General features: G+C 39.7%; 1 protein-coding gene and 1 long non-coding RNA gene across 4 annotated transcripts; one reads left to right on the top strand and one right to left on the bottom strand.

The window, feature by feature from the left end:
* Positions 1-4,336: 4,336 nt before the first annotated feature.
* Positions 4,337-46,994, bottom strand: LOC476047 (solute carrier family 22 member 9). 3 transcript variants are annotated; one of them, XM_038564200.1, is made up of 11 exons: positions 46,868-46,994; positions 46,328-46,749; positions 45,349-45,452; positions 27,312-27,466; positions 27,051-27,219; positions 26,182-26,305; positions 10,346-10,461; positions 9,170-9,384; positions 7,681-7,789; positions 7,017-7,220; positions 4,337-5,286 (listed from the first exon to the last, which is right to left on the bottom strand). In XM_038564200.1, exons 2-11 carry the CDS (start codon positions 46,727-46,729, stop codon positions 5,226-5,228), a joined length of 1,659 nt encoding a protein of 552 aa, XP_038420128.1. In that variant the 5' UTR covers positions 46,730-46,749; positions 46,868-46,994; the 3' UTR covers positions 4,337-5,225. The 3 variants fall into 3 exon arrangements, with proteins under 3 accessions (XP_038420128.1, XP_038420126.1, XP_038420129.1); XM_038564198.1 differs by having other exon boundaries at positions 46,847-46,986; XM_038564201.1 differs by lacking the exon at positions 45,349-45,452 and having other exon boundaries at positions 27,312-27,426; positions 46,847-46,986.
* A 3,750-nt stretch (positions 46,995-50,744) lies between these two features.
* Positions 50,745-53,665, top strand: LOC111090855. The gene is made up of 3 exons (XR_005373659.1): positions 50,745-50,837; positions 51,568-51,661; positions 53,630-53,665. It is a non-coding gene; the product is annotated as an uncharacterized LOC111090855 (long non-coding RNA).
* Positions 53,666-72,089: the final 18,424 nt, after the last annotated feature.

A 72,089-nucleotide genomic window follows, 5' to 3' on the forward strand; every position in this document is an offset into this window, starting at 1 on the left:
ATGTGAGGAAGGGGGAACCCTCTTGCCCTGTTGGTGGGAATGTGAACTGGTGCAGCCACTCTGGAAAACTGTGTGGAGGTTCCTCAAAGAGTTAAAAATAGATCTGCCCTATGACCCAGCAATTGCACTATTTACCCCTTAAGATACTGATGTAGTGGAACATCGGCACACCTGTACCCCAAAGTTTCTAGCAGCAATGTCCACAATAGCCAAACCGTGGAAGGAGCCTTGGTATCCATGGAAAGATGAATGGATCAAGAAGATGTGGTCTATGTATACAATGGAATATTACTCAGCTTTTAGAAACGACAAATACCCACCATTTGCTTTGATGTGGTTGGAACTGGAGGGTATCATGGTGAGTGAAGTAGGTCAATTGGAGAAAGATAATCATCATATGGTTTCACTCATATGGGGAATATAAGAAATAGTGAAAGGGATTATAAGGAGGGGAACTGAGTAGGAAAAATTAGAGAGGGAAACAAACCATGAGAGATTCCTGATTCTGGGACCAAACAAAGGGTAGTGGAAGGGGAGGCCAGTGGGGGGGTTGGGGTAGCTGGGTGATGGGCACTGAGGAGGGCACTTGATGGGATGAGCACTGGGTGTTATAGTATATGTAAGCAAATTGAACTTAAATAAAAACAAATTTAAAAAAGAAATAAGAAAGTAAAATTATGGTCAATTTCTAAGCTAGTACTCAATGTTTTATCTATTTCAATTTTTTAATTTTAAAGTTTGTTAAAATAATGTGACAAACTACTTTTTTTTAAGGGCTAAAATTTTTCTATATGAGATGATGCATCTTAACTAAATCTAGTGTGGTCATTTTGCAATACATGTAAGGTCAAACCATCATCCTGTATACCTTAAATGTACTCAGTGATGTTTGTCAATTATTTCTCAATAAAATTGGAAAATTGGGATGCCTGAGTGGCTCAGCAGTTGAGCATCTGCCTTTGGCTCAGGGCGTGATCCCAGTTTGGGATTGAGTCCCATGTCAGGCTCCCTGTAGGGAGCCTGCTTCTCCCTCTGCCTGTGTCTCTGCCTCTGTGTCTCTCATGAGTAAATAAATAAGATCTTTAAAAATAAAATAAAAATTGGAAAAAAAAATAAAGTGCTCTACTTAATGGCTGGAAGACAGCACTTACATAAATCAAGTATGTTCTTAGATATGTAGAAACTAACCTAAATATTTTTCTTTTTTTTTTTAACCTAAATATTTTTCAAATTCACATGGTCTAGAATAATCTTCAGTAAATAAAAGGTAGTTTACATTTGCAGGTTTAATTAAACTAGGCATTTCTTTAGACCTATCAGCATTAAATATAACGCAGACAAACAATTCTTATTCCACCTAAGTTTACTAAAAGTCACATACACTCCTGTTATTTCTGTTACAAGATTTGTCAGCAAGAAAATAACTTAAGATCAGAGCTGTTTAATGTCTCATGAAATCTTCATGAGTGATCTAAACATATTGTTAAAACAAGTAACAAATTCACTAGCCATGAGATAAAAGATTATAAATGACATTTGCAACAATAATTATGTATTATGGTATGTCTACTTAAAAATAGTTTCCAAATTTTTTTTTGGTTTGAAACTTTGAAGTTATCCTGAGACAAGTTAAATGATAGATATTCATTAAATATCTGAATAATTTCCAAATGAGATAAAATACTGACACATTATCAGACACAAGTTTATTCTTTTCATAAAAAGAATAATTTCCTTTTACAGAAGAACTAAAGATATTTGGGTCTGTTGTTAAACGTGTTTTGTGCTACATTGAAAAATTTTCCTCGAAGAAAAATATACTGCCGGAAATTAGGACATGGATTTATAAATCTGCCAACCCACAGAATGCCAGTGTGACAGACAGACCACAATTGCTAACTTTTTTATTTTCACTGGGAATTAAAGATTATAGGCAAACTCTGCTGAGGAGCTGGAGGTTGGCCCCCAGTTGCCTCTGCACCTCTCTGCCTGGTCCTGCTCCTGGCCTCAGCCCCAGACGCCCAGCCAGAGCCCACCAACACCCAGATAAATTTTTCAGAACATAAAAAAAGAAAACAGTCATTATCAGAGGTGGAGACATTTAGAAGTTGTTCTTGTGAAGCTTGTACTTCAGAGAGTCAGCTTCATTCCTTGGCCTTCATAGCAGCTTGTTGTCCAGGTTCCTTCTGGATGAAGAAGGACCAGCTCAGCCGTACCCTCTGACAAATGGGAATAATATGTGAGTGTCTCTTAAAAGACCATGAAGATAAAATTCAGGAGGAGTATAAGCAAATCTGCAATACAAAACTAGCAGAACGATATGAATCTTTGGTGAAATTCACACATGATTAAATGATGTGATGATATGGAACAAAGCCAACATGCTGGGTATCCTGGAGCTTCCTTGCATGCCTGGTACCAGGTTTGACCTCCAGAGGTGGCTGCTGTACACTTTTTGCAACTGGTTGGATATATCAGCTCCAACTTTGCATCTTGAGAACACTTAAATGATTCTTCAGGTCCATTTTGTACAACTGGAAAGACCTTAACACTTTCTGCTTGCCAGAAGCGTCTTTCATTTCCGCTCATCCAGGAAACAACTGTGCCCTACTTTGATAGGTTTTTCAAACAAAAATACCCAGAGCAGCAGTTTAACAAAATATAACCACTGTGGCGCTCAACAAATGGCATTACCCTGAGCACAGTTCTGTAAAAAGTATGTGCAAGAGTGTGTGTGTGTATTTTAAGTTATTTACATTGTGCAATTTTTTCTTATTTTGGGGATTTTGAACATAGACAACCACTGTAGCCCCTCCCTGTTGTCACCTCACTATCTTGCCAAAGTATGTGCCTTGAAATCTAGATAGCCCTGATATGAAAGATTTGTGAAAATAACTAACTGGTTGCAATTTTCTGCCAACTGGAGGGGATGGGAGTTAAAAATAAAATTTTGTTGCCCTAAAAAATAAAAATGTGATGTCACACTCGCACATGTGGACTGATCACTGCTACAGCTGCTCTTATGCCTTTTTTCTTCATTTCTTCTTTGTATCCAAGGTTCTCAGCATACTGCTCGGTAATGGTTATATGCTGAATAAATGATTACTGAGTTAATTAAAGGTTTGCAAAGCTCTTTATGATGACATCATCCAGTGTTTTAAGCATTTCTATAGCATGCCCTGTCATCAATTAATACATTTTTATTTACAAGTCTTTTATTTTAGTTTGAATGGCTTCAAATTCCAGTGGTTTTGTACAATTTTGCATTATTAAGAGACTTTTTTCTTTTGAAAATTATATGCTCCTACCTTTTGACTATTTAATATTGAATTATGTATTCTTTTCATGAATATTTATTAGATATACATATTAATATAGATCCATTTTGAATATTTTTTATTTGTCTTTTGCAATTTTTTTGAGGAGGGAGGAGCAGAGGGAGAGGGAGAATCTTTTTTTTTTTTAAGATTTTATTTATTTATTCATGAGAGACACAGAGAAAGGCAGAGACATAGGCAAAGGAAGAAGCAGGCTTCTTGAGGGGAGCCTGATGTGGGACTCAATCCCAGGACCCCAGGGTCACAACCCAAGCCAAAGGCAGATCCTCAAACCACTGAGCCACTGAAGTGTCCTGGGAGAGGGAGAATCTTAAGCAGTCTCCATGCCTAGCTTGGAGCCCAGTGCGGGACTTGATATCACAACCGAGATCAAGACCTGAGCTGAAATCAAGAGTTGGACACTTAACCAACTGAGCCACTCAGGCACCCTGCAATTTATTTTTCATGATTCCTTATAATATTTTAAAATGTTGCATTATCCTTTTTAAACTTAGAATACAGAAACTTACAAAAAAAGAAAAGAAAAATCTCATAAAGGTACACCACTTGAGGTTAACAGTTTTTATCATTTTAATGAATGTTATTCTAGATGTCTTCTGTCTCTAGGGCTGGTCCAACAGAGGTTTTATTTTTTTAAAGATTTTATTTATTCATTTGAGAGAGAGAGAGAGAGAGCATGAGTGGGGGGAGGGACAAGCAGACTCCTCACTGAGCAGGGAGCCCATGTGGGTTGGATCCCAAGACTCCAGGATCATGACCTGAGCGAAGGCAGATGCTTAACTGCCTGAGCCAGCTGGGCGCCCCGCCAACAGAGGTTTTAAATGAGTATTTAGTCTGATCTATTTCTACTTACCTTTCTGGCATTTGATTTACTATTCAGAATATTTTTGTAACCCCAAGATTTTGTAGCCAGGTTTTGTATTGAATAACATGGTTTAATTGTTCTATATATCTTTTTAATCACATGGAGTATTTTTTTAGTTTAGAGAAAGAAGTTAAACTATTAGGCATTTATTTATAAAGTCAGTTAATGGGACTCATTCATCTTTACCATTGATTTACAATGCCCTAATTATAAAATTTATGTGTCATACATGCTACCATATCATTCTGGACTCCTTTGGATTTGTCAATGCATCTGTTATTTGTGTTTTAGGCCTATCACATCTCATTTTAGCATATGCTGCCCCAAACACCTGCCGCACCCTCCCTCCCTGAGCCTCTTTTTGCTCAATCATCTTGTCTATTATTAATTTGTACATTTGTATATTATGTAATTTGTACATACATTTGGAACTCTTTTTTGAGTTGTCCCAAAAGAATGGAGTTTTGCATTGTAATTACTCTGTCAATTACTCTACCAATTAATTGGAACAGAATCAGTGTTTTTAATGCTATTCTATCCTTTCAACCAGAAACATGCTAGACGTCCAACGAAAGATGAATGGATAAAGAAGATGTGGTTTATGTATACAATGGAATATTACTCAGCTATTAGAAATGACAAATACCCACCATTTGCTTCAACGTGGACATCTACAATTTTACACATATTTTACCATGACTCCTTTTAAAATATTATGACTTTTAATTTATAGAATTGTCAAATCACTATGTGGTGCACCTGAAACTAATTTAGCATTATATGTCAATGAGACTTCAGTAATAAAACACATTTTTAAGAATTATGACTTTCCTCAAACTTCTCATGATTAATTGTAGGCATTTTATATATAGTTACTTAGTACTGCAATTGTAAATGGGATCCATGATTCCATTATATCTTTTTATTTTATTTATTTTACAGAGTTTTCCAGTATCTGCGGATGATCCTGATTTTCCTTCCTCTATTTTGCTCTTTGATTAGCAGTTAGTTCCTGGAACTCCTTAAAACTGTGTCACTTTCATGAAGGTATCTTCCTTCTTTGCTTTTCTTGGGCCTTTTCTCCTGGTAAAAATATAATGAGACCAAACAAACCAGCACAAAAATGAGAAGACATCAAATCAGCATACATATCCTGCATTCTTTAGAGCAAGCTGATTCTTGATCCACCAGTTTTGACAAAAACCATGACCCCTGCCCCAAGGATTTGAGTGCATTTTGGAAAGACAGCTTCTGTAGTTTCAACTCTCACCTTTGGAGGCCAAGGGATCTGGATGCCAAAGGGATTTGGAAGAGACAAGGGCAGTATACAAAAGTTTAAAAACCCTTTCTAATTCTTGATCATTTAAAAATACCTATATTTTATTTCTTTTTCCTTTTTTCTTTTTGAGTAGGCAGGCTTGAACTCATGACCCTGGGATCAAGACCTGAGCTGAGATCAAGAGTCTGATGTTTAACCAACTGAGCCATCCATGCACCCTATTTTTCTTTCTCTTTCTTTCTCTCTTTCCTTATCTCTTTTAAGTAGGCTTCAAGCCCAAAAATTACCTATATTTTAAATTGGGTATTCTTCAGTATTCTAGAAGGATAAGCAAACCCCAAAAGAAATATGTACCACATGTGCTATATATCTCAAAATGTGTTTTCAAGAGCATCTGAAATTTTGTTTATACATGTATTTTGATCATTTATGAAGCTACTATGATCTGTAAGTCAAGAAAATTCATTGTCTTACCATTTTTAAAAAATCAAAAATTAAGACATCTGTAATAAAATTTCAAAGTTAGACATTAAAATGTATGTGAAAGAACAAAGAAACAAACTCTTCCTAACATTCTTAATATAGAGAAATTGTTTTACTCGCTCTCTGTTTTCCATTTAACCTTATGGGCAAAAGACTTTGAACTTCATAACATAAGAACTATTAAAGTGAAAATGTCAAGTAAAAAGGAAGTCCTACATCAGAGAAAAGACTGAACAATTATGCCCTCAACCTTTAAAGGTTTTAAAACCTGCCCAGAAATCCACCTCAGTATGTGAAGTTTCCCTCTGCCTTCTCCTCTGATTAAGTTTGTTATTTGTTTGAATGCACCATCATTCAAAATCATAAAATTTCTTGTTCTGTGTAAAACAGACAAACCAAATTATATTTACTCTTCCTTTCCCTCTTTTCTCAACAGTTGCATCCCAGTGGAAACCAGCTGGTCTGGATCTCACCGACAGCCCAACAGGACTCTTCCCCTAAGATGCACTGTCATCTGTGGGAGGGGCTCAGATCATCTCCCTGATCTGGCTCAGATTCTTCAGGGGCCAGGGCAGTCCTCAGAGCTTCATGCATTCCCAGGCTGGTGGCTGCCGGGGTCTGAAGGATGAGAGTCTGGTGTCTGGATCTTTGAATGTCTGTGAAATACCTTCAGGGCATGTTTGTCACATTAAGATACCTAATTTTGGTCCCTACAGCACTAAACCTACTGCTGCAGGCTGGGCAGAGCTAATCTGTGTGATCTAGGGAGCCTGAGGTCCATGTGAGGAGAGATGGTGGTAGCTAAACCAAAGGCATTGACAACATGGAATACGTTTAGGTCTAAATCTTTCCCTGGGAGAGGCAGCTGGCTGGTTCAGTTGGTAGGGCAGGCAACTTAGTCTTGGGGTCATGAGTTCAAGCCCCACATTTGACTTATAGCTTACTTAAAAAAATTCATATATCTTTCCCAGGGGACAATGACCCTGAAGTGTCTTGCCTTACTCATCACAGCCTAGAGCAGACCTTAGGGGCAGCCAGGAGATTTACTCACTCCTTTTCCACGTCCTGGATGGAGTCAGGCAGAGGCTGATTCCTGGTTTCAGGAAGGAGGAGTACAACAAGACAAGCGAGGATGGGGAAGGCTCCATACATGATCCAGGGCAGGTGGGGAGAATAAATGGTTAGGATCATCAAGAGGGGAGCCAGCGCTGCTCCAATACTACCAGCAAGTCCCAGGATTCCCATAGCTGTTGCCCTTGGAGTGTAAACAATAGAAAAATAATTCGGTATAAATCCATGTAGGTAAATTTGTGATTTATTATTTTGCTTCGATTATGGGAGATACCACAACAGTATTTAGATACACGAAGTTTGATGAAATACTCTTACATTTCAAATATGCTCTTTTATTTGCTGGCAATTATTTTCAAGTGCACAGGTGCATTAAGACATACTTTTGTTATTTAAAAAATACTCTTATCCATAGCACCTACCATTGAGTGGTTCTGTAGATTAAGTGAGGTGATACAGTAAAAAACAACACAGTGCCTTGCCAAAGTCAGATTTTTGGCTGTGATTTTTGTTACTATTAATACTATTATAATTGATGCTTTTGATAACTTTGATAACTAATCAGTGTTCTTCCCACTATAAATGCTAGTTAGCTGGAAAAGGTCTATTTTGGCCCTGCTATAGAGCTTCCATGCAATTTGTACCTGATTACAGTAGGAAGTAGCTCATTTCCATGGGCAGAAGAACACATGACAGCTGCAGAAGAAACACCTACTCCCAAAGTTGACAAAATAACACGCAGGGTCTGCATTTCTGGAGAGGAAGACCAGTGAGACTCAAGACATCGGAACTAAAGGAATCACCATCCACTAAATTATAAGTGAAAAAGACACAACTGGAGATGTTTTCACGTGTTACATACATTGCAGAAAAAGTGCACAGAGGCAGAGACTGTGTAGTGACTAGTGGCTGAGAAATACAACTTATCTGTTGGTTACAACTTAAACAGAATAAAAAACCCAGGCCATTTCATTACCTCTCCCTTTTATATCAGAGATTTGCCAAAGATGGAGGAGAAGGGAATGTAGTTTGCTTTCATATATTCTGTCCAGTGTCTCCTCTACCCTTCATGTATAAAGCAGGACTCACATATGACAATTACCAAGGGATTTAAAACTCACTGATGTCCTTGAGAAGTTTAAAACCTAGGTGCACACACGATATTGAGTTGGGGCTGGTACCACAGCAGAGAGTAATAAGAGAACAGAAGTCTTATGTTATGGATAAGCTGGAGAGCAGCTTGATCTAGAGTAATGTTTGAAGATTTAAGAATAAAGATCCGAATAAAGGGAAAAATTATTGGGCTTTGGAAACCTCTGAAAGGAAGTTTCAGAGGGTCAGTTTCCTACTCAATTTAAAAAAATCTCACAGGAGTGTTAGAACATTGGGGTAAGCTCTGTGGTAAAGCAGCAAATGTGCATCATTGCTGACATCCAAGATGAGAGCAGAGCAACCTGGGATCCTCTAAGATGCACAGCTATCCTGGGAATTAGGTGAAGCACGAGAACCACCTCGGTTCCCCTATTCATTGCATATGATCATTTAATTTCATAAAATTGATTCTAAGAGGGGCTTTAACTGCTTCACTCTTTGTTCCTATTGTATACTCCTCTGCTTGAAGACAAGATATTTTTATTACCTTGAAATCAAAAGGTCTTCCCTAAGCCAGGATTACAGTTATGGTGACCTAATACAAGAGACACGAGTGGACATCAGGGAGTAAATTGTCACTGACAGTGTAATAACAAGAAAGCAACCAGAGAAAGTGGCAGTATTGTGTCCTTGTATGAGATACAATTATCATATATTGGACACAATACTGTCATTTACAATTACAAGCATGATTGGTCAACATCAAAATGGCAAGTGATCGATTGCTTGCCTAGAGAAACTTTTAGGAAGAAATGGCACCAGATGTTTCTCAGATGTGATGAGGACTGCCACATGTCTGAACCAACTTTTACTGACCTTTGACTCTTTCCTAGCCACTCAATAGTAGAATCTATCCTGAATCCTCAAATTGATTTTGGGGAATCATCAGAACCATATTCTCCCTTTCCTTGTGTGAATCCAGTCTCTGAGTCCCCAAGTCCCTGAGATATTTCCTTTCTTCAACCTGTGCTCTTTTCTCACCTTCAGGCAGAAATGTGGTGGTCAGAATGGAGATTCCAAGTACGGACATGAAAAGCATCTGGCTTACTCGACGGCCCATATGATTCAGCGCCAAGAATGCAATGTAACTGGCGGGGAGATTGACCATGCCAAAGATAACCTGGAACAGGAAAACATTGCTCCCCATGTGCTGGAGATGGAGAATCAGGCCAAAAAAGGGCATGTAGCTTGCAAATCTATGGTGAACAAAAGAAGAAAGACAGATGTCATAATGTTTAGACCCTAAGTTCCACAAATGACAGTCATAAGTGTCAAAGTGTCATCAAACAGCCAGTGCTTGGTGTCCAAGTACAAAAGGCATGGTCTGGGGGATCCCTGGGTGGCACAGCGGTTTGGCGCCTGCCTTTGGCCCAGGGTGCGATCCTAGAGACCCAGGATCGAGTCCCACGTCGGGCTCCCGGTGCATGGAGCCTGCTTCTCCCTCTGCCTCTCACTCTCTCTCTCTGTGTGCGACTATCGTAAATAAATAAATTAAAAAAAAAAGGCATGGTCTGTTTTGTAGAATATTCTACATGGTGATGCTTTAAAAACTGTCATTAAATATTGCATAATGATGGCGGTCACAATTATTACTTTTTTTGGTGGGTGGGGTGTATTGTACTTAAGAATACATAATGAAGCCCTCGAGTTCTACAGTTTTTTCTATATCCTGATTTGGGTGATGATTGCATATCTACATATGTAAATATTCATTGAATTATATATGTGAGTGCACGTTAAAAATTTTTTTAAAAATTTATTTAAGTAATCTCTACACCCAACGTGGTGCTCAACTCGCAATCCTGAGAGCAAGTGGCACACACTCTTCTGACTAAGACAGCCAGGTGCCCTAACTGTTTGTAATTTTATCTTAATTGAAGTGGAAATAAACAAGTGAAGAAACTTAAAGCTAAAATCTCTACTGTGATTGAAGTCCACAGCCTCAGTTTTCAGATGCTGAGCCTGGTGGTGTGATATAATAAACAAAACTCATTGTACAATGAGTTCTGGGTCAGTCCTGTAACTGAAGAATGCAATTATCTTTATGGCTTCTTCATGTTTTATCTCCAAATCTATCCCCACAACATGTATCCTTTGATATGAATAGATTAATGTCTCCAATATTTTCATTTTCTTCATGCACGGTGTAAAGCCTACCTCACAAAGGATGCAAAATAGATCCTTCTGCGCAGGATAGGTGTGCGGAACAAGTCACGCACAGAAAGTTTTTTCTGTGCTGCCTCCAGCTCCTCTTGCATGGTGGATCTCAAAACCTTCAATGACAATCACAATAAGAAATTGTTCAATTGTCAAACAATGTGAGCATTAGGAGGTCCCCCAGAGAGGATAAGCTATATAACTTGCTGTTGTATTTAGTGGGAAATTGAAACAGCAAAGATACAATGATATGTGACAGGTGGATTAGGGAGTTAAAGGAGCCTCAGGAAAATTATGTAGCAACAAGGACTTTTAAAAATACCTTATTTTATTTAAATCCAATTAGTTAACATATAGTGTCTCATTAGTTTCAAATGTACAGCCCAGTAAATCATCAGTTGCCTAGAACACCCAGTGTTCATCACATCATGTGCCCTCCTTAATGCCCATCACCCATCACCTCCTTAATGCATTCCCTTGTCCCTATCCCCTTCAGCAACCCTCAGATTGTTTCCTAGAATTAAGAGTTGCTCAGTTTTTCTCCCTCTCTGATTTCTTCTATTTAGTTTTTCCTTCCTTTCCCTATGATCCTCGGTGCTATTTCTTATAATCCATATATGAGTGAAATAATATAATTGTCTTTCTCTGATTGACTATTTTGCTCAACATAATACCCTCCAGTTCCATCCATGTCAATGTAAATGGTAAGATTTCATTCTTTTAATGACTGAGTAATATTCCATTGTATATATACACCACATCTTCTTTAGCCATTCATCTTTAGCCATAGACATATGGACATATGGGCTTTTTCCATAGTTTGACTATTGTAGATATTGTGGTGGTAAACATTGGGGTGTAGTGTCCCTTCAGATCACTAAATTCATATCTTTGGGGTAAATACCTAGTAATACAAGGGATAGAGGGAACATACCTCAATATCATAAAAGCCATATACTAAAAGACTACAGTGAGTATCATTTTCAATGAGGAAAAACTGAGAGCTTTCCCCCTAAGGTCAGGAACATGACAAGCATGTCCACTCTCACCACTGTTGTTCAACACAGTACTAGAAGTCCTAGCCTCAGCAATCAGACAAAAAGAAATAAAATACATCCAAATTGGTAAAGAAGTCAAAATCTTTCTCGTTGCAGATGACATGATACTTTATGTGGAAAATTCAAAAGACTCCACCCAAAAATTGCTAGATCTTATACAGTAATTCAGCAGCATGGCAGGATATAAAATCAATGCACAAAAATCAGTTGGATCTCAATACACTAACAATGAGACAGAAAGAAGAGAAATTAAGGAATCTATTCCATTTACAATTGCACCAAAAATGATACATACTTAGGAATAAATCTAACCAAAGAGGTAAAGGATCTGTACTCTGACTCATGAAATAAATTGAGGAAGACACAAAGAAATGGATTGGAAGAATTAATGTTGTTAAAATGCCTATATTATCCAGAGAAACCTACACATTCAATGCAATCCCTATCAAAATACCATCAACATTTTTCACAGAGCTGGAACAAACAATCCTAAAATTTATATGAAACCAGAAAAGATTCCAAATAGCCAGAGGAATATTGAAAAAGAAAACCAAAGCTAGTGACATCACAATTCCAGACTTAAAGCTGTATTACAAAATTGTAGTCATCAAGACAGTATGGTACTGGCCCCAAAACAGACACAAAGATCAATGGAATGGAATAGAGAACCCAGAAGTGGACTTTCAACTCTATGGTGATCTCATCTTTGACAAAGCAGGAAACAATATCCAATGGAAAAAATACAGTCTCTTCAACAAATGATGTTGGGAAAATTGGATAGCCACATGTAGAAGAATGAAACTGGACCACTTTGTTACACTATACACAAAGATAAACTCAAAATGGATGAAAGACCTAAATGTGAGACAAGAATCCATCAAAATCCTAGAGGAGAACGTAAGCAGTAACCTCTTTGACCTCAGCTGCAGCAACTTCTTGCTAGATATGTCTCCAAAGGCAAGGGAAACAAAAGCCAAAATGAACTATTGGGACTCCAACAAGATAAAATGCTTTTGCACAGCAAAGGAAATAGTCAACAAAGCTAAAGGCACCTACAAAATGTGAGAAGATATTTGCAAATGACGTATCAGATAAAGGGTTAGTATCCAAGATGTATAAAGAACGTATCAAACTCAATACCCAAAATACAAAAAATCCAGTCAAGAAATGGGCAGAAGACATGAACAGACATTTCTCCAAAGAAGACATACAAATGGCCAACAGATACCTGAAAAAATATTCAATATCACTTGGCATCAGGGAAATACAAATCAAAACCACAATGAAAAAAAAACAAACAAAACAAAACAAAACAAAAAAAAAACAAAACCACAATGAGATATCACCCTACAATCAGAATGGCTGAAACAAACAACTCAGGAAACAACAAATGTTGGCAAGGATGCGAGAAAGAGGATCCCTCTTACACTGGTGGTGGGAATGCAAGCTGGTGCAGCCACTCTGGGAAACAGTATGGAGCTTTCTCAAAAAGTTAAAAATAGAGCTACCCTATGACCCAGCAACAAGGTCTTTTTAAACACAAGATCTGAGTGGGTTGCAGGGCATCAGAAGGGTATGTATGTTAGATATTCAGATCAGGAAGGGAACCAAATGTGAGTTCCTTGGATTATGGTCCAAAACTCCATTTATGCTAGATGTGCATGAAAGACCTAGAAACTAAGTTTGGTCCTCAGCTGGCTCTCCTTTGCAGAGAAACTGTTTATCTCAGGAAAAATGACATTTCCTGAGAGTCTTTATTTTGGTTCTTCATTCAGTCTCCTTGAGGGAAATCTTGTTATATTGTGCCTCCATGAATGAAATGCCTAGAATTAAATATGAGGATGAGACCAGGGTGGGATCTTGGTGTAGAATAATTTATACCCTAGCTGATTATAATCTAGAGTTACTTAATGGTTCTGCAACATGGTAGGTATACACTTTGCAGAAGGTGATTAAGTATTTCTAAACCCCAATTTCTCTGTCATGAAGAAAAAGAAAAGGGAGAAGAAGGGGGGGGAGGAGAATAAATAGGTGGAGAAAAATAATAACACTTTTTAAATGAGGACTTTCTAGCCTTACACGAGGTTGAAAATACGGAGATGGAATTATATCCAGCATATCTCGGATACTTAACCTATTTATTGGTTATTCCAATAATATTGACTTAATTCTCATCCCACCTCTACAAATGAAACAATACCATGAAGTCTATTGGAAAAATTCCATGGTAAAGGACTTTAGAGAGCTGTAAGACCACCTAAGTGAGGCCCTACTGGATCAGAATGTCTTTTTCAGTTGCAGAGCTAGCTCAAGCAGCAAAATGCTGGACTTACGCTTTTGGAAGAGAAGAGTCATGATAACATCTCCTTTCTGCATCTATCCCCAGAAACCCATGATCATGGGCCATTGTCATAGCAGTATTCTAAGAAAAGGCTCCAAGAATACCTTAAACTTGGGCCAGTTGAGGGCTGCCATGCTGGTGAGACTGGCCTCAAATCACATCCAGTATCGGAGTAAATGTTTGGGAGACACTGAGGTTATTTCACCTTGGCCATTCATTTTTGCTAAGCAAGCAGACATGTAAGTAGCATTTCCAGAAAAACTTAGGGAGGTGATGCCAGGTCATTAATGGGAACTCAAGGAGCTCCTCCTACCGGGTAAAATTCTTATTCAAGGAAGAGGAGGCCTATATTCAAATGGGAGCCTGCTGGATCTTTGCTTTTTTAAATGCATCTTTTCTCTCTGTCCTTTGGAAGGGATAAAAAAAACCTCAAAGAACTATTTGTAGTACCAATCATAACACCATGCTGGGTAAAATGCATGAAACAGCCTATTGGTGTCCTGGAATGGGCATTTACAAATTCACAAAAACCCTTTGTTAAATGGTTCGTTTGTAAAGTAGTTGCTATGTTGGTGGCTTTTACTGGCAATGGTGGTAGTATTCATACTACAGAAATTGATAATCACCACAAATTTGAGATATGTGGATATTTTCCCCCTCCTATAATGTTAGGTGCTAAACATTTACTAGCACACTACTGGCTTGGCCCCTTTGCAGTCATTTGGATTGCTCTCATCATATGCCTACTTGATTTAAACCTGGCTAGTTCTACCCTAACCTGTAAGGCCTATTTCAAATACAACTAATTTCAAGTAGCATTCAGTTCCTGCATGTCTGCAATCTGGCTTATGTCTTCCTCCTTGGTATTCACATTCCACCCTTGCTTTACTTCAAAGAGGTTTTATCAAGCCTGTAACCTGGCCTGTCTGTTCATGAACCTGGCCGTGAACATACCTGCAGACCCTGTCAAATGGTCCACAAATCCATGGACCCAGACAGCAGTCCTACTGATGAACCCTGCTAACTGGCATACCCATAATCTCCAGCCAAGATGACTAGTGAAGGGCTTTTCCTGCCAAAGCCAGATTGTGAAAACTAGAAGAGGTGCACAAACACCAGTACAAGGCTATGAAGAATTATTGGGGTGAGGGAGAATTGATAAATTTGAGCTGGGTTTTTTTTAAAGGATGAACAAAGTTAACAAACTTTTAGCTAGACTGACCATGGAAAAAAAAGGAGAGAAAATTCAAAATCAGAAATGAAAGAGAAGACATTACAATGGATGCCCAAGAAATGAAAAAGATCACAAGGGACTATAATAAACAATTATATACCAACAAAGTGGACAACTGAGAAGAAATAGATAAATTCCTAGAAACATACACACAAAACTGAATCAAGAATATATAGAAAACCTGAAGAGACCAAAGACAAATAAGATTAAAACCGTAATGAAAAAATATCCCAGAGGAAATATTTGCAAATGTCATATCTGAAAAAGTATTAGTATCTAATCTATAAAGAACTTAGTAAACTGAACACCCAAAAACACAAATAATCCAGTTAAGAAATGGACAAAAGACATTTTTCCAAAAATGACACCCTTGGCTAATAGACACATGAAAAGATGCTCAACATCACTCATCATCAGGGAAATACAAATCAGAACCATGATGAGATACCACTTCACACCTTTCAGAATGGCTAAAATTAATAACACAGGAGACAACAGATGTTGGTGAGGATATGGAGAAGGGGAACCCTCTTGCATTGTTGGCAGGAACGCAAACTGGTGCAGTGACTCAGGAAAACAGTATGGATAGTCCTCAAAAAGCTAAAAATAGGGAATCCCTGGGTGGCTCAGCAGTTTGGCACCTGCCTTCGGCCCGGGGTGTGATCAGGGTCCCTGCATCCAGCTCCCTGCATGGAGCCTGCTTCTCCCTCTGCCTGTGTTTCTACCTCTCTCTCTTTCTCTGTGTCTCTCATGAATAAATAAATAAAATATTTTTTTGAAAAAAAGCTAAAAATAGAAGTACCCGATAATTCAGCAATTGCACTACTAGGTATTTATCCAAAGGATGCAAAAACACACATTCAGAGAAGTACATGCACCCTGTTGTTTATAGCAGCATTATCAACAATAGGTAAACTATGGAAAGAGCCCCAAACCCCATCAACTGATGAATGGATAAAGATGTGACATATATATATATATATATCTCACATATATATAATGGAATATTAGCCATCAAAAAGAAATGAAAAGCCATCAAAAAGAAATGAAAATCCATCAAAAGAATGAAATCTTGCCATTTGCAATGATGTGGATGGAGCTAGAGTGTATTATGCTAAGCAAATAAGTCAATCAGAGAAAGACAAATACCATATGATTTAAAAAAATTTTATTTATTGGAGTTCAATTTGCCAACATATAGCGTAACAGCCAGTGCTCATCCCATCAAGTGCCCCCCTCAGTGCCCATCACCCAGTCACCCCAACCCCCTGCCCGCCTCCCTTTCCACCACCCCTTGTTTGTTTCCCAGAGTTAGGTGTCTCTCATGTTCTGTCACCCTCTCTGATATTTCCCACTCATTTTCTCTCCTTTCCCTTTATTCCCTTTCACTAATTTTTATATTCCCCAAATGAATGAGACCATATAATGTTTGTTCTTCTCCGATTGACTTATTTCACTCAGCATAATACCCTCCAGTTCCATCCACGTCGAAGCAAATGGTGGGTATTTGTCATTTCAAAAGGCTGAGTAATACTCCATTGTATACATAGACCACATCTTCTCTATCCATTCACATATGATTTTACTCATATGTGGAATTTAAGAAACAATGGATGAACATTTGAGAGGGGGAAACAAAACATGGGAGATTTTTAACTATACAGAACAAACAGAGTTCATGGAGGGAGGTGGGATAGATGGGTATTAAGGAGGGTACTATGATGAGCACTGGCTGTTATATGTAAATGATGAACTACTGAACTCTACTCCTGAAACCAATATTGAACTGTATGTTAACCAACTAGAATTTAAAAAGAAAATAAAGTAGCCCAGAAATAAAAGCCTAATACCAGATGGCTTCTCAGGTGAATTCTATCCTATCAAACATTTAAATTATGAACACTGATCCTTCTCAAACTTTCCCAAAAAACAGAGTAAGAGGAAGCACTAACAAATTTGTTTTATGAAGCAGTATGACTCTGATACCAAAGTCAGACAAAAACATCATAAGAAAAGAAATAGGCCAATATCCCTGGTGAACAAAGGTGAAAAAATTATCAACCACATATTAGTAACCAACTTCAACAGCACACTGTCTACCATGACTCAGTGGGATTTACTCCTGGAATGCAAGGATAATTCAACATAAGCAAATTTAAAAAGTGATGCCCCACATCAACAGAATGAAGGTAGAAACCATATGATCATCTCAATAGATGTAAAAAAGCATCTGACAGGATTCAACACACATCCATGATTTTAAAAACTGTTAAGAAATACGGTATTAAAGGAACTTATCTTAAAAGCCATATATGAAAAGCCCCCAGGCAAGAGTATACTCCATGGTGGAAAACTGAAAGCTTTTCTTCTAAGATCTGGAACTAGACAAGAATGACACTTTAATTCAACATAGGATTGGAAAGTCCTAGCAGAACAATCAAATAAGAAAAATAAATAGAAGGCATCAAAATCCAAAAGGAAGAAGTAAAATTATCTCTGTTGGCAGATGACATGATCTTATATGTAGAAAACCCTAAAGAAGCCTCCAAAATATTGTTAGAATTAATAAATGAATTCAGTAAAGCTTTAGAATACAGAATCAAAATAGAGAAATTAGTTGCATTGTTATATACCAGCAACGAACTATCTGAAAATGAAATTAAAGAAACAATTCTGCTGGGGTACCTGGGTGGCTGTCAGTTAAGCATCTAACTCTTGGTCTCAGCTCGAGTCTTGATCTCAGGGTTGAGAATTCAGGCACCACAATGTGCTAGAAGTTCGAAAAACTAAGTGACATACCTATAACAAAAGTTTTGTTCTCCTGGACTTACTTATCACTAAGAGATGCATTACCTATAGGATTTTGCTTACCAATAAAATTTTGGTGATCAATAAAAAAAAAGAGAGAGAGAATTCAGGCCCCACACTGGGCCCCATGCTGGGGATGGAGCCTATTTTTAAAAATTTGGTTTACAATAGCTTCAAAAACAATAAGGTCCTTAAGGAATAAACTTAGCAAAGGAATAAAAGACTTGTATACTGAAAATTATAAGCACTGAAGAAAGAAATTAAAGCAGACACATAAAAAAAAAAAGGAAAGATATCCTATGTTCATGGACTAAAAGAATTACTAGTGTTAAAATACCCATAGAACCCCCAATGATCTATAGATTTAATATAATCTCTATAAAAATCTAAATGGCATTCTTTACAGAAATGGGGAAAAAACAGTCCTGAATTGATGGAAAGGCTTTCAAATAGGCAGGATTCAGGAATCTCCAAAGCACTAGGGCGCAGGAAGGCCAGAAAGAGTCTTGTGGTAGGAATGGCCAGATATAGTTACTCGCCTCCTGGATAAAACACCTTTAACCAACTTTCACTTCTGTCCCTCAACTCACATTCCTGGAGCATCTATTGGCCTTGATCTTAAGACATGCTTGAAAAAAATCTTCCCCCATGCCTAGGAAAAGACAGCGCCTGATTGATGGTTCCACCAGACTGTATCCAATGGGAAAGAGGTGATTCATTCCCTAAAAGAAAACCAGGTTGCAATTAGGAAGTACAAATGGACAGCTCAAAATCAACAATGGCCACTAAAGGCTGTCAGCATCACACCACAAAAAGCTTAGTGGGACATATTGAAGGACATTGACTTTTATCCTAAATGCAAGAGGAAACCTGTAGAGGATGTTAAGCAGGAGCAGCAGGGGTGCTTTTCAGAACCAGGCTTATGTTTCTAAAGTATCCTCTGGCTGTTTCCTTTGTGTTTTTTTTCCCCTAAAGATGTATTTATTTATTTTAGAGAGAGAGAGAGAGACAGAGAGCATGCACAAGTGTGGGGAGGGGCACAGAGGGAGAGAATCTCCAGCAGATTCCTCACTGAGCATGGAGCCTGATGTGGGGCTGGATCTCAGGACCCTGAGATCACAACCTAAGCCAAAACCAAGAGTTGGATGCTTAACCAAATGAGCCACCCAGGTGCTCCACTCTGACTACTTTCTGAGCAAGGGATGAGAATGGGGCAACAGTGAAGGTGGGAAAGAAGCTAGGCCAAAGAGAAGAAGGATGTGGAGTGTAATGGTAGCAGTAGAGTTGAGAAATGGTTGTATGGATTCAAAATATATTGATGAATATTGTCTATGAATATATATGACTGTCTCCAATCATCTACATTGGAGAATATATATATGTATATATTCATATACATATATGTATATATACACAGATAAATATATAATATATGGACACATATATACATATAGAATATACATATTCATTTATGCATTGGTGTTATTCTTTCTACAGTCTTAATATTTTTAAAATTTTGATTTTTATTTTCTTCACAAGTGATTCACATTTGTGAATGCTATAAATCATCAAATACTTTTTTTAATCATCAAATCCTTTGCAGAATGAAGCATCAAATAAATATTTTTAAAATAAAAAAAAGAAGAAGAAAACTAATCTGGAGTTCCAGTCCAGGGTGGCAACATAGGAAGACCCTGAACTCGCCTCCTCCATAGGACACACTGATCTATACTTACTCATGGAGAAAGTCATCCTGAAGAACTGAGGGCTGACTGAACAGCTTCTACTCAAGAAAAGATAGAAAGACCACACAGAAAATGGCAAGAGAGATGGAGATACAATAACAAAGGGACCCCCACCTTGGACGCTATAAACTGCAGTGAGACTGAGCAGACTCGTCTTCCCTGGGGCACGGGGGAAAAAAGCCAATTTAAAAGAGCATGCGAGGGTTGCCTGGGTGGCTCAGTTGGTTGAGGGTCTGCCTTTGGCTCAGGTCATGATCTCAGGGTCCTGGGATTGAGCCCCACATCAGGCTCCCTGCTCAGCAGGGAGTCTGCTTCTCCCTCTCCCTCTGCTCCTGCCCCTGCTCTCTCTCTCTCTCAAATAAATCAATAAATAAAATATTTTTAAAAATTCTAAAAAGAGCACATGAAATATAAAAAGTTAAGCCCTACAACTCTGCCAAATTGTAGGAGAGCTGCTGGAACTCCTTCCAGTCAGAGTTAAAGAACACAAGAACTGAAATGAAAGACACTATAGGGAATCAACAAAAGATTGGAGGATGCAGAAGAACATATTAGTGATCTGGAAAATATCCAAAGCTTGAGTGAAAACACCCAAGCTGAACAGCAAAAATTAAAAAAGAATTTTTAAAAATGAGGATATCTTATGGGATCTCTTGAATAGCATCAAGCAAATAAATATCCACATGATAGGGATCCCAGAAAAGGAGAGAGAGGAAGGAGCAGAAAACTTATATGAAGAAATAATAGCTGAGAAATTCCCTACCCTACAGAAGGAAACACTCATCAAAGTTTAGGAAACACAGAGAGCCCCAAATACAATGAACTCAAGGAATTCCACACCATGATACATAATAATTAAAATGCCAAAGATTAAAGATAGTCAATTTTAAAAGCAGCAAGAGAGAATCTACTAGTTACGGGACAGGGAAATCCCATAAGATTATGAGGTGATTTTTCATCAGAAACTTCGAAGGCCTGGGGCACCTGGGTGGCTCAGTGGTTGAGCATCTGCCTTTGGCTCAGGTCCTGATCCTGGGATCCTGGAATGGAGTCCCACATCACAGGAAGCCTGCTTCTCCCTCTTCCAATGTCTCTGCCTCTCCTCTGTGTCTATCATGAATAAATAAATAAAATCTTCAAAAAAAAAGAAAAGAAAAGAAACTTTGCAGGCCAGAAGGGAGTGACATGATAGATTCAAAGTGCTGAAAGGAAAAAAAAAAACCTACAACCAAGAATACTTTAATCAGCAAGATTACCATTCAGAATGGAAGGAGAGATAGAGTTTTTTTTTTTAATTTTTTATTTATTTATGATAATCACACACAGAGAGAGAGAGAGAGAGAGAGAGAGAGAGGCAGAGACATAGGCAGAGGGAGAAGCAGGCTCCATGCACCGGGAGCCCGACGTGGGATTCGATCCTGGGTCTCCAGGATCGCGCCCTGGGCCAAAGGCAGGCGCCAAACCGCTGCGCCACCCAGGGATCCTTCTTTCTTTAGACCTCAGACTGGAGCTGAACAGAAAAATGGCTTAGGGTTCCTCAAATCATTCTTGAGTCCCACACAAGGTACTGGACCTTTCAGCAAACAAGCAGGTTATAGGTAACAGGACCTGTTAACTCTGGAGACTTTGGGGTAGCATACAGGAAACAAGCTGCTCCATCCTTAATGTTGCTTTTGGAGAGCTCAACCCTGGACAGATCAAGGGAGTACCCAGAAGAAATAAAGCAAAGGTTGCCTGGCTGGCTCAGTTGGCTCAGTGGGGCACCCAACTCTTGATCTTGAGGTCCTGAGTTTCAGCCCCATGTTGGGCACAGAGCCTATGTAAATAGATGAATGGATCACCATCAAATCAACCTGTATTCACTGTGGAGGTCAGTTGGATTCCTCAGGCTTAGAGAAGAGATGCCGGAGCACCGCGGTAATGCCTAGTTCATAGAGACAGGTCTTATCTCATCCTCCAAACTTTAAGGTCTTTGGAGCTGAACCACATTCTAGCAAGTCGGTTCTTTTCCATTCTTCGGCATTCCCAAGTGCGCCTGGAACCAATTGCCATGGAAAAATGAGGAGAGATAGAGTTTTAAAAGTTCATCACCACTAAGCCACCTGGGTGGCATACTTGGTTAAGCACCTGATTTTTGGTTTTCGTTCAGGTCATGATCACAGGGTCATGAGATTGAGCCCCACATGGAACTCTGCTCAGCACAGAGTCTGCTTAAGATTCTCTTTCCCTCTCCCTCTGCCCCTCCCCCTCTGTGCATGCATGTACTCTCTCTCAAATAAATAAATAAATAAATACATCTTTAAAAGAATGAAAGTTCACCACCACTGAACTAGCCTTGTGAGAAATGTTAAAGAGACTTCTTTAGGTAGAAAAGAAAAGGATATAATTAGAAGTGAGAAAATTTGGGATGCCTGGGTGGCTCAGCAGTTGAGTGTCTGCCTTTGGCCCAGGGCATGACCCGGGGGTCCCGGGATTGAGTTCCACATCCGGCTCCCTGCATGGAGCCTGCTTCTCCCTCTGCCTGTGTCTCTGCCTCTCTCTTTCTCTCTCTGTGTCTCTCATGAATAAATAAATAAAATCTTTAAAAAAATAGAAGTGAGAAAATTCTGGAAGGAAAAATATTTCATGAGTAAAAGCAAACATACAGTAAAGGTAGTGTTTACCATTTAAATGTAAATGGTCTAAATGTTCCAATCAAAAGACATGAGGTGGCAGAATGGATTAAAAAACAAGACCCATGGATCCCTGGGTGGCACAGCGGTTTGGTGCCTGCCTTTGGCCCAGGGCGCGATCCTGGAGACCCGGGATCGAATCTCACATCGGGCTCCCAGTGCATGGAGCCTGCTTCTCTCTCTGCTTCTCTCTCTCTCTCTCTCTCTGTGTGTGACTATCATAAATAAAAAAAAAACAAAACAAACAAACAAAAAACAAAAACAAAAACAAAACAAGACCCAAAGGGATCCCTGGGTGGCTCAGCGGTTTAGTGCCTGCCTTCTGTCTGGGGTGTGATCCCCGGATTGGGTCCCGCGTCGGGCTCCCTGCATGGAGCCTGCTTCTCCCTCTGCCTATGTCTCTGCCTCTCTCTCTCTCTGTCTCTCATGAAAAAATAAATAAAATCTTAAAAAAAAAAAAAAAAAAAGACCCATCCGTATGCTGTCTATAAGAGGCTCACTTCAGACCTAAGGACACATACAAACGGAAAGTGAAAGGATGGAAAAAGATATTCCATGCAAATTGAAAGAAAAATAAAAGCTCGGGTAGCAATACTCATATCAGACAAAATAGACTTTAAAACATAGACTGTAGGGGCGCCTGGGTGGCGTGGTGATTGAGCATCTGCCTTTGGCTTAAGTCATGATCCCAGGATCCTGGGGTTGAGTCCGATATCAGGCTCCCTGCAGGGAGCCTACTTCTCCCTCTGTCTCTGTCTCTGTCTCTGTCTCTCTCTGTGTTTTTCATGAATAAACAAAAACTTTTTTTTTAAAGTCTGTAACAAAAGACAGAGAAGGACGTTACCTAATGATAAAAGGAACAGTTCAATAAAAAGATGTAACATGGTGGAAATGTAAATTGGTGCAGAAAACAGCAAGGAGCTTCCTCAAAATTAAAAATAGAGAGGTATACCTGGGTGGCTCAGTCAGCTGAGCATCCCACTCTTAATTTCAACTCAGATCATGATCTCAGGGTCCTGAGATCCAGCCCAGAGTTGGGTTCTATATTCAGCAGAGAGTCTGCTTGAGGATTTCTCTCCCCCTCCCTCTGACTCTGCCCCTGCCCCCACTCACATGTGCACACTCTCTCTAAAATAAATAAATAAATCTTTTTAAAAAATTAAAAATTGAAATACCATGTGATCCAGTAATTTCACTACTAGATATTTACCCAAGAAAAACAAAAACACTAATTCAAAAAAATATATGCACCCCTATGTTTATTGCAGCATTATTTACAATAGCCAAGATATGGAAGCAACATAAATGTCCATTGACAGATAAATGGATAAAGAAGATATGGTATGTGTATAATATATATGTATGTATATAAAGTATATATGTGTGTGTATATATATAATGGAATATTACTCATCCATATAAAAAAGAGTGAGATCTTGTCATTTGTGGCAAAATGGGTGGATCTATAGGATATTATGGTAAGTGATTCCACTTATATGTGGAATCTAAAAAACAAAACAAAAAGCAGAAACAGATCAATAAATACATAGAACAAACATGGTTACCAGAGGGGTGGGAGGTGAGGGGATGGGCAAAATGGATGAAGTGGAGTGGGAGGTATAGGCTTCCAGTTACAGAGTGAAAAATTCATGAAGTAGAAAAGCGTAGCACGGGAATATAGTCAATGGTGTTGTACTAGCATTGCATGGTGACAGATAGTAGCGATACTTGTGGTGAGCACAGTAGAATGTATAGAATTGTTGAATCACTATGTTGTGATGTAATATTTTGTGTCAATTATTCCTCAAAAAAAGAAGGAAAAGGCAATCCTAAAATTCATACGGAAACACAGAAAACCCTTAACAATCAAAGCATTCTTGAACAGAAACAAAGGGGTAGATGTTGACATGTTTGACACCATGTTCTGGTGTCAAAGTATATTACAAAGCTACAGTCGCCAAGAGATGTACTGGTATAAAACCAGACATGTATCCCAATGAAGCAAAACAGCAATAAACTCAGCATATGTGGTCACTTGATCTTGGACACTGGTGCCAGAAATTCACAGTGGGGACAGGCTAGTGTCTTCAATAAAATAGTGTTGTGGAAAACTAGATATTTACATGTAACAGAATGAACTGAAAACTGATCTTACAGTGTACAAATACTACACTATATATTGCAAATTTGCTATTAATAGGTCTTATATTAAGTTTTACCACAAAACTAATGAATAAAAAGGGCAGGAGAAAGCTTTAGGAGGTGATGGATATGTTTATTGCATGGGTTGTGATGCTGTTTGGTTATATCAGATTCATCAACTTGTATACGTTAAATCTGCACAGCTCTTGTATGTCAATCATACATCAATGAAGCTGGATATTTTTAGATTTTATTTAAGTTCAGATTAGTTAACATATATGTATTATTGGTTTCAGGGGTAGAATTTAGTGGTTCATCACCTGCACAAAGTTGTTTTAAGAAAAATCCTTCAGATGTGCCATTGAACATGTTCAATATTTTATTATTCCTCTTTGACCGTCTAGATCCTAATCTTCTCCTTTTCCAATTAAATAAGGGTAGATGATTTTCCCTCTTTTAGAATTCTTTCCATCCGCCTATCATTCCAAACAGAAAAGCTAACAATATAAATACCACACAATCTGGCAGTACCATTTCTGGTTATATACCCCAAAGAATCATAAACAGGATCTTAAGATATTTGCATATACATGTTCCCTGCAGTACTAATCACCATAGCCAAACCAATGAAAACAAACTAAATGTCCATCAGTGGATGAATGGGTAGAGAAATGTGGCATATACATACAACAGAATATTATCCATAAACAGAGGAAATCCTGCTATATGCTACAACAGATGAATCTCAGGGACATTTTGTTAAATGAAATAAGGCAATCACTGGACAAAATACTGCACAATTCCACTTATATGAAGTATATAAAATATTAAAATAATAAAACAATAAATAGAAAGGTGGTTACCAAGGAATAGGGACAAGAGATTTGAGAGATTGCTGTTCAAGGAGTACAGAGTTTTAGTCAAGGAAGATTTACAGATCACTGTATTTAATTATACTGTATTGTACAGTTAAAAATTTAAGAAAATAGATTTCATAATATGTATTAACTTTAAGACATCTTGATTTTTCTCTTATTAATACTAAAGTTTCTTGAAACACATCTGACCTATACTACTATTTAGGATCAAGCACCATGACTGGAATGTTACAATCTTTTAATAAATAATTTATATGTTCATGACATGATATATGGTTTACTTAATGATTCACAGCAATATCTGCCTTCCAGACCCAGGGTAGGGGAAAAAGACATCTCTGAGGCATTTCCACTCAGTCATGCTTTTGGAACTTGTAATAAGTAGAATGTAAATTCCACAAAGCAAAGACGTGTACTCTTGTGGCCAATGCCATATTTCCTGTAAGGAACAGTAGTGGCCTGCCCCGGGGAGCACTCAATAAATACCATTAATGAAAGAGTGTACGCCCAAGTTAACATGCTCTATTCTGTGTTGTCACTAAACCTCCCTTCTACTGGTCTTACTGTCCTGGAAAAAGGCCATCAGAATATTAATGGAATAAAAAAAAATAAAATAATAAAGTCTTTCTTATTTTTTTAAAAAAGAATATTAATGGAGAGAAATGGATTCACTTTTGTTACTTTCTCTAACAAATATACAATCTTTACAATCGTCAACACTGAGAGCTATCTGATCCTGTTGAGTAAAATTATCTGTGTTCGGCTCCCAGTAACAGGGTATTCTCTCTTTATATTAACCCAGACAATGTGGACAGCCATTGAGAACCAAGACAATGAGGTAAGAAGATCTGTAGCCAGAACTCCATCCCACCCTTTATTCACCTTACTGATACCAATGAGTGCTTATGTCATGTCACGTGTTCCCTACATCCCATAACCAGCTCCTTTTCCTGCTCACCTCCATGGTGAGGGCTTCTCCAGCATTCTTCCTTCCATTCCTGTGTGCAGCTTTTCTAAGTACCCTTAAGCCCTCCTCAGGTTTGTTGGTGATAATCAGCCACCGAGCAGACTCTGCCAGACACCTGATCAAAGAAGACAGAGGTGCAGCCAAGTCTTTCACATGCCCATGCTCTTTGTCCTGAAATGCCTCTCTCCTCCCCTCTAATACCTGCCTCTTGTTTTGTTATACCAGAAAATATAAATTTATGCTCTCTTGTACCACTAAAAAACTGGGAGGATGACCTCTCTATGCAGCACATTTTCACGACTGGCAATATAGAGCAGGAGTCATATTGTCCCTTGACTCTTATTCAAGGGACTATTGCCAGGTTTGGCAAATAAAGATAGTGTGCCTAGTTAAATCTGGATTTAGATAAACAGTGAATATGAGTAACTCTTGAGTGAAACTATGTCCCGTGCAATGTTTTGGACCTACTTACACTGAAAAATATTTACTGTTTATTTGAAATTTCACCTGAATGAGACATCCTGTGTTTTATCAGGCTAGCAAATAAAAATACAGAACTCTCAGATAAATAGAAATTTCGCATAAACTATGAATAATTTTTAGTATAGCTATACTCCATGAAATATTTGCAACATTATACCAAAAAGTTTGTTATTGACCTGAAAATCAAATCTAACTGAGTGTCCTTGATATTATCTGGCAACCCTACCTGTTCAGCTTCTTGAATTGTACATAGGACACTTATTAGGAGAACATGTGCTCAAGTGTTACCTAAGAACCAAACAGAATTCTTAGAACCTGATTCCATGTATCTTGGATCCCAGGATCCTCTAAGACAAAGGAAAAAAGAAAGATTATACCTTGAGAAAAGAAAAAAGACAAATAATGGTACAGAAACCACTAGCTGAAGGGTGTGCCAGTCTCGAATGGCAAAAGCCAGTCCTCCCAGGGTCATCTGTCCCACACAAGCAGCACAGATAGTCATTGCTATTGCCATGGCTTGCAGTCGGGGTTCTGTCCATTCTACAACTGAAAGAAAACACAAACAGGATCTTGACTCCAAAGTTGGAATGTCAAAGTCATGGCTTGGAAAATGTCAAAGATCCAAAGTGTTTACTTACACAACATAGTAGTATTTGTCAAGATGGTCATGGTAGAACAGCCAGCCAAGATGCGGAGCACACAGTAAATGGCGAAGGTGGGAGCAAAGGCTGCGCAGGTGTCAGCAATGGCCAGCTGGAGGAAACACCACCTGAGAATTAACCTCCTCCCCAACCTGAGGAATGGGAACACGTTAGACATGGGAATAGCAATCCGATACAAAAATTACTAAAAGAAGGCACACTTTGAAATTTAGGGCATGTTTTAATAAGTGAAACTTTGCCCTTGAAACTTCAAAGAATCAACAAGTAGTCAACAGGAGATCGTCCCAGAAGCAACCTTTCTGTTAGTGAACAGATGCTGAGTATAACAAAGCTTCTTCCCCAGTCTGTTACCAGATCTTTGAGACCAACTGAAGCTGCCCAAGACAGGTTGCAATACTGGAAATTTTATCACATCACAAATGTCCCTTGTACTAACGCATGCATGTAACTCAATAGAGTCTATGCAGTGTCTAGAACATGAGGGGGCTGCTATGGACCAAGTTGCGTCCTTTCCCCTCCCTCCAATTCCTATATTGACTCTCTAATACCCAGTGAAATGGTATTTGGAGATGGACTTTGAGGGAAGTAATTAGGTTTATATGAGGTCATGAGAGTGGGGTCCTTAGGATGGTGTTAATGTTCTTACAAGAAGAGGCACCAAAGTAAAGAGATTGCTCTCCTTATCTTTCTGCCATGTGAGGCTATACCAAGAAGACAGCTGCCTTTAAGCCAGCTGGTGTTTTAATTTGGCAGCCTGAGCTGACTAAGACAAGATCTAAATCTGTACTTGAGGCTCTGAGGCCATGCAGGTCATAGATAAACTCTATGAAAGGAACATCCAAGGAACAATACATGAAAGTTGCTGATGGGTTGCATTAGAGTCCATCTCTGCTAAATTTGGCTTTATAGGCCTTGAACAACGTTTCCCTGAAATAAGATAGAAGGAAGCCACAGCTCAGAGAGGTTACAGTAAGTTCTCAGAGGAAAGGATTAGGCAAGATGAGCATAAAGAAACAGAAAAGGAGAGGATCCCTGGGTGGCTCAGCGGTTTGGCGTCTGCCTTTGGCCCAGGGCGCGATCCTGGAGTCCCGGAATCGAGTCCCACGTCGGGCTCCCTGCGTGAAGCCTGCTTCTCCCTCTGCCTATGTCTCTGCTTCTCTCTCTCTCTCTATGTCTATCATGAATAAATAAATAAATAAATCTTTAAAATAAGAAACAGAAAAGGAGAAGGTATTTTTATTTTATTTTATTTTATTTTATTTTATTTTATTTTATTTTATTTTATCTATTTGAGAGAGAAGAGTGAAAGAGCAAGCAGAGGCAGAGGGAGATGGAGGGGGAGCCAGAGAAGTAGACTCCCCACTTGGCTCCTCCTTCCTTTCTAAAAATATCTTCTCCAGGGACGCCTGGGTGGCTCAGCGTTGGGAGTCTGCCTTTGGCTCAGGGCAGGATCCCGGGCTCCTGGGATCGAGTCCCGCATCGGGCTCCCTGCATGGAGCCTGCTCCTCCCTCTGCCTGTGTCTCTGCCTCTCTCTGTCTCTCATTAACAAATAAATAAAATCTTAAAAAAAAAATCTTCTCCAGGTGTCTGGGTGGCTCAGTCAATTATGTCTACCTTTGGCTCAGGTCATGATCCCCGAACCCCCGGATCAAACACCACATTGGGCTCCCTGCTCAATGGGGAGACTGCTTCTCCTCATACCGTGCTTGTGTGTTCTCTCTCTCAAATAAATAAACAAAATAAAAATCTTTAAAATATAGTGATATTTAGAGTGGCAGGCATTTGGTAACAATCTGGTTGTCCATCACCAAAAAATGGATTAGATGCATTGTAATGGATCTTCTACTGGAGCACCATGCAGCAATTAGAAGAATGAACTAAAAGTACACATAGGAACATGTATATACCTCAAAACCATAGCAGTGGGTGTACAAAAGAAAAATAATGAGATAATAATACATTTACATAAATATGTGCATTAAAATATATGTAAACCAAACAATGTCATTTCTTTTGTAAAAACACATATCAATTTAAAGAAACATAGTCAATGCATTATATTGATCCCTATTGGGAAGAAGGAAATGGGATTGGGGCATCCGGAAAAAAATGAAACAAAAACATACATACATGAAAGGAATTTATGGCCAAATTAATGAGGACACTGTCTCATGAAATGAGTATGATAATTCAACCCCATCAGTGGTTTGATATTCAAAGGAAGAGAAATTTGTGCTGTGCAAAATATAAAGACTATTGTTTTATCGGTTATTAATTATGCAGTTTGGCTCTATGTTCACCATTGCTTTTTTTTTTTTTTTCCAGATGCAGAGGAAGATTACTCTTCCCAGCCTTATATTTAAGTTAGAGCCACTTGTCTGCACTCTGACCATGGACTAAAGACAGAAGTGGCCAAGACCACTTCCAGGCCTGTCCATATAAGGTCCACTTGGGTCCTGCTCATTTTTTCTGACAATATGGCTGGAAACAAAAAACATGCATATTAAAAAGTTATACAATGGATGTGTGGTTCCCTGAGCCACTGCCTAGAGGATGAGGGCCACATGACCCACACCAAACTGAGGACAGTGAGAATCATGATTTTATTAAAATCACCAATTACGATTCTTGGGTTCTTACAGTAACTAGCTACCTTGGCTAACACGTTAATGTTTGAATAATTGTGTTTGATGAAGAGAACTAGGAAAGATTTATATGTACTTCTTTTTTGGTATAGGTTTCTCAAATTTATTTGAAAAAATATTTTATTTAATGGGCACCTGGGTGGCTCAGTCAATTAGGTGTCCTACTTTTGATTTTGGCTCAGGTTGTGATCTCAGAGTCCTGAGATCAAGCCCTGAGTCACAGTCCATGCTAGGTGTGGAACCTGCTTAAGATTCTCTTTCTTCCTCTTCCTTTGCCTACCCCAACTCTGTCTAAAAAGATTTTTTATTTTGAAAATAAAACGTGATGTAGAGCTGTAAACATGTGTATAAAGAGATTTCAAAATTACATATACATTTTTATCAATTTTACTGAAAACATATATTTGCGATGGATATAAATATAACAGTGTTGGCTCCCACTCAAGTGGACTTGTTCTTAGCTCTTTATTTTGAAAATTGTCAAATATGAAAGTTTAAATGAATACTTTGATGAACATTGCTATAAATCTCAAGCAGATTCCTCACTAAATAGCATTTTGCTATATTTGCTTTATTTCTTTGCCTGTGCGAACACACACACACACATCCACACAAACTCTTTTCTGTTGAACCATCTGAATGGCAATTACAGACTACATGACACATCACTCCTAATTTTTTTTAGCATACATGTATAAAGAATACAAGTCATTTCTAGGGGTGCCTGGGTGGCTCAGTCAGTTAAGCATCTGATTCTTGATTTCGACTCAGCTCGTGATCTCAGGTCTCAAGATCAAGGCCCATGGCGGACTCCATGCTCAGCACAGAATCTGCTGGAGATTCTCTCTCTCCCTCTGCCCCTCTCCCTACTATCTCTCTCTCTCAAATAAACAAAAATATTTTTTTAAAAAAGAATATAAGTAGTTCCTTATATGATTACAATTCTATCATCACACCTAAGAAAACTAACGATAATTCCCTACTAGCCATCAGATGACATTCAAGTTACCAAAAAGGTCCTCCAAAAGTCTTTTTAGATTTTAGTTTTCTTTTTCCCATCTATGCTCTGGTAGTTACACATCCCATATGATTTTTGTGTTTTTGTGAACCTTTCAAAATCTAGAATGATTTCTCCATGTATTTTTCTCATGACATTGCCTTTTGAAGATTCTAGATCAGTATAGAATGTGAATTATGAATGATGTAAAAAGTATTTTTATCTATGTTCTCATTTTTTTTACCATAAGCAGATTTTTTTTGTCAGAAAATAACAAAAGGTTAAAAAGTACATATTTGTGTCTTATTTGCTGGTGGCTTTGAGCACCCTTTCAAAATGAGGCAGGAATAGGGAAGGAACATTGTTGCCAATGGGTAAAGAGCCATAAGGAGACAAGTTTGTACTCTATGGTACTGAGAGTACCATTTTTCTTCATCACTTTTCTCCAAACCCTGAAACATAGGTCTTCTCCCTTCTTTTGCAGTCAGGAATAAATAGGGTGAACATAAATTTTTCATCTTCAATAGGGTACTTTTGAGACCAAGAAGGAATGTTATTAACAATTAAACCAAAAATGTACCAGCAAATGGGATGATTGGTCTCTAAAAAAATTTAAAAAAATAATAGAAGATGGGGTATTGCATTGGATATTTAAAGGGAAGGGATTCAAGAAACTGATGTTGAATAGGTCTGTCTAAGATCAGACAAATGTACCCTTAGCATAAGAAAATTGTGATCGTGTTGCTAAGGTAGTTATCTTGCTCAAAGCAAGTCAACTATAGACAGAGATCTGACCTGAGGTTGGAGCTTCTATATGAGAAATAGATTTTAGTTTAGTCCAAGGCTTGAAAATTATTTGCTAAAATGGACTCAGTACTACTGATGAGTATAATGGAAAATAGAATCTTCACAACTTAATATTTATAATATTTAAGATATAATTCATAGTATCCTGCTGTGTGATGAACCAAGAAAATGGAATTCCATTCTCTAGACTATGGAAATATTTCAGATCTTCTGCTGAGAGGAGACAAAGTTTGGAACTAACCAACAAGGATTTTAAAGTGGTAATATAACTATTCTCAAAGACATAAATAAACTACAATTTTGACAAATGAAATTCACAGCTTAGAAACAGGTATTCTCAGAGAGATAGCAACACAGGTAAACCAAAGTTATTGAAATTCAGGAGTGAAAAAGTAGTTTCTAATTAAAAAATTCACTGGATAGACTTAACAATCATGTGGACACAAGAGAGAGACTGTTTGAAGACAGATTAATGGAAATTGTGGAAGGCGAAGAACAGAGAGAAATAATGATTTAAGAAAACGAGAAAAGAGCCCAGGAATGCTATTATACCAGGAGGCAGCAAATAGTTCCTGTAAAAAGCCAAATGGTTATCATTTTAGGCTTTATGAACCACATATTCCTATTTTTTCCTCCTTTATTTTTGTGTTTCTTTTTTTAGAGCAATTTTAAGTTGGATGCAACATTGAGCAGAAAATATAGAGATTTCCCATATATCCTGCCCGCATGCATGCACAGAGTCCCCACCTATCAATATCTTGTACCAAAAGAGACTTTTGACACAATGAGCCTACAGTGATACATCATTATCCCCCAAAGTCCATAGCTTACATTGAGGTACATTTCACAGGAGATGGGTATTAAGGAGGGCACTTGTTTTGATGAGCACTGGATATTATTATTATTTTTTTGTGTGTGTGTGTGTGCTAAGGAGTTCTTTTTTTTTATTTTTTTATTTTTTATTGGTGTTCAATTTACTAACATACAGAATAACCCCCATGAACACTGGATATTATATGTAAGTGATGCATCACTAAATTCTACACCTGAAACCAATTTTACCATATATGTTAACTAACTAGAATTTAAATAAAAACCTGAAATCATTTCTTGGTGTCTTCCTCAATTTCTTGCATAACTGTTGTACAGTTTTCAAAGTAGATTCTTTACCTCTTTGGTTATGCTTATTCCTAGGTATTTTATGATTTTTGGTGCAATTGTAAATAAGATCAATTCCTTGATTTCTCTTTCTTCTGCCTCATTGTAAGTATTTAGACATCCAACTGACTTTTGTGTGTTGATTTTATATCCTGTGGCTTTGCTGAACTTCTGTATCAGTTCTAGCAATTTTTTTGTGGAGTCTTTTGAGTTTTCTACATAGAATACCATGTTGTCTGCAAAGAGTGAAAGTTTGACTTCTTTACCAATTTGGATGCCTTTTATTTGTCTTTGTTGTCTGACTGCTGAGGTTAGTGATGACTGGACATTCAAAACATTCCATGGTCATGGGTTGGAAGAACAAATATTATTAAAATGTCTATACTACCCAAAGCAATCTATACTACACATTCAATGCAATTCTTATCAAAACACCATTTACATTTTTCACAGAGCTGAAACAAACAATCCTAAAATTTGTATGGAACCAGAAAAGAACCCAAGTAACCAAGGTAATGTTAAAAAAGAAAACTAAAGCTGGAGACACCACAGTTCCAGACTTCAAGCTATATGATAAAGCTGTAATCATCAAGACAGTGTGGTACTGGCCCAAAAACAGACACATAGATCAGTGGAACAGAATAGAGAACCCAGAAATGGATCTCAATAACTAATCTTTGATAAAACAGTCTCTTCAACAAATGATGTTGAGAAAATTGGATAGCCACATGTAGAAGAATGAAACTGGACCACTTTCTTCCACCATACACAAAAACAAGCTCAAAGTGGATGAAAGACCTAAATGTGAGGCAGGAATCCAACAAAATCGTAGAGGAGAACATATGCAGCAAACTCTTTGACCTTGGCTGCAACAACCTCTTACTAGACACATCTTTAAAGGCAAGGGAAACAAAAGCAAAAATAACTATTGGAACTTCATCAAGATAAAAAGGTTTGCTCAGCAAAAGAAATTCAACAAACCTAAAAGGCAACCTATGGAATGGGAGAAGATATTCACAAATGATATATCAGATAAAGGGCTAGTTCCAGAATCTATAAAGAATTTATCAAATTCAACACCTCCAAAACAAAAAAAATCCAGCCAAGCAATGGGCAGAAGACGTGAACAGATATTTCTCCAAAGAAGACATACAGATGGCCAACACACACATGAAAAAAATGTTCAATATCACTTGACATCAGGAAAATACAAATCAAAACCACAATAAGATACCACTTCACATTGGTCAGATTGGCTGAAATGAACAAGTCAGTAAATAACAGATGATGGCGAGGATGTGGAGAAAGGGGAACCCTCTTACACTGTTGGTGGGAATGCAAACTGGTATGGCCACTCTGGAAAACAGTATGGAGATTCCTCAAAAAGTTCAAACTAGAACTACCCTATAACCCAGAAATTTCACTTCTAGGTATTTATCCAAAGGGTACAAACATAGTGATTTGAAGGGGCACATGTAAACTGCCATGTTCATAGCAGCAATGTCCACAATAGCCAAAATATGGAAAGAGCCCAGATTTCCATCAACAGATGAATGGGTTTTTTTAAAGATTTTATTTATTTATTCATGAGAGAGAGAGAGAGAGAGGCAGAGACACAGGCAAAGGGAGAAGCAGGCTCCATGCAGGGAGCCCAATGTGGGACCCGATCCTGGGACTTCAGGATCACACTCTGGGCCGAAGGCAGGCGCTAAACTGCTGAGCCACCCAGGGATCCCCCAGATGAATGGTTAAAGAAGATGTGGTATATATATTTATATATATATATAATATATAATATATATAATAATATATATATAATATATAATATATATATAATAATATTTATAATATATATTATAATATATATAATATTACTCAGCCATCAAAAAGAATGAAATCTTGCCATTTGCAAGGATGTGGGTGGAACTAGAGAGTATTATGCTGAGCAAAATAAGTCAGAGAACAATAAATACCACTCACCCATATGTGGAATTTAAGAAACAAAATAGATGAATATAGGAAAAGGGAAAGAAAAATAAACTAAGATAAAAACAGAGAGGATGGCAAACCATAAGAGACCCTTGACTATAAAGAATAAACTGAGGCTTGCTGGAGGAGAGGTCAATGGCGTAACTGGATGATGGGCACTAAGGAGGGCACTTGATGTTGTAATGAGAACTGGGTATTATATGCAACTGACCAATCACTAAGTTCTACCTCTGAAACTAAGATTATACTATATGTTAACTAAGTTGAATTTAAATAAAAAAATTTTTAACTTGAAATTAAAAAAAGAAAGAAAACATAGTTTCTGTACAATGAGCTGCCATAGCAGCTAAAAAAAGAATGAGATGTAGCATTGTTACAATAGTCAAAATGTGGAAACAACCTAAGTGTCCATCAATGGTTGAATGGATAAAGATGTGGCATACACACACACACACACACACACACACACACACACACTCATATACACACACATACAATGGAATACTATTTAGCCACACACAAAAAAAATCTTGCTATTTGCAATTAGATGGATGGACTGTGAGGGTATTATGCTAAGGGGAAGAAGTCTGACAGAGAAAGACCCTATGATCTCATTCATATGTGGAATCTAAAAAACAAGACAAGGAAACAACAACAACAAAAACCAAGCTTGTAGATACAGAGAACAGAATGGTGGGTGGGGGTGGGTGGGAAAAATGAGTGAAGGAAGTCAAAAGGTATAAACCTCTAACAATAAAATAAGTAAGTCCTGGAAATGTGACTTACGGCATGGAGATTCTGGTTAATAATACTGTATTGCATATTTGAAAATTCCTGAGGATAGATATTAACAGTTCACCTCACAAGAAAAGAAACTTCTGTAACTGTGTTTGGTGACAGATGTTAATGAGACTTATCATGGTGATCATTTCACAATACATACAAATAGCAAATCATTATGCTATACACCTGAAACTAATATAATGCTATATGTTAATTGCCCCTCAATTAAAAATAAATATAAGTACATTTTTAAAAGAAAAAAATTTTTAAGAAACTTCAGAAGTCACTGTACAATTTTGCATACCTACCAGCAATGAATGAGAATTCCTGTTGTTCCACATTTCCACCGGCATTTATGTTGACAGTGCTTTAGTTTTTTGCATTTTAATAGGTGTGTAGTGGTATCACATTGTTGTTTTAATTTGCAATTCCCTAATACCATATATATGTATGTTTATTTGCTATCTGTATAACTTCTTTGGTGTCTATTTAAGTCTTTTGCTCATTTTTTAATCGGGTTGTTTGTTTTCTTACTGTTGAATTTTAAAGATTTTATTTTATGCAACCCTTTTTGCAAGTATATATATATTTTTTCCTGGTGTGTGACTTGTCTTCTAATTCCCTTGATTTTGTTCCTTTTTCATTGCAGTATAATATGGAAATTTAATTAGCCATTTCACCATATTTAGCTAATGCCATTTCCACTGGCATTAGTTACATTCACAATGCTGTGTAACCATCATCACTATCCACTGCCAAAACTTCAAAATCCTCAACAGAAATTGTGTGTCCATTAGGCAATAATGTTCCAGTCCTCTTTTCCCTACCCTCTGATATCTCTATCTTTTTCTCTATGAATCTGCCTATTCTAAATATTTCATATAAGTGAATATAATATTTGTCCTGTTTTATCTTAGTTCACTCTGCATAATGTTTTCATGGTTCATCCATATCTGTAAATATCTGTTTGAGTTTCTTTTTCAATTCTTTTAGTTTTATACCTAGCAATGGAATTGTTAGGCCAAATGGTTTCTCTGCACTTAATTTTTTGAAGAATTTCCAAAATATTTTTCATAGTGGTGGCACCATCTTATCTTCCTGTCAGCAGACTTCAAATTTCTCTACACCCCTGTGAATGCATGTTATTTCCCATCTTGTTTTGTTGTATTATAGCCACTCTAGTAGGTATGAAGTGGTATTTCACTGTGGCTTTGACTTACATTGTTTTCAATATCATGATGTTGAGCATTTTTTTCACGTGCTTATGTACCATTTGTATGCCTTTTTTATTTTTTTATTTTTATTTTTTTAATAAGTTTATTTTTTATTGGTGTTCAATTTACCAACATACAGACTAACACCCAGTGCTCATCCCGTCAAGTGCCCCCCTCAGTGCCCGTCACCCATTCACCCCCACCCCCCCTCCTCCCCTTCCACCACCCCTAGTTCGTTTCCCAGAGTTAGGAGTCTTTATGTTCTGTCTCCCTTTCTGATATTTCCCACACATTTCTTCTCCCTTCCCTTCTATTCCCTTTCACTATTATTTATATTCCCCTAATGAATGAGAACATATAATGTTTGTCCTTCTCCGATTGACTTACTTCACTCAGCATAATACCCTCCAGTTCCATCCACGTTGAAGCAAATGGTGGGTATTTGTCATTTCTAATGGCTGAGTAATATTCCATTGTATGTGGTATATGTATACATAAACCACATCTTCTTTATCCACTCATCTTTCGATGGACACCAAGGCTCCCTCCACAGTTTGGCTATTGTGGACATTGCTGCTATAAACATTGGGGTGCAGGTGTCCCAGTGTTTCATTGCATCTGTATCTTTGGGGTAAATCCCCAACAGTGCAATTGCTGGGTGGTAGGGCAGGTCTATTTTTAACTCTTTGAGGAACCTCCACACAGTTTTCCAGATTGGCAGAATTAATATTGTGAAAATGTCAATGTTACCCAGGGCAATTTACACGTTTAATGCAATCCCTATCAAAATACCATGGACTTTCTTCAGAGAGTTAGAACAAATTATTTTAAGTTTGTGTGGAATCAGAAAAGACCCTGAATAGCCAGGGGAATATTGAAAAAGAAAACCAGAGCCTGGGGAATCACGTGCCAGATTTCAGGTTGTACTACAAAGCTGTGGTCATCAAGACAGTGTGGTACTGGCACAAAAACAGACACATAGATCAATGGAACAGAATAGAGAATCCAGAAGTGGACCCTGAACTTTATGGTCAACTAATATTCGATAAAGGAGGAAAGACTATCCATTGGAAGAAAGATAGTCTCTTCAATAAATGGTGCTGGGAAAATTGGACATCCACATGCAGAAAAATGAAACTAGACCACTCTCTTGCACCATACACAAAGATAAACTCAAAATGGATGAAAGATCTAAATGTGGGACAAGATTCCATCAAAATCCTAGAGGAGAACACAGGCAACACCCTTTTTGAACTCAGCCACAGTAACTTCTTGCAAGATACATCCACGAAGGCAAAAGAAACAAACCAAAAATGAACTATTGGGACTTCATCAAGATAAGAAGCTTTTGCACAGCAAAGGATACAGTCAACAAAACTAAAAGACAACCTACAGAATGGGAGAAGATATTTGTATGTCTTTTTTATTTTTTTTTTTTATTTTTTTTTTTTTTTAAATTTTTATTTATTTATGATAGTCACAGAGAGAGAGAGAGGCAGAGACACAGGCAGAGGGAGAAGCAGGCTCCATGCACCGGGAGCCTGACGTGGGATTCGATCCCGGGTCTCCAGGATCACGCCCTGGGCCAAAGGCAGGCGCTAAACCACTGCGCCACCCAGGGATCCCTGTATGTCTTTTTTAAAGAAATGTACATTGAAGTCCTTTGTTCATTTAAAAATTGGGGTTTCTTTTTTGTCTTTCTGTTGTTGAGAGTGGAAATTCTTTATATATTCTGAATATTAAGCCCATTTCATTGGTCTATTTGCCTATTTTTATGGCTTATATATAATTTACAAATATTTTCTCTCATTATATAGGTTATCATTTCACTTTCTTGATAAAGTGCTTTGATGTACAAAAGTTTTTAATTTTTTTTTCAAAAGTTTTTAATTTTTGATGAAGACCAGTCCATCGATTTTTTTTTTGTCACTCATGCTTTTGGTGACATATCAAAGAATTCATTGCCTAACCCAAAGTCATATAGATTCACCCTCGATTTTCTTTGAAGAGCTTTATGGTCTTAGCTCTTGTATTTAAGTCATCAATGTGGGACCCAGGAAATTTAACAAAAATCCCCTACCCTTGGACAAGCAGAGCATGACCAACTCCATTTTGTTCTACACCCGCCACCTCCTGTATCACCCCCACATGACCTGCTTAAGGTGCTTCCTCACCCTAGTCAAGCCGCTGGGCACACCCTAATCGGAAATCGGCTCATAACAATGTAACCCTGCCTTGTGCCCACCAAAACTGCACGCCAATTCTGACCAAAGTAATAGGCCAGCTCAAATGGATACTATGGGGTAAGATGTAATTCAATTGGCCACCTGCGTGTGGACCAACATGACTGTGTAACTTTCTGCGTATCCCATGGGCCACTGGCCCCTATAAAGCTGCTACGCCTCTTAGTCTCGGGGTCCAAATCCATGCTCCACTGTGTCGGATATACTTGGACCCAAGCTCGAGGTTGTAATAAACCCTCGTGTGTTTGCATCGGTGTCGGCTCCTTGGCGGTTTGTTGGATTCGCAATCCTGGGCACAACAATTAATCCATGTGGTAATATTTACTATGGCTTTAGGTAAGGATCCAACTTTATTATTTTGCGTGTGGATATCCAGTTGTCACAGCACCATTTGTTGAAGGGGCTATATTTTACCAACTGAATGATCTTGGCACCCTTTTCAAAAAATGAATCAGCCAGAGATATATGGTTTTATTTTTTTTTCTGTAAGTGGGTGATTCTGTGTTATGGAACTGTTAGAAACAGACTCTGAACACTTTACAAGCTACATTTGTGGAGGCCGAGCAAAATTAAGGCCATCCCACCTAAAGTTTAGCATCAGTACAAGAACAGCCATCTTAGGCCCCTGGGAATAAGAGCTGAACTTTACGGGAAAAACTGCAGAATGTCCTCAATGTCCTCGACAGGGAATCCCATATCAGAAAGACAACAGCCCAAGCCAGTGGCAGAAAGTCCCATCTTAGAATGAGAACAGAGCTCAATGCCCTTGAAAGCCCCATATCAGAATGTAAATAGAACTTGAGAAATTCTTCCATCCCTTCTGAAAATCCCCTAGACCAGCCTATAAAAAACTCCGCTGTAACCCACTTTGGGTCCAAGTCCCTGCTCCGCTGTGTCGGGTGTACTTAGACGCAAGCTCGAGCTTGTAAATCAACCCTCGTGTGTTTGCATCGGTGTCAGCTCCTCGGTGGTTTCTCGGATTTGCAATCTTGGGCACAACATTTGGAGGCTCATCCCGGATCCGAGAGACCTCCAGGACCCTATCCGGAGGGTTTCATGCCCGGTGAGTTCACTCAACTTTTTCCACCTTTTGCGTGCATATTCTCTGAGAGCTCTAACCTGTAGGAATTCCAATCTGTATTAGGTCGGTATTGGCTTAGGCGGACGCGCTGGTGAGCGGTCGACCGGGGGTCTTGAGGAGACGTCCCTTGCCCCTGCCTGGAGGACGGGGTTCTCATCCTTAAGGAGGACGGGGTCCTCATCTGTATGGAGGACGGAGGTCTTCATCTGTATGGAGGACGCGGTCCTCATCTGTAAGGGGGGCGGAGGTCCTCATCTGTATGGAGAAGAGGGTCCTCATCTGTAAAGAGGACGGGGTCCTCATCTGTAAGGGGGATGGAGGTCCTCATCTGTATGGAGGAGAGGGTCCTCATCTGTATGGAGGACGGGGTCCTCATCTGTAAGGGGGACGGAGGTCCTCATCTGTATGGAGGACAGGGTCCTCATCTGTATGGAGGACGGAGGTCTTCATCTGTATGGAGGACGGGGTCCTCATCTGTAAGGGGGACGGAGGTCCTCATCTGTATGGAGAAGAGGGTCCTCATCTGTAAGGAGGACGCGGGTCCTCATCTGTAAGGGGGGCGGAGGTCCTCATCTGTATGGAGGACAGGGTCCTCATCTGTAAGGAGGACGGGGGTTCTCATCTGTATGGAGGACGGGGTCCTCATCTGTATGAAGGATGGGAGTCCTCATCTGTATGGAGGACAGGGTCCTCATCTGTATGAAGGATGGGGGTCCTCATCTGTATGGAGGACGGGGGTTCTCATCTGTATGGAGGACGTGGGTCCTCATCTGTAAGGGGGACGGAGGTCCTCATCTGTATGGAGGACGTGGTCCTCATCTGTATGGAGGAGAGGGTCCTCATCTGTAAGGAGGACGGGGGTGCTCATCTGTATGGAGTACGGGGGTCCTCATCTGTAAGGAGGATGGGGGTGCTCATCTGTATGGAGGACGGGGGTCCTCATCTGTAAAGAGGACGGGGGTCCTCATCTGTAAGGAGGGCCAGCTGCCAGCCCATTGGATTACTTTCTGTCTTGTCTCTACGGCCGCACTGGAACGTTTGTCTGTTACTGTGTTCTTGTTACCTGTTTGCCCACTGATCTGTGTTGACTGTTTGTGCGCTGGTCTGTTTTACTGTGTTCTTGTTAACTGTGCATTTGACTGTGTTATTTGTTAACTGTCATAACTGTCTGTGCCTTGGTGTGGACGGGGGACATAACGGGGCAGACGCAAACCACACCCTTGTCTTTTATGCTCTCCCACTTCTCGGATGTTAGGGAAAGAGCTTGTATTCTGAGCATAGACATACGGAGAGAGAGATTCCAAATTTATTGCATATCAGAATGGCCAACCTTTGACATGGGATGGCCCCGAGAAGGAACTTTTCACCTACCTATTATCTTACAGGTTAAGGCCGTGATCTTCAGGGACAAACCGGATGGCCACCCTGACCAGGTGCCCTACATCCTGGTCTGGCAGGACATGATCGAGAATTCCCCTCCTTGGCTAAAACCATTTTTACTCCCCAAAACGCACAACTCGGCTGAAGGTAAGGAGAGACTCTGGGTCCACCGCCAGACTCTAGGGGCAAGTCTCCAGGTTGCCGCGCAAGCCTACCAATCTGGCCAAGGTATGGTTATGTAAGACAGGGTAAGGACGAGAGTCCCACAGCCTTCTTAGAGAGAATACTAGGAGAGAAGAGCTTGCAGGACTTATAGTAGCAGAAAGAGTCAATAATAATAAAGTCCGGAAGAGCAACAAACCAAACTAAGTGACCAGCAGACCTGAAACCTAGCCAAGATCCTGCTGGCCACAACCATGAACGACCCACAGGAAAGGCGGAGGCACCTCAAGAAGCTGGCTTCAGGGACAGGTAAGGAAGATGGCCCTGGTCCCTGTCGGGAGCGCCCTAAGCAGAACAAAAACCAATGTGCTTACTACAAAGAAGAGGGCCACTGGGTGAAAGACTGTCTTAACAAAAGACCTAAGGCCCCTGCCAAGATCTAGGAGATGGAGGACCTGGACGACTAGGGGAGCCGGGGTTCGGCACCCCTCCCCAAGCCCAGGGTAACTCTCAGAGTGGAGGGGCAACTTGTTGAATTCCTAGTGGACACTGGGGCACAACATTCGGTTTTATTACAACCCCAAGGGAAATTGGCAAACTTCATGGTGGGTGCAAGGGGCCACGGGCACCAAACAGTACTCATGGACTACCCAAAGAACTGTGGACTCGGCATGGGCTGGGTATCCCATTCCTTCATGGTCAGGTCGGGATTTGCTCACCAAGATGGGGGTACAAATTTGTTTCCACCTGAAGGGGCAAAAATCCTAAACAAGGAGGGGCACCCTATTCAGGTGCTTCTCCTGAGTTTAGAAGACGGATATTGTCTCCACCAAACGCCCTCAGCCCCAATGACTGACATTGACCGTTGGCTGCGGGAATTTCCCCAAGCATGGGCAGAAACTGGGGGAATTGGGCTGGCCCAGCATCGACCGGCCATATACATAGAACTAAAGCGGGGGCAGACCCTGTCAGGGTCCGCCAATACCCCATGCTTCTTGTAGCGTGTAGGGGAATCACACCCCACATACGGCAACTACTGGACTCGGGCATATTGAAGCCTTGCCAATCGGCATGGAACACTCCCTTGCTGCCGGTTCGGAAACCGCACTCTAACAGTTACTTGGGTGACGTCCGTTCCCAGCACCTTCATTTGATATCCTGTTGGAGGAGGAGGAACAGGACACATGGCCTGCGAAGCACCAGGGACTTGCTACAAACCATAGTGGCTCTAGGATATTGGGCCTCAGCTAAAAAAGCCCAGATCTGCAGAGCAGAGGACAGCACAGACGGTGACCAAGAAACTGCTGGAAGACATCTCACTGAGGTATGGTTTTCCTGTTAAGACTGGATCAGACAACCGCCCAGGATTCGTCTCTAAGGTAACACAGGGAGTGGCACTAGTACTTGGGGCAGATTGGAAATTACATTGTGCACATAGGCCCCAGAGCTCAGGACAGGTAGAGAGGATGAGCAGAACATTAGAGGAGACCTTAACTAAATCAGCCCTGGAGACTGGCGGGGACTGGGTGACTCTCCTCCCCTTCGCCCTATATAGGGTGAGGAACTCCCCATATAAGATGGGACTGACTCCCTATGAGGCCATGTTCGATATTCCTCCACCTGTTATCCCCAGTTTAGCAGCAGGTTTCCAAGGTGAACAGCCTCTGGCATGTTGGAACCGATCGAAAGGGAGTCGGGTTCAGATCCCCGAATCCGGAGTGGCGGAGATGGGCGCCGAGGCGTCCAGGGGGGTAACGCAACCGATCTGGAGAAGCAGGCGGGAGCCCCGGGGAGAGCTCTCTTTCCTTTGTGAAGGGCAGGGCGCCCGGGAATGGGCTCGCCCCGAGAGAGGGGCCCGTGCCTTGGAAGCGTCGCGGTTCCGGCGGCGTCGGTGTGGCCTAAGCTGGGGGCCCTCTACGAGACTGGGCCACCCCCGGGCCCCCATCGATACCAGCCAGGTGACTGGGTGTACATGCAGAGACACCGACACCAGACACTTCAACCTCGCTGGAAGGGACCCTACCTCGTGATCCTGACCGCTCCCACCGCTCTCAAGGTCGCAGGATTACTCCCTGGGTCCACTACACCCACACCGGGCCAGCTGCAAGGACTTTGTTAAGACTGTGCCGTTCTCACTTACCCCACTAATGTTGTTTATGCTCTGTCCTCTTCATGCCAGAACCAATCCCCATGAGCCATTTAAAAATGTGCACCCAATTCAGCCTTGCTTTTAAAGTCTTTTAAGGTTTAAAAAGATAGGAGCATCTTAACTGTAGAGAGGCTTTTGCAAGCAAGGGGGGGGGGGGGTGGTTATGTGTTGCCCCAAATGAGGAGTGTTGCTTCTTTACTGACCACTCAGGAATAGTCCGGGAATCTATGGCAAAAGTCAGAAAAGGTTTGGCTAGACGTAAACGGGAACGAAAACAGCAACAAGGTTGGTTTGAATCATGATTTAATCATTCCCACTGGCTCACTCTGAGGCCAACCTAGACCCATGATTGGGTCCTTCCTTAGGTTCCTCTGAGAGGGGGAAATGGGGAGGCCGAGGAAAATTAAGGCCATCCCACCTAAAGTTTAGCATCAGCACAAGTACAGCCATCTTAGGCCCCTGGGAATAAGAGCTGAACTTTACGGGAAAAACTGCAGAATGTCCTCCATGTCCTCAGCAGGGAATCCCATATCAGAAAGACAACAGAGCCCGCGGTAGAAAGTCCCATCTTAGAATGAGAACAGAGCTCAATGCCCTTGAAAGCCCCATATCAGAATGTAAACAGAACTTGAGAAATTCTTCCATCCCTTCTGAAAATCCCCTAGACCAGCCTATAAAAAACCCTGCTGTAATCCACCTCGGGGTCCAAGTCCCTGCTCCGCTGTGTCGGGTGCACTTGGACACAAGCTCCAGCTTGTAAATAAACCCTCGTGTGTTTGCATCGGTGTCGGCTCCTCGGTGGTTTCTCGGATTCGCAATCTTGGGCACAACACATTTACCATCATACCTTTAGAGTTCACATTTTTGAGCTGATATAACAGATGACATTGTGCTGGTAGGCGATAAGGGGAGCCTTATTTCCCATAACCCTCAGAGGAGACATGTTTGGTGCTGGCAATTGGCTGTCTAATTCAGAAATGGTATCGCCAGGCATAGGATACTCCAATTTCTAACATCACAAGTGGTGACAGTAGTTGTCATTAGATTAATTGCGTGGTTGAAAAGATACTTTTAAAGCGCCGTTTTTGCAAAAACAAAAATCAAGGTCACTGGAAAAAGTTTTTTCTCTACATCATCAAGACACTTTGCTACGAAAAAAAAAAAAAAAAAGACACTTTGCTACGGACACCACAAGTTTAATAGGAATGCCTACCCATCACACTTGGGAAACGGGACATGATGACTAATCTCTGGAAATACATAAGCATTCAGCTCACAGGGTCCAGGAGGGACTGAACACGCGGTTCTCTGGCCAAAGTCGGCAACACTGTTTTCTGTATCTGTGTCTTCAAATTTTTAATTTGTTAGTTCAACAAAATACCCCAGTGATCCAGAGACACTCACCTGTCTGATAAATGGCCAAATATGATGCCTCCCACCAGCGTTCCAGTCATGAATAAGAATTTGGCCATTGATTTCAGTGACTGAGATTCACATACCAGGTCCCACTGGAAGAGAAGGAAACCAGCAAAGGAGCGCTGCTTAGCAGCTTACAGCCCCTCAGTGGAAACCTGATTGAAACAGCTTAAATGGCTTACAAGTTTCTTTATACCAGGCTCCCTTCTTCTTCTCTAACTTCCTTTTTAAATTTTTTAAATTTATTTTTATTTTTTGCATTAGCTGACTTTATCATTCAGGTATCAGCTTAAGTACAAATCTCAAGGAGGGGCACCTGGGTGGCTCAGTTTTTGAGCATCTGCCTTTGGCTCAGGGAGTGATCCCGCAGTCCTGGGATCAAATCCCACATCAGGATCCCCACAGGGAGCCTGCTTCTCCCTCTGCCTATGTCTCTGCCTCTCTTGTTGTATCTCTCATGAATAAATAAAATCTTTAAAAAGCAAACAAATTCCTTTAGGAGGACTCATTTAAGCCTGTAGGCTATATTAATGGCTTGTTTTATTTCATATGAAGTGATTCTCAACCTTGGCCACAGAATGCAATCATTTGAGAAACTTTAAACATTTACCGCAGATCTCCTATGGCTGCTCAGGGAGCACAGTCTGTGCTTGGAAGTTTTGATCAATATCCCAGATGTTTCTAATTTGCAAGTGTAACATTTTTAATGCATTATGTAAGTCACCTGCTTAAAATTTGGTCTTCTAAGAATAAAAGCCATGTAATTGCAAGGTCACAAGTACCTTTTAGTTCATTAGACTCATTAAATATGTAGATTAGTGGTATTTAATAAAGACATAACAAATGTTTGCTTAAATAATGAAGAATGAACACCTATATAGTGATTAAAGGCTTGAAGCAAGCTCATTATTTGTACTGCCTCTAAACACCCAGACTGTGCTCACAAGAGGTAAACGGAAGCTCTTACCTTAGTCACGATGGTGGAGGGAAAGGAGCTTTGGTCATACACCCAGCCATCCACACAGGGCTCTATGTCCCGCTCACTCATGTTGAAGAAGGTCCCATTCAGGGGAAGGAGCTGCCACTGGGGATGGATGAAGCGACGACATTTCTCTGGCCTCAAGTTTGAGTCCAGTGGGATGGAGATTCTCAGGAGGGCATCTTGGCTGAGAATCCCAGTGCCGTTAGCAGAGACAGTGTCATTGTCGAGGACGTGGACCCAGCAACGGTGACCAGGGCTAGCTGCAGTGAAGTTCTCTAATAGAATATGAGGGTACACTACGAGGTTGGAGATACAAAGGAAAACCATCTGAAGGATCTGGAATCTTCCCAGGGCTCCAACTTGATCCAGGAGGTCCTGAAAGGCCATCAAGGCTGAACAAGTGATCCCTGGTGGAAAGCAAAATGATTTTATTTAGAAAAGTTCAAAGGGAGAAAGGTCTCCATTCACTATGTCACTCCAAGTGTGTGTTGATCCTAACCCCACCTTTGCCTCAATGGGTCCCACCTCAGCTCTGCAGCAGGGTTACGGAAGCTGTTTCTCCAAATTGTTTGAGGATCAGGTGAGTATTCGTTTACTTTAAAGTCACAGAGGAGTATTTTGCTGAGATGCTTCCAGCAGTTGACAACCAGCACTATTTAAAGGTGTACTTTGTGAAAATTCTTATCGTCAGCAGTGCCCTGCAGTGGCACTGGACTTTGATCCCCACATCTGTAAATAAAATAAAATAAACCCACTACATGGAACACAGTTCTTTGCAAATTGTGTTGCTTGTAAGACTCAAAAGTGAACTGTTTTTGATTTTCCTGTGAAAAGTACAGAAGGTTAGTGCTAGGCTTGTTTAGTATTGATTTTTTTTTTAAGATTTTATTTATTTATTCATGAGAGACACAGAGGCAGAGACATAGGGAGAGGTAGAAGCAGGCTCCCTGAGGGGAGCCTTATGCGAGACTCCACCTGAGCCAAAGGCAGACGCTCAACCACTGAGCCACCCAGGGGTCCTTAGTACTGAATTTTAGTTAAAAGAGTTAATGCAAATAACCCTGAGTAAACTAAAGCGAGTGAAATATGGTGTAATCCTTCCCTTGTGGAAAGTGACATTCTGCTCCACTTCAAATCAAACTGTGAATTCACACTAAAAATAAGTAACTTGAAATGCAGGCAGAGTAGGTAGTGACAAAGGGCAGAGGCTAAGCCAGTGATAAGCTCCTTAAGAGATTTACTTTCATAGGTTTATTGATTCCTTCAGACAACGTTGGTAAGAGCCTTTTCCATGCTAGGAATACAGCAATGGATAAGACCAAATCTTTCAGGGTCTTATCCTTCAGTGGGTGACAAATGAACATAAATAATGACACTCTGACATAAAACATATACATGACAAATGCACAATGTGCTAAAGAAGAATGGATGAGAAAATGTGGAAACAACCATGCTTATTTACCCAAGTAAGTTGAAAACTTATGTCCACTTAAAACCCTGCCCACAGATGTGCATAGCAGCTTTCTTCATCACGGCCAAAATCTGGTCGCAATGGACATTCCATGGGTGAATGGATAAATAAACTGTGATCCATCCAGACAAGGGGATATTGCCATAAAAAAAGAAAACAAGGGGAAATAATGAGCTATCAAGAGAGGAAAAGACATGGATGAGCCATACACGTAAATTATTAAATCAAAAAAGCCAATCTGAAAAGGCTACTATTGTATTCCTTAAAGGCCTTTACACTGTCTTGGAAATTCCCTAGTGTGTTTTCTTTCTGCTCTTCCTATAACATAACCCCTCTTGCCCCAGCTTCTTGTTCGAACATTCTGTTTTGCTGCCATTTCAAACCTACCATTGAGGTTGGTGACACTTCCATTGAGCACTGCAGCAATTTTATGTTCCAGGTCACGTATTCTCTCTATTGACAGATGCTCTTTGACAAGTCATTATTCCCATTCCTTTCTTTCATTCTCAAACGTATTTTGTGAACATATGTAAATAGCTGCTTTGGAGTAATTTTTCTGCTAAGTCTAATATCTGGGAAAACTCAGAAACCATAATGATTACCTAATTTTAGAACATTTTCATCATCTCCCCCAAAAAACAGCTCTATTAACTATTAACATGCAATCCTGATTACCTGGACCCGAACTCTGGCAACCAATGACACCATTTCTGCCTGGAGGCATGTGTCTCTTTTGGAAAGAAATCAATCTTCTTAGGGCCTTTCCATGGATTTTGATGTGGTCTTTGTCCTTAATTTGGGAAGATGCTCAGCCACCGTTACTGCCAAGTTTCTGCTGGTCCTTTCCTTCATTCTTCTCTCTTGGCATTCCCGTTACGGTAATACTATACTGTTTGCTGCTGTCTCACAGTTACCGGCTATTCTATTACATTTTAAAATTCTATTTTCACTTTGCATTTAATTTTATTAACCAGCCTTCAAGTTACGGATTCTTTACTTCGCCGTGCCCAGGCTGCTGTTGAGCTCATCAAAGACATTCATCAGTTCCATTACAGAGTTTCTAATTTCCAGCATTGCCATTCTATTGCTTCTTAAAGTTTCCCGCTCTCTGCAGATAGCATCTGTCGATTCCAGCATATTGCCTGCTTTTTTCATTAGAGCCCTTAGCATGTTAATCTCAGTTATTTTAAATTCCTGGTCTTAAAATTCTAAAATCGATGCCCTCTCTGTGTCTGTTTCTGAGGTTCACTCTGTCTTTGATGCATCAGATAGTCAGATTGAGGCAAATAGGCTTTTAGTGTGAGATTTAATGTCTATCTGGCTAGATGATGGGCTGTAGTAATGTTTTCTGTATCTGTATGTGCCAGAGGCTTCAATATCCTGTAGCATAGTTGGTTTTGTTTAGCTTTGTCTTTCTCTCTTAATGCCTTTGGGTATTCTTTTTTTTTTTTTTTTTTTTTTTTTTTTTTTTTTTTTTTTTTTTTTTTGCCTTTGGGTATTCTTATATGGAATCTCCTAGAAACCCCTTATATGGAATCTGTGTCTCCCTGGTAATCTGCTGTTTATTGTCCCAGAGCCCTGCTGATGTGATGGCTGGATATCAGGCAAGGAGAACATTACATACTATTATGAATACATTTCCTTATTTCTTTTTCCTTGTTGGGGGCAGGGGGAGTCCCTATGCTGTGATCTTCAGATGAGTTTCATTGTTGTTGTTGTTTTTTCTTTTTCTCTCCTTTTATATGAGATTGAAAGGCTAGAGGGGCTGAAGCTGGTTGATTGCCTTTTTCCACATCAGATAAAGCTTTGTAACCTAGTTTCTCTTCAGGACCCCCTTCTTTACAGAGAGTAGAGCCAAGAGCAGTTACTCTGGATATATTTCAAAATGTTTGTTTTGTTTCTCTTCCTCTTGAAAAAAAGGCATTTTATTTTGATCTGCACAAGGAGAACTTGGTGGGGCCCCATTAATGTGTGGGAGCTTCACAGTCCCAGAGCTTTTAAATCCCAAACTAGTCTACACTGACACTGTGGTAGTTTTTCAATTGGGGTTTAAATGCTCCTGCCAGCTCTACACAGGGTGCTTCTGCTCCTGATAAGCTGTGATTCTATATAACTTTCTGTCTCTCCAGTTTGGGGGGATGGTGGGTGCTCTTTGACCTCAGTTCTCTTATGGATCTAGGAATAGTTGTTTTCATTTATGTAGTTTTTTTCTGATACAAATGGCATCTTTCATAGCCTTTTTTCTTTCATAGCTTTTAATGTCAGAGCAGAAACCTGAAGTCTTTTCCTTTAATTTTGCTAGACTGAGTTCCAGAAGCATAAACAAACAAACAAAAAACAGCCCATGTGAAATTCAAAGTTGACGACTACAACGTATTTTGTTCAACAATACAAACAGTAGATTTGGCAATTTTTGCAGTTTACTTAAAGTAAATGCAATTGTTTGCTCAGTGGCATTGAAATAAATCCGACCCTAATGGCCCGACTTAGACCAAATGTTTCCACTAGATTTTTAGAGATGATTAACAGCATTTGAAGTCAAATAATCCCTAAATTTGTAATATTAGATTATTCATTATTACCTCTAAGAATACCTCCTACAACATAAACTCCTAAACGCTTGTAATAGTATTCATGTGAAAGTAGTCCTCTGTTCAGAAGTAATCCAGCTTCTGTACCATGTAAGTATATAATTAAAGTCATTTTGATAGATGACTGAGAAAAAAATCTTAGTGCATTAAAAATTGATGTATAACTTTAGTTAGTAAGATTTAAATGCTTGCTTTTAGAAAATTAGCCAGAATACATAACATCCTGTGCAAAGAAAACTAGAAAAATTCTGGATGGTCATGATAGATCGCGCCACATAGAATGAAATTGTGTTATTTATTCAAAGTTACTTTCTACTTTATTCATTCCTTTGACAACATTGATTTATGAACCGAAGATTAGATTCTGCCCAGCTGCATTCATGAAATGAACAAGATTTCATGGTCAGAACAGTGGCACCAGTTTTCCTTAATGGTAAGAGCACTCAAATGTCAGCAACAGCTATACTTTTGAAAGGGTAATAATTTGTTGAAAAAATATTTTAGTTGTAATTATTTTCTTCCTTACTCACTATCCACCAGTTCTAATTGCAAAATAGTTATTTTATAGCTGGAAGTTTATTTTATTTACTTTTTGCTTATTTATTTATTTTACAGCTAGATGTTTGCTCTTTTTAAGGCAAGCTTGACTCTTCACTCTGTGAAGAGTGACTCTAAGTCACTCTGTGACTCGGTTACAGAACAAGCCATTGCAACCCCACATTGACCAATGATTGGACATAGGCGGTGTCCCTGGGGTGTAATGTTGAACAGTATACCTTCCTTTGACCAAGGGCAACCCCAAGAGATAAATCCTGCCATGAGTACCATCTGTCAAAACTCCCAGCAGTTCGGGGTATCTAGGTGGTATACCGTAACTACCAGCACTGCCCAACTCTTGTGCTGAGTCAACGTGCATGATATATGTAATAAATTCAATCACCACAGAATAACTCCTTCAGGGAAAACTTGCAAGAGGAAATTAGTCTGTAAACTACGGATGCCACCATTGCAGCTAATCTCAGGTCTATGAGTGTTATTCATTCTCTCTCATTCTCTCTCTCCCTCTGCTATAACATATTCTAGGTACCCCTTACAGTTCTGGTCTAAGACTCACACCAGGAGGAGTGCCTTAATGTTTGAGAGGTCAGATCTTCTCTTTTCAGGTGCTGGCAAGTTCCCATGTCCCTTTACCATCAAAGTTGGGCAAGGAAGTACCATGAGATACCCCAGTGGGACTACTTTGGAGGAAAAGAATATGTAGGTATACTAGAAAGATCAGCTGTACCTCCTGCTGATGCTGAGGGTTTGTTAATCCAGTCCAGTTGATGACTCTTTTCCTTGAGTCCTGGCCTCCTAGTCCAGGAAACTGACATGACAGAGGGATAGGCATAACTTAATATATGATGCTCTTCCTGTGTTTCCTGGTGGAAATGTCTCCATTTCTCAGGACTTCAATGTTCATATACCTACCCTGATTTGCAGGGACTAAGGGAACAAAACCCCAATTGGAGTACTAGGAATTTGGTAAACTTGTTCCATTTTGTTCCCAGAACTGTTTATTCTACCTATGAGAAATAAAAAACCATAAAGTGGTCATTGATTTAGGGTATGTAATTCAATTTGGAAATAATTTCCAGTTTTTGCATAGTATCATCTCCTAGCTGGGTCCTTGGTGCACTTTATTTATTTATTTATTTTTTATTGGAGTTACATTTGCCAACATATAGTATAACACCTAGTGCTCATCCTGTCAAGTGCCCCCCTTAGTGCTCATCATGTGGAGAAAGAGGAACCCTCTTGCACTGTTGTTGGGAATGTGAACTGGTACAGCCACTATGGAAAACTGTGTGGAGGTTCCTCAAAGAGTTAAAAATAGAGCTACCTATGACCCAGCAATTGCACTACTGGGGATTTACCCCAAAGATACAGATGCAGCGAAAAGCTGAGACACTTGCACCCCAATGTTTATAGCAGCAATGTCCACAATAGCCAGACTTGGTGCACTTTAAATTGAACAAAGCTATCCCATTGCTCTGTGGTACTGACAGTTTCTGTGTGGTAGACTGTGAATTTGAACCAGGGGATCTGGTTGTCATGAACCCACTGCCATGCCTTTTTTTCACACTACATGTCTTCTTTGGCTCAATGAAGTGTCATAACACTTCATAAGTTAATGTTGGTGAGTCAAGTGTTTCTCTGTGTCTTTAAACAGTTATTCTAGCTGAGTCATAAAGGCAAGAAAGAAAAAAAAGCAAGAAAGAGAAATATTTAGCCAGAGTATGGGTTGATTCCAGTCAAGATGAATCACTGCCCTTTGATCTTGAAAGAGATCTAATGGGGATCCCTGGGTGGCTCAGTGGTTTAGAGCCTGTCTTCAGCCCAGAGCATGATTCTGGAGTCCTGGGATCAAGTCCTGCATCAGGCTCCTTTTATGGAGCCTGCTTCTGCCTGTGTCTCTGCCTCTTGCTCTCTCTGTGTCTCAAATAAATAAATAAAATCTTTTTAAAAAATTAAAGAGATCTAATATGACCAATTTGGTATCCATATTCTAATTGGTCTTCTTGAGAAATGGCATCATGTTGTTGATTCAGCATTGACAAGTCATTGACTCAGCATTTGGACACTCGGCAGTGGCAGTAGCTAATTTGGACTTAGCGGGAGCCCATGTTGTTGGGTTCATGCATAGCTTCTATCCTTACTGTTCTTTGTACTCAGTATTGGTACAGATTTTGGTACTGTAATATGGAGTTCTACCTCTGGGTAACAAATACCTAAAAGTATAGAAGTAAGTGGCCTTAAAAGTTGGTAATGGGTAGAGGCTAGAAGGGTTTTGAAATGCACACTAGAAAATGCCTAGATTGCCTAGAAGAGACTGTTGGTAGAAATATGTGTGTTAAACACAATTCTTTTGAGAGCTAAGGCAGAAAGAAAACTTTAGAAAAAGTTTTTATGATCTTTAAGAAGGCATACACCATCATGAATAGAGTATTGGTAGGCATGTGTCCATTAAAGATGCTTCTGGTGAGGTTTCAGATGGACAGAACATGTTAATAGAAATTGGAGGAGAAAAAAACTTATTATAAAATAACAATGAATTTGATTGCATTGTGTTCTTACGTTTTGTGAAAAGTAGAACTAGTAAGTGATGAACTTGAATTATTTAACTGAGGAGGTTTCTAAGCAAAGTGTTAAAGGTGTGACCTGGATTCTCCTTGCTTCTTACAGTAAGATGGAAGAGGACAGTGATACATAGAAGAAGCAGTAAGTAAACAGTAACCAAAACTTGAATATTTGGAAAACTCTTAGCATAAGCATATTGCACAAAATGAGAAAGAATGTTTTCTTTTTTAACAATTGTTTTTATTTAAGTTCAGTTTGCCAACATATAGTATAACACCCAGTGCTCATCCGAGAAAGGATGTTCTGGAGAGAACATCAGGAGTGTGACTGGGCTGTCACTTGCTAAAGTGATTTCAGATGTGACTCCTAAAATCAATCACCATCATTGCAGATGTCAGGGGAAAGATGTGGTTAACAAGGAAAGATATGGGTAGGACAGGTTGTCTAATGGCTTGGACTCCTGTAAATTGCTTGGGAAGCCAACACATTTTTACAGAATTTTATGCTAGCAGAAACACTGCCAGCCTGGTTTGAAGATGCAATAAAGATGGAGGAAAGAAAGAATGCTGCTGGACTTCTGGGATTCTACAGGATTGGTCAATGAAACTATCTGGCTATGAATGTGCATTATCCTTAAAGAGAAGGGAGGAATACCCTGAACTCTGTTCAGAGATTGTTGGTGGATGTGTCTTCTGCTTGCTAATGCCCACAGAGAGTGAAATCCCCAGTAGGGAATAGACTTTGGGTATATTTCACAACTCCAAGCACGGCCAACTCTTAGGTAAGTTAACCATGATCTTCTCAAGGTCCTGTTGCATTAGATCATGGCTGGGACATGTGAGTAGCAACCCATGTCCAAGTTTGGGTTGCAGTATAAAGGTGCCAGGCAGTGTTCTTAGAAAGAGGAAAGGAAGACCTCTCTTCTCTGACTGCATGTGTTGGTGGGCTGCACCAGGACTCCAAGTCCTGACCAGTACAGTAGGATCACCCTGGCTAGGGAAGGCATGGCTCCTCACAAAGGAAGTGCAGCCTGGTCTGCAGTTCCTGTTGCTGTATACCTTCCTGCTGTCACACCTTAGTCCCCATCCCAGCCCTTTGGGATATCATGGGTCCCACCCCCCAGAGCATTGTGGTACAAGATCTAATGGTCCAAACCATGAATTGCTTGAACACCTGGTGCTTATACCTAAAACACTCAAGGAAGTTGGTATGCTCCCCACTAAATGTAAACCGCCCACCTCACTGCAAAGGCTCAAAACCAACGGAAAACACTAGATGAGGCCCAACTCTTTCTCCATAAGATTGGTATGGTCCAATGGGTTTCTCTTTTTTTTTTTTAACACAACAACCCAGATGATCTGGATTTTATATCTAATGCTGAAAAGTCCCCAAACCGACCCCAAATCCAGAAAGTTCTTCTTATAGGGACCTGCCCCTGCCCACAATTACAAATCTAGACTCCTTTACTTCTCCTATACTATTCAGGAGTCCTGGAGGGAATATACATGGTGATCTGCCATGAAGGAGATACTCACACAGACTCCCAGATTTTACAGTGCCTCAGCAGCCCACAACCCCAAAGCCAACCCTTGGGTTCTGGGCCTTGAAACACTCCTTGTAGAATACCGTTCCCACTTCCTGGTCCCAGAGCCCCATGCTAACCCCATTGGAGACAAAACTTATGATTCTAAACAGCAGAGCACCTTATACTGGCAGCTCTGACAATTGGGGTTTCTAAAGACCTTATATCTAGATGGTTCTGGTGCAAATTCCACCCCCTAAAACAGCAATTATCTCACTATAGAGCCCAATTTCAATGGCCTAAGGTCTCAAGGTCCCCTCTGCCTCAAATAACTTCTCCCACTGCAGCTTAGCAATCCTCAGAGCATTATCCTACAGCCTCCCCAGAGCTTGTCCCACCTCCTAGGGACAAACATCCACTTACAACTCTGGTGGTCCTATTAGGCATAGGAGCTCAAGTCATGATAATTCCAGATAACTCTCCTCTATTCCCCAAGGGAACCTCACACAGTCTACAAAACATGGCAGGTAAAACTGCAAAGGGAATAAATACTAATCTGGATGTGTCTATTGGCACCATATTTCTAAAACAGTTGTCAGTGGTGGTTCCTCTAGCTCTCTTTTTTTCTGTGAGAAGTACAAAGGCCCTTACTCAGTGACATGTCTGGGAACAAACCCAAATTCCTGGCTTTTCTCTTAGAGGAAGTTGACAAATGAGAACCCGCTCAGTTGTCTCCTCTAGTAAAAATGCTAAATACACCAAAATACTGGCTGAAGCAAAGTACAGAAAGCCTTTGACCCTTCATTAGAGATATGCTTGACCCTGGGGTCATTAGGCCTACCATCTCACCCTTTAAGAGCCCTGGATACTGTTAAACCCCACCACTAATGAATGGAGACTGACATTTGATTATCTAAACTTAAATGCATAGGCTCCTGCCATTAAGGCCCCATTCCCAGTATCATAAAGATAATAGATGGTATGGAAAGGCTCAGAGCCTCTCTCTGCTGCCCTAGCTATAGCCACTGTGCTTTATTGGGTCCCAATTACCAAAGACTCAAAATCTTAATTTGCTTTTGAGGCCACCCAATATATCTTTCCTCAGCTGCCCATGGGGGTCTGAATAGCTCCCCATTGCCCATAGCCCCTGCAGACAAGATCCAAATCCACATAAACTAACCCACTGCCACCTTCTACATTATATAGATGGCATTCTACCACAGAGGCATTCTGAGAAAGCGGTGCAGGAAGACTGACATTTGGTAACACAACATTTACAGCAGAGAGGATGTCCCATTGCCCTACGTAAACTCCAAGGACTGGCCGCCTCTGTCAGGTTTCTGGGCCTAGTGTTGTCAGCTGAGGGCCATGGAGTCACTCTCTCTGGATCACATCAACCCCTCACCATCAAAACTCATTGCTACACTTCAGCAGGCACAACACATGTGAGGTCTCTTCACCTTTGGGGGGCAACACATTCTACCCATATCCATTCTACTTAGGCCTATTTATGCTGTTGCAAGCAAATCAGCCTCTTTCCACTGGGGAGAACCTTAATAAGCTGCCGTACAGCAGGCCCCACCATTAGTCCCTCTGGGTTTAGACACTGGAGTTGAATTACTGGCAACACCTGATGATGCCTTGTGGAGTCGCTGGTCTAACTGTGGCTTTACCTGGTTGCCCGTGGGTTCTGCCCTAGACAGTAGCCTGGTAAGCACCACTTGAGCAGCAAATCTTGGCAGCCTGCTGGGCCCTTTTAAAGAAGCATTACTGTGCTCAGTGCTTCACACACAAGTCCTAGCCTACTTTGGGTCAGAGATTCACCTAGCGGAGGCTTGGCACAAACACTAAGGCCCCCACTGGTAAAAAGGAAATGGTATCTTCAGGAAAGGGCTAAACCTTATGTCAAGGGCCTTTCCAAATTACAGGAGGATGTGGCTTCCCCCCCATGTTGAGCCCCTTGCCCATTGACACTGAGGTAGAGCTAGCACCATCCCCACTGCCCACCCATCTAGCAGGCTGGGGATCCCACTGGAACCAACTGTCTGAAGTGGAAAGGGAATTGGTGTTTTTTGCTGGTAGCAACAACATCCTTATATGCAAGGCAGCCCATTGGAAGACTGCAGCATACCCTCCTAGGGTATACATCCCCTAGGGGCATACATCCAGTCAGGAAGGCTCTCCTGACTTAGTCCACCTAGCAGAATCAGTAGCAGTATGCTTGGCTCTACATAGACCACAAAATGAGATTCCCAAGAACCCTCATTTTTACTGACTTCTGGGCAGTAGCCAATGGTCTCATAGTCTGGCCTAGACAATGGCAAAAGGATAATTTCATGATTTGGGGAAAGCCTATCTGGGGTGCCTCCATTTGGAGAGAAATAGCCAACTCACCCATGCAGATTATGGTCATTGGTGTCTGCACATACACACACCAACAGACAGCAGAAACATAACTACATTGCAGATCCTTACCCAAAAGACATGCCTGTTTCAGAACCTCACATGAACGACCTCCCAGAGTACCAGACATGGCCCCAGACAAAACTATTCCTACAGAGATAGCATACCCATTAGTGGAGTGAGCCCATATCATATCAGGCCACTGGGGAGTGACAGCCCTCACTGACTGGGTATAAAGTATGGCCTGTATGGAGCCCTCACCAGGTCCAGCCAAAGTGTAGATAATTACCTCCTCTGCTCCCAAACAAAATCCTGAGAGTCGTCCAGGTGGAAACTTGGACCCCAGGGTGACAGACTCTGCTAAGAATGGCAAATTTGTTTTATTGGGCCACTGCTGTCCTCTGCTGGAGCTCTTAGGTATGTACTCACCATCACTGATACCTTAGCTGGACTCCTGCCTGGCAGCTCTCTCTCCAGACACGCAGCCTCCCATCATGTAATCTCCTTCTTAACCAGATATATGTTCATCCTCTTTGACCCACCAGACATTATAGATTCAGATCTATTCAGATTCCTAGGTGCCCATTTTACCTCCCAACTGTTCAATCATGGGCTCTAGAACATGGGACCTCCTGCCTAGTTTATGGGCCCAACCACGGCCAGACAGAGAGACACAATGGCCTACTCAAAGACATACTCTTCAAGCTTTTATTTGTTTAAAAAAAGATTTTTATTTATTTATTTATTTGAGAGAGAAAGAGTGCATGAGCAGAGGGAGGGCAGAGGGAGAGGAAGAAGCAGCCAAGCAGGGAGCCTGACATGGGGCTCCATCCCAGGACCTTGGGATCATGACCTGAGCTGAAGGCAGATGCTTAATGGACTGAGCCACCCAGGAACCCCTACGATATTTTTCAAATAGGTTTTTATAAGAGAAAAGTATATAAGTCTAATAACTGAAGGTGACTTTTCAAATTGAAGAAGAAATCTTAGAAATTATGGCAAATTCTCCATCCTAATTGCCAAATTAGAGTTTTTTCCTACACAGGATTATGCAAAACCCCTTGAAAGGAAGCCATGTCAACAATCTACTGAGCAAAGTGGCTACAAATTTTTAATATTCATGACATTTAAAGCATGACTCTATTAATTATATGAAAAGAATTTCCTAGAATCTAGTCACAGGTTCCTAGAACAAAGTGATACATAAAAGAAGTATCGCTAATTCATAAGCCAAAAGGTAATTTATAGCATGGCATGAAAGAGGTGCTCAGTAGTATGATCTCAGCAAGAGAGAGGAAGAGAAATTTTTCAAGACAATAGCCAGAGTCTTTGTAAACCCTAATCCAAGAATTGATGTCCCATCACTCCTGTCTTGTTCTATTTACTAGAAGCAAGTTAAGTCCAGAGAGCACATCCTGAGAGGGAAGGGATTTCACAAAGATGTGAACACCAAGAGGTGGAGATCATGGAAATCATTACTGGGGCCACCTACTAAAATATCCAAGTGGAGGTGTTGATTAGGGAGTCAGACAGACAAATCTGGATTCCAGTGTGTTAATTCAGCTTGAAAATGTAGGTTTATCATCCATCACTGAAGACACATATTTAATATGGAACTGGATGAGAGTCCCTGGGAAATGACTGTAAATAGAGAAGAAAAGAGATCCAAGTACTCAGCTAGCACAGAGATAAGAGGATGATGAATTTGTAAGGAAGGAAGAGAAACAAAAAACCCAGAACGCTAATGAACAATTAAAGAAGAAGAAAACGTTTGTATGAAAAAGAACTAAATCAAGTAAGATAAAAACTTTTGTTTCTGGGATACCTGGGTGGTTCAGCGGTTGAGCACCTGCCTTTGGCTCAGGGCCTGATCCCGGGGTCCTGGGACCGAGTCCTGCATCAGGCTCCCTGCAGCGAGCCTGCTTCTCCCTTTGCCTGTGTCTCTGCCTTTCTCTCAGTGTACCTTTCATGAATAAATAAATAAAATATTTTTAAAAACTTTTGTTTCCTAGGGGTATTTTTTGGGGGGGGGTCAGCAAAGGAGTCTTAACAAGCTTTTTATATTTTCAGATGCTTAGTGATTCTTGAATAGAACTTATCTTTTACATCAGATTCTTGTTTCCATGCCTTGGATTGTCTTGTTTCCTGGAGAGGGGAAGGCATATATTCCAGAATGAGAGCAGAGACAATTTCTATCCACTTTGCCAGGAAGGTTTGCCAGAAGCCTTGGTTTTCAGGGCAGCCTTTTTCCTTAAAGGAAGTTTCTCAACAGTTCAGTGCACTGATTCTTTGTCCCCTCAGTGAACCTGTGTTTGAATACTGGCTTCATCTCCCACAATATTGGAGGATTTTGGAGGGAACCAAGAAATGGATGGGACAGGCAAAAGTCCTATTGTGGAACCCTAATCCAAGGAATCAAAACAGGTAGTTTTTTTTTTTTTTTTTTTTTAAAACAGGTAGTTTTGATTGTTACACAACAAGGAGACTGCAGAGCGTATCAGCATAGCATAATCAGAGCCAGCACCCCCAGAACCCAGATGTACAAAAGGCAGTGGAAACTGGCAGGAGATCATTCATGGTGAGAAAACAGGCATCTCCCACAGCTTCCATCCTGGGAATGAGACAGATAATCCTCATGGCACCTTCACAGCACTCTTCTCATACCCTCTTGACGCCATCATTACTTCGTTGAGTGGCTCTTGCTATAAGCTGAACGTTTGTCTTCCCCCTAAATTCTTATGTTGAAAACTAATCTCCAATATGATAGCATTTGAAAGTGGAGCCTTTGGGAGGTGACTAGCTTGCTAATGAGGACAGAGCCCTCATGTATAGGATTAGAGCTCACATAAAAGGAACCCCAGAGAGGTCCCTGGCCTCTTTCCCACCTTGGGGGACACAGCAACAAGAGAACCATCTACAAACCAGGAGGCCGGCACTCAGCAGACACTGAAACTGCTAGTGCCTTGGTCTTGGACTTAAATTTCCAGAATTGTGGGTAATAAATTTCCATTACTAGAAGCCATCCAGTCTGTGCTACTTTGTTATTACTGCAGCCCCAGTCAACTAAAATAGCTGTTTGTAAACTTGTACGTTTTCCTTCTATTCCCTTGTCTACCCTCGACCATATGCCTCATCTTCCACTGTGTGCACAACTTTGAAATTTCTCCCAAAGTTCAAACTCTGTTTTTACTAAAAGAGCCTTTTTCTCTTCTTGTCCATTTTATTTACTTATTTTTGGTCTATGAAAATTTATTGTCATGTTTTTACCATCAGAGCTTAGGAGCTGGGTCTTTCCTTCTTGCTTTTGTCTACGGTTAGAAGAGAGCCATTGGCAACTTTGACAACTTTATTTTATTTTATTTTTTTAATTTATTTTTTATTGGTGTTCAATTTACTAACATACAGAATAACCTCCAGTGCCCGTCACCCATTCACTCCCACCCCCCGCCCTCCTCCCCTTCTACCACCCCTAGTTCGTTTCCCAGAGTTAGCAGTCTTTACGTTCTGTCTCCCTTTCTGATATTTCCCACACATTTCTTCTCCCTTCCCTTATATTCCCTTTCACTATTATTTATATTCCCCAAATGAATGAGAACATATAATGTTTGTCCTTCTCCGACTGACTTACTTCACTCAGCATAATACCCTCCAGTTCCATCCAGGTTGAAGCAAACCCCGGATGTCACCAAAACATGACTTTTGAGGCCAAATGCAGCAACTAGAACCTCAGCATCAACAGAATTTAAACAACCACCATTGGGTGCAAAGCCTGTGATATTTATTTATTTATTTATTTATTTATTTATTTATTTATGCCATTCTTGATCTGCTGGACACTGATGCACTTCCTGGTGTCAGAATTGGCTCTTTGGCTTCAACTCCTACTTCTTCCAGCACAATTCCCTTTGCATGGGAAACACCTCCAAATGGGCTTTCTTGCTTGTACTGTTTATGATGCCGCTTCTGATCTCGTCAGTGGGCTATGGAGCTTTCTGGCAGTACAAAGACTGCAACACTTGCCCATCCTGCTGGTGCCATGGGCTGCACCAAAGAGACTTGGCAGTTTCTTAAAATCTTCTCTTCTATAATCTCATGGATGTGCTAAAGTAAGTGTCCAGTAGTGGCTTATCTGTTGTTCCAAAATGTGCCCTGCTCCTTTACCATCATTATGTGTTATCCACCTTTCCAGAAACTCCCTTTCCCCACACTGTCACCCACCACTCCATTTTGTGAATCAGTCTTCACCATTCTGGTGCTCAGAGCACCTGCTCAGGAGAAAGTGGTGTCATGAACACACATCTTTGTGTAACTTACTCAAAGCATTTGCTCCTCTCTTTCTCCCTTGTTGCTTCCTCGATTCTTCCATAGTACATTGAGCCTTTCTCTATATATGTATCTTATAATATTGTCACATATATGTCTTTTTCTCACTCATAATAAGACCTCCAAATGCCTTGTCTTCCACATTGCTGTATCCCTAGCACTAGCACAGAAAAGATTCTCTATTGAAAATAGAGCTACCCTACGACCCAGCAATTGCTCTACCGTGGATTTACCCCAAAGATACAGATGCAGTGAAAAACCGAGACACCTGCACCCCAATGTTTATAGCAGCAAGTCCACAATAGCCAAACTGGAAGGAGCTTCGGTGTCCTTTGAAAGATGAATAAATAAAGAAGATGTGGTCTATAGACAATAGGATATTATTCAGCCATCAGTAGAGACAAATACCCACCATTTGCTTCAATGGATGGAACTGGAGGGTATTATGCTGAGTGAAGCAAGTCAATCGGAGAAGGACAAACATTATATGGTTTCATTCATTCAGGGAATATAAAAAATAGTGAAAGGGAATAAAGGGGAAAGGAGAGAAAATGAGTGGGAAATATCAGTGAGGGTGACAGAACATGAGAGACTCCTAACTCTGGGAAACGAACAAGGGATGGTGGAAAGGGAGGTGGGCAGGGGTGACTGGGTGATGAGGAGGGGCACTTGACTGGATGAGCACTGGGTATTATACTATATGTTGGCAAGTTGAACTCCAATAAAAATATACAAAAAAATAAAAAAGATAAGAAAAGATTCTCAAAAAAATGTTATATAAATGGGGGTACCTGGGTGGCTCAGTGGTTGAGCATCTGCCTTTGGCTCAGGTCATAATCCCAGGGTCCTGGGATCAAGTGCTGCACCAGGATCCCCGCAGGAAGCCTGCTTCTCCCTCTGCCTATGTTTCTGCCTCTCTCTCTCTCTCTCTCTCTCATGAATAAATAAATAAAATCTAAAAAAAAAAGTTATACAAATGATCAGTACTCTGAGGAAAGAAAGTCCTATGTGAGTTTATAGCTTCTTTCCTCTTTGGCCATTCATCCCTGTCCCTCAATTCAAGGGACTGAGGTCATTGGAAGTTCTCTGTGTGATTCGGCCTAAGATAGAAGGTAAGTTAGCAAAAGTTAATGTTTACAGTGAAAATTTTACTTTTAAAAAATTTAGCCTAGGGCTGTTTTCATTAACTCTCTCTCTTCCCCCTCCTCTTGTTTTTTTTTTTTTTTTTTTTGAGGATCAAAATCCAACTTCCTTTAATCACTTTATCACTTTTTTCAAGATGAAAAATTTTAGATTTATAGAAAAAAGTCCCCAGATAGTACAGGGTATTTCCATAGACCGACTGCACACCCAATTTCCCTTATCATGAACACCCTACCCAAGTACAGCGTATTCTCAAAATTAATAAACCAATATTGCTACATCGTAGTTAAAGTCCACATTTTAGTCCCTATTTCTTTTGCTTTCACTTTTTTCTGTTGCAAGGATCCAATCCGTAATACCACACTCTATTCAGTGGTTATGCCTCTTTAGGCTACTGTAGGCTGCAATGATTTTGCAGGCTTTTCTTGTTTTTGATGACCTTACCATTTTTTAGGAGTACTGATCAAGAATTTATAGAATAATGGAATTTATCTGGAACTCTTCTCATGATTGTACTCAAGCTATGATTTTTAAGTAGTAAAAAAAACAGATAAAGCATTATTATCATTGCATTTCAGCAATGGTACAGACTACTAGTATGACCCTACATTTGCACATTCTTTCTCTGTCAGTCTAGCTAAATACGTGTCAATTGAGTTATTCTTCTCAAAGAAACAACCTTGGGTTTTGTTGATGCTCCCTGTTTTTCTGTTCTCTGTTTTATTTGACTCTACTCTGATCTTTATTATTGCCTTAGCTAGCTTTGTGTTGTGTTTGTTTTTCTTCTTCTAATTCTTCAAGGTGTAAATTTAGGTCTTTTTAAAAAATAACTTCTTGTTTTTTAATATAGACATTAATAGCAATTTCCTTCTGAGAATTGCTTCACTGCACCTCATAAGTTTTGGTTATTTGTGTTTTTTTTTTTTTTAATTCGTCTTTGAGTATTTCCTAATTTCCCTTGTGGTTTCTTTTTTGATTCCTTGATTAACACTGTGTTGTTTAATTCTACACAAGTGTGATTCTTCCATTTTTCTTCTCTCTCTTTTTTAAAAAAGATTTTATTTATTTATTTGAGAGAGAGAAAGATAGTGAGACAGAGCATGAAGTGGTCAGGGGGAGAGAGCAGAGAGCCCAATGTGAGACTCAATTCCAGGACCCTGAGATCATGACCTGAGCTGAAGGCAGATGCTTTACCAAATGAGCCACATATGTGCCCCCGTTTTTCTTCTTTATTGATTTCTACAGCGTTCTTCCATGGTGGTCTCAGAAGACATTTTGTATGATTTCAATATTTTAAAATTTATTGAGACTGTTTTATGGCCTAACATATGACCTATATTAGAGAATATTCCAAGTGCACTTGAGAAACTGGAGTGTTCTGTGTATACCTGTTAGATCTAGTTGACACGTAGTGCTACTTAAGGTCTCCTATTGTCTTACAGACCTTCTGTCTAGAGATTCTATCTATTATTGAAAGAGGGATATTAAGTTTCCAATTATTATTTAGAAATATTTATTTCTCCTTTCATTTCTGTTAATGTTGCTTCATATATTCTGGGTCTTCATTGTTTTGTGCCATATATGATTATATTTGCATCTTGTTACTGAATTGACAGTTTTATCAGTATGCAATGCTCTCCTCTGTCTCTTGTAACAGTTCTGATTTAAAGTCTATTTTGTCTGATATTAGTATTGTCATAAAGATTTCCAGTATTTTTAAAATGAAAAAATTAGGGGATCCCTGGGTGGCTCGGTGGTTTGGCACCTGCCTTTGGCCCAGGGGGTGATCCTGGAGTCCTGGAATCGAGTCCTGCCTCGGGCTCCCTGCATGGAGCCTGCTTCTCCCTCTGCCTGTGTCTCTGCTTCTCTCTCTCTCTCTCTCTCTCTCTCTGTCTGTCTATCATAAATAAATAAATTTTAAAAATATAAAATGAAAAAATTAGCCTCCATCTACTTGTACCCCTGATCCCTCCCAAAATAAGAAACAGATAAACTACCAAGTGACAGAGCAAATCTCAAGTGACAGAGCAAATCTCAAAAGCAGGAGTTTGACATAAAAGCCCATGTACCTACCAATTGTTCTGTCAAAATAATAACAGTAAATTACATGTGTGCTTTTTGCCAACTTATTTTGGATTGTTGTTCATGCCCTACGGGAACAGCTGGAGTAATTAATTTAATGGCCAGTAGGGCCAGCACTGGCTCCCCTTTCCATAGACCAAATGATGTATTCTCCTCTTTTTCCCTGGATCATTTATGAAGTCTTTGAAATTTTTTAAATGAAGACATTAAAACTGATACCAGTCAGAAAAGACACATAAGAAATTACTATGAACATTTATGTGCCAACAAACTGTATAAAAAGAAAAAATGGATAAATTCCTAGAAATACACAAACTATCAAGACTGATTTGAACAAACCAATGACAACTAAGGATACTAAATCAGTAATCAAAAGAATTCCAAAAGAGAAAAGCCCAAAATCAGATTATTTCACTGATAAATTCTAGAAAACATTTCAAGAATAATTAATGCCAATTTTTCTTAAACTCTTTCAAAAAATTGAAAGGGAGGGAACAACCCCAAATTCATTTTATGAGGCTACCATTATCTTGATACCAAAGTTAAATAAGGATACTACAAGAAAAGAAAACTGCAGAGCAATATTCCTGATAAATATAAATGTAAAAATGCTCAGAAAAATACTAGCAAAGTGAACTCAAAAGCACATTAAAAGATCCTATATCATCATCACTGGGATTTATCACTGAGATTTAAAGATGATTAGATATATGCAAATCAATAAATGTCATGCGTTATATCAAGAGAGTGAAAGCTAATCATATGATCATCTCAATAGATGCAGAAAAAACCCTTAACAAAATTCAACATCCTTTCATTATAGAAATGCTCAAAAAGTAGATATAGAAAGAACATACCTTAACATAATAAAGGTCATATATAACAAACCAACAGCTAACATCATACTCAATGTGAAAGGTTGAAGTCTTTTTCTCTAAGTTACAACACAAGGTTGTTCATTCTTACCACTACTACTACCATTCAATATTGTACTGGATGTCCTAGCCAGGACAATCAGGCAAGAAGAGGTAATACGATACTTCAAAATCAGAAACAAAGAAATAAAAGTGTCCTTATTTGCAGATAACATGATCTTAAATATAGAAAATCCTAATGATTGAATAAAAAACTGTTAAGAACTAATCAACGAATTCAGTAAAGTTCCTGGATACAAATTCAACACAGAGAAATCAGTTTCATTTCTATTCACTAACAAAATATCTGAAATAGATACAAAGAAAACTATTCCATTTATAATAGCATAAAAAAAAAACAAAATACTTAGGAATAAAATTAACCAAGGAGGTGAGAGATCTGTACACTGAAAATTATAAGACTTGATAAATGAAAATGAAGAACATACAAACAAATGAAAAGATATACCATGTTTACAGATCAGAAAAATTAACATTAAAAAAATCATACTATTTGAAAGGATCTATAGAACAATGCAATCTTTATCAAAATTCCAAAGGCGTACTTCACTGAGTTAGAAAAAACAACCCTAAAACTTATATGGAACCACAAAAGATCAGGAATAGTCAAAGCAATCCTGAGACAGAACAAAGACAGAAGAATCCCTTCCTGATTGCAAATACTCTACAAACTATAGTAATTAAAACAGTATGGTATTGGCATAAAAATAGACACACAGACCAATAGAACAGAGTAGAGAGCCAGAAATAAGCCCCCATCTATACTGTCACAAAATATTGACAAGGGAGCCAAGAATACTTAATGGGGAAAGGACAACTTTCAATACACAGTGTTGGGAAAACTGGAATTACCACACATAGAAGAATGAAATTGGACCCTAGCCCTACACTACTCACAGAAATTAACTCAAAATGACATGAAGAAATGGAAAATCTGAATAGATGATGGCTAGTAAGGAGGTTGAAACAGTAATCAAAAACCTCCCAACAGGGATCCCTGGTGGCGCAGCGGTTTAGCGCCTGCCTTTGGCCCAGGGCGCGATCCTGGAGACCCGGGATCGAATCCCACGTCGGGCTCCCGGTGCATGGAGCCTGCTTCTCCCTCTGCCTATGTCTCTGCCTCTCTCTCTCTCTCTCTGTGTGTGTGTGTAACTATCATAAATAAATAAAAATAAAAAAAAACAACCTCCCAACAAACTAAAGTGTCCTGGACCAGACAGCTTCACTGGCAAATTCTACCAGACATTCAAAGAAGATATAATACCTATCTATCTCAAAGTCTTCCAAAAATTGAAGAAAAAGGAAAACTTCTAAACATATTTTATGAGGCCAGCATTACTCTGGTACCAAAACTAGACAAAGACAACACACACAAAAATTACAGGCCTATATCCCTGATGAATATAGATGCAAAAATCCTCAATAGAATACTACCAAACAGATTCCAACAATACATCAAAAGAACCATACATCACCATCAACAGGGATTTATTCCAGGGTTCAACAATGTAAACCATCAACGTGATACAACAAATTAAGAAAATGAAAGATAAAAATCAAATGACCTCAATAGGTGTATAAAAAGCATTTGACAAAATTCCACATCAATTTATGATAAAAATTCTCAACAAAGTGGGTTTAGAGGGAATGTATCTCAATATAACAAAAGCCACACATGACAATCCTACAACTAATGTCATACTCAGTGGTGACATGGTACTATGTATAGAAAATCCTAAAAATCTAGCAGAAAACTCTTAAAACCAATAAGCGAATTTAGTGAAGTTGCAGGACACAAAATCAATATACAGAAATTTGTGGCATTTCTATATACTAATAACAAAGCAGACAGAAAGAGAAAGAGAAAGAGAAATCAATAAGACTCATTTATAATCTCATTTATAATTGCATCAAAAAGAATAAGGTATCTAGGAATAAATTTAACCAAAGAAGTGAAAGACCCATATACTGAAAATTATAAGACACTGATGAAAGAAAATGAAGAAGCACAAATCAATGGAAAGATATTCCGTGCTTATGGATTGCAAGAATTAATATTATAATGTCCATACTACCCAAATGGAGCTACAAATTCAGTGTAACATTGTCAAAATTCCAATGGCATAATTCACAAAACTAGAAAAAAGTAATTCTAAAATTTTTATGGAACCACAAAAGATCCTGAATAGCCAAGCAACAAACGGTGTTGGAAAAACTGGACAGCCATGTGCAAAAGAATGAAACCAGACCACTCTCTTATCCCATACACAAAAATTAACTCAAAATGGATTGATGACTTGAATAGAATACCTGAGGCTATAAAATTCCTGGAAGAAAACATAGGCAGTAAAAAGCCTCTTGATATCAGTCTTGGCAATGTCCTCATGGCTCTCACTCCAAAGGAAAGGGAAACAAAAGCAAAAATAAACAAATGGGACTAAGTCAAATTGAAAAATTTCTGCATAGCAAAGGAAATAATCAACAGAATGAGAAGGTATATATACTCTGTATCAGGGTGAAGAAGTTGCTTCTATTGCTTACTGAGCATTTTTATCATGAAAGGATTTCAAATATTCAATGTTTTTGTGTGTCTATTGACATGATTGTCTGGTTTTTAACATTCTTTCTATTAATATCCTATATTATATTACTTAAATGTATTGTTTAAACCAATTTTGTACTTCTTGGATTAATAGCACTTAATTGTGATTTATAATCCTTCTGTATGCTGGTAGATTTAGTGTGCTAGTATTTTGCTGAAGATTTTTGCATCTACACTCCAAAAGGAAACTTCTCTGAAATAATCAACAAAATGAAAAGACAATCTATGGAACGGGAGAAAATATTAGCAAACCATACATCAGTCATGGAGTTAGTATCCAAAATATATAAAGAACTCATACAACTCATAACAAAAAAAAAAGTGTCAATCCAATTTTAAAAAGAGCAGAGGAACTAGACAGACATTTTTCCAAAGAATTCATTCAAATGGCCAACAGATGCATGAAAATATGCTCAACATCATTAATCATCAGGGAAATTTCAATCAAAACTACAATGAGATATATCACCTCATACGTGCAAGAATAGTTATCATCAAGAAAACAAAAGATAACAAGTGTTGGTGAGGATGAGGAGGAAAAGGAACACTTGTACACTATCGGTAGGAATAAAAATTGGTGCATTGACTATAGAAAACAGTATGAAGTTTCTTTCAAAAGTTAAAAATGGAATTACTATAGGATCCAGTAATCCAACTTCTGAGTTAGATATCTGAAGGAAATGGAAAATGTTGAAGAGATAAGTGCACCTTCATGTCTATTGTAGCATTATTCAAAATAGTCAAGATATGGAAAAACCTAAGTGTTCATCAGTGGATGAATGGGTATTGAAAATGTGGTGTGTGTGTGTGTGTGTGTGTGTGTGTGTGTGTGTGTGTGTGTAACAGACTAATAATGTTCAGGCATAAGAAAGAAAGAAATCCTGCCATTTGCAATAACATGCATGGACCTTGAGGACATTATGCTAAGTGAGATGAGAAAGAGAAAGACAAATACACTATGATATCACTTATATGTAGAATCTTAAAAAGCCAAACTCATAAAAACAGAGAGTAGAATGGCGATTGCCAAGGGCTGGGGTGGGAGTTGAGGGGATTAGATAAAAGTCATTTAAAGGCACGGACTTGCAACTAGTAGATAAGTAAGTTCTGAAGATCTAATGCAGAGCATAGTGATTAGTCAACTGGACCATAAATTTCAAAGTTGCTAAGAGACTAGATCTTAATTGTTTTCACCACAAAAAAGGAAGTATAATTATGTGACATAATAGAGGTGTTAGCTAACATTATACTGCAAATCACACCGCAATATACAATGTGTCAAATCAACACATTGTACACCTTAAACTTACACAGTGTTATATGTCAATTTACACTTCAATTAAAAAAAAAGAAAAAGAAATTGGTCTGTCTTAGTCCATTTGGGCTACTGTAACAGAATAACATATACTGGTATCATTTCCCAAATTCACCTCCCAAAGGTCCCAACTCCAAATATTGTCACATTGGAGATTAGGTTTCAACATGAATTTGAATGTTCAACAAACACTCAGTATATAGCATTCCACCCCTGACCCTTCAAAATTCATGTCTTTCTTCCATGTAAAATACATTCATTCCATCCAACAGCCCCAAAAGTCTTAACTCATTCCAACATCAACTTTAAAGTCCAAAGCCTCGGGATGCCTGAGTGGCTCAGCGATTGGGCACCTGCCTTTGGCTCAGGTTGTGATTCTGGGATCCAGGATTGAGTCCTGCATCAGGCTCCCTGCATGGAGCCTGCTTCTCCCTCTGCCTGTGTCTCTGCCATTCTCTCTCTCTCTCTCTCTCTCTCTCTCTCGGTCTGTGTCTCTCATGAATGAATAAATAAATCTTAAAAAAAAAAAAGTCCAAAGCCTGAACTAAATATCATCTAAATCAGGTATGGGTGATACTCAAGATATGATTCATTCGGAGGCAAATTGCTCTCCAGAGGGACGCCTGGGTGGTTCAGCGGTTGAGCCTTTGGTTCAGGGCATGATCCCACAATCCCAGGATCAAGTCCCACATCAGGCTCCTTACAGGGAGCCTGCTTCTCACTCTGCTTGTGTCTCTGCCGCTCTATCTCTGTGTCTCTCATGAATAAATAAATAAAGTCTTAAAAAAAATTGTTCTCCAGTTGTGGTCCTATGAAATCCACATGCAATGTGCTTCCAAAATATAATGATGGGACAAGCATAGGATAGACATTCCCAATGAAGAGAGAACTGAGAAAGAAGAAAGGGGTGATAGGCCCTGACTAAAGTTCAAAACCTAATAAGGCAAATTCCATTAGACCTTAAGATTCAAGAATAATTCTTGGGACACCTAGGTGGCTCAGCGGTTGAGCATCTGCCTTTGGCTCAGAACGTGATCCTGGGATCTGGGATCAAGTCCCACATCGGGGTCCCTGTGAGGCGTCTGCATCTCCCTCTGCCTATGTCTCTGCTTCTCTCTTTCTCTCCCTCTCTCTCTCTCTCATGAATAAATTAATAAATCTTTTTTTTTTTTTTAAAGAATAATTCTTTGGCTCAATGCTTTGCCTTCTGGACCCACTGGGATAGTCCTACTCCTATAGCTTTGCTGGGCAGGGATTGGATCCCTCATGGTTTTGGGCAATCCCTCCCCCACAGTAGCTCTGTTCTTGGGCCTCACCCCCATGGTAGTTCTCTGTGTGGGCTCTGCAGCTCTCCAGTTGTCTGGGGTTGAGTCATAAACCTGTAGCTCTAACAGGAGGCTGCAACCTTTGAAATAAGGTGGAGACAGCGTACTCCCATGGCTCTGCTGGGCCTAGCCTAGGCCCCACCAGAGGCCATCAGATACCTGGCATGGCCAAGAAGCTCAGTGCTGGAATGCTAGGAGTTGAGTCCTCAATACCTGGTGGCACCAGGTACCAGCATATCCTGTATTAGGAGCGGCAGTTGTGATGATCTGGATCACCTTGAAGGTTGTCTTAGACAATAGCTTCTAGCTTCTGTTGAGATGGCTGACCCACATAACTCCTTATCAAACATTCACTTGGCCACACACCTATTCTCTTCCAATGGTGCGCTTCCATTTTTTAAAAAAAACAGGCAGACGAAGGATTTTCAGACCTTTAAGGTTTGCTTCTTTTTTGCTTAATGATCCTATCTGTAAGTCTGTTCTCTTTTCCCACATTTTGCTATCAGCAGTCAGGAGAAGTCATGCCTCACCCTTACCCTCAATACTTTGCTTAGAAATAGCTTCAGCTCAATAGCCAACTTCATCACCCCCAAGTTCTACTTTCCAGAAAACACTACAACACAAACACCATTCAGCCAAGTTCTTTGAATGGCCTTTAAAGTAAGAATGGCCTTTCCTCCCATTTTTAATGACATGTTCTTCATATCCCCCTGAGACCTCATCAGCATGCCCTGTACCATCCATACTTCTATCAACATTCTGTTCAGAATCACTTAGGTATTCTCTAAAATTGATATTTTCTCTAAGCTGTCCTCTTTTCTCATTAAAATTCTATTCGCAAAAAAATAAAATAAAATAAAATAAAATTCTATTTGCAGCAATGTAGACTTCTGCTAGCTTGCCCCTCAAAACTCC

This window comes from Canis lupus, chromosome 18 (genome assembly GCF_011100685.1).
Source record: "Canis lupus familiaris isolate Mischka breed German Shepherd chromosome 18, alternate assembly UU_Cfam_GSD_1.0, whole genome shotgun sequence".
In the NCBI taxonomy this organism is placed as follows: domain Eukaryota; kingdom Metazoa; phylum Chordata; class Mammalia; order Carnivora; family Canidae; genus Canis; species Canis lupus.

Bases quoted from the DNA above. Each gene is read 5' to 3' on its own strand.
- LOC476047 (XM_038564200.1), bottom strand. From the start codon at position 46,729: ATGGCCTTTCAGGACCTCCTGGATCAAGTTGGAGCCCTGGGAAGATTC. The intron at 26,306-27,050 runs GTATAATCTTTC...TTCTTTGATCAG, and splicing joins GTCTTTTTTCTTTTCTCAAG to GTGTCTGGCAGAGTCTGCTC. The intron at 7,790-9,169 runs GTGAGAAAAGAG...CTTCCTCTCCAG, and splicing joins CACCACATTTCTGCCTGAAG to AAATGCAGACCCTGCGTGTT.